The sequence below is a fragment of the Sceloporus occidentalis genome, unplaced genomic scaffold, assembly GCF_023333645.1.
Source record: "Sceloporus occidentalis isolate IW3139 unplaced genomic scaffold, rSceOcc1.0.p SCAF_77, whole genome shotgun sequence".
Classification (NCBI taxonomy): Eukaryota; Metazoa; Chordata; class Lepidosauria; order Squamata; family Phrynosomatidae; genus Sceloporus; species Sceloporus occidentalis.
Window position 1 is genome coordinate 2,343,263 of NW_028317057.1, and position 72,089 is coordinate 2,415,351.

The window sequence follows — 72,089 nt, forward strand, 5'->3', positions numbered from 1 at the left end:
GCTTTCACCCCTCACGCTCCTCCCATCACATCATTAATGGAAATTTTATCGAAACGGCCGATGCGTGCTGACACCGCCGGCCGGAGCTACTTTAATTCTTTTTTTTTTTTATTGAATATGCCGGATCGGCTTGCCATATAAAGTAAAATAAAAAAAGTATTAAAGTAGCTCCGGCCGGCGGTGTCAGCACCCATCGATTAAATTTCCATTAATCTGATGGCCGCATAGTGATGGGAGCAACATGAGGGGTGAAAGGTCCGTGCGAGGGGGCGGGGCTTTCACCCCTCACGCTGCTCCCATCAGTAGGCGGCCATCGCACACGGCCGCTGAGTGCTGATGCCGCCGGCCGGCGCTGCTTTAATACTTTAATAAAAAAAGAATTGAAGTAGCGCCGGCCGTTTAGATTAGATTTCGGGCAGCCGAAATTTCCCGGTATCCCGGTGGGCCAGTCCGGCCCTGGTTACCTCCCGTGGAATCCAGCTACATTGTTTCTGCTGGAGTCAAAAGAGGGGAGTGAAGGGGTGGAGGAGGATAGTGGAGTGTGTGAACCACATGATTCTGTTGCAATTATGCCGCAGGAAACAGCAGGTTTTGAACGTGTTACTGAAATACCATTGTTTAATCCAGATTTTTGTAGTGCCCCACCGATAGGACTGTATTTCCCTCAGTTGTTAACTATGCAACATAGTAGTATGACAATCTATGTTCAAGCATTGCAGAAAAGGCTTAACGTGGTATATAAACATGTGTTTGATTCCCTTCCAGACCCAGATGTAAGCAATTCTACGCATGATTTGCAACCTGGTGATTGGGTCGTGATAAAGAAACAAGGAAAGGCCTTGAGCCCAGATTTGATGTTCCTTATCAACCTCTACCTCAGTTCTATTAGAAGGGAAAGTGAACTGAATGCAGGCTAGCCATTGCAAAAGAGTCCGCGAACCTGGTGATACAGAAAAGACGGTACCATGATTCCAATTCTTTTTCAAGCTATATGGATTTGCTGTGCTTTTATTATCAGCTTATCATACCCAGGAGCTACATCACTGAGTTCTACAGGAACGACCCTTGCTAGGGTCGAACGGGATTTGTCTATTTCACGTGAAAGGGACAAGTTACTACAGTTGACAAATATGTGGATATATCTCGCAAAAGAAGTACTTAATGTATCTCATCTTTGTTTATCCAATATGGTGGATGCAAGACATTTGTTACGGACTTGTCTCATAGCTATACCAGCATCCCAACAGACTTTGTTCTACTATTTCAAAAATGTATCACATAGTAACGACACGATCAATATGGATTTGCACGATACTATGTTTTTAACCCCATATCATTACTGCAGCAATTGTCCTACTACATTTGATCTCAAATGGAAAAATTTGACAAAGATTTTGACAGGGCAAGTTGTCAAAGGGGCTATTTGTTACAATATGACGTGTGATCCAGCGAAAATAGATAGATGTGCCCAGAGAATATTGGAAAGATCTGAGGAACCCCGAAATGATACTATATGTCAGCAAAGAGTGTGTACACCGGTCACTAATTATATGAAATGTTTTTATACGTCGACACAAGCCAGTTTCGACCGACATGTTAAGTTGCCCAAAGGATGTTTTTTTTCTTGTGGCAATGTATCGTATTCATATATACCTGGAAATATTACAGGGGGACCATGCACTCTAAGCAGGTTAGGGTTCTTTGCACCGTCTGTGCCTTCTCTTTCTGATAGGTTTAAACGTGATACTATTTCAAGTATAGGTGAGGAGTGTACATCTGATTTGAGATTGTTATCTAGGTCAGAATATATGAGTCTTGGGGTATCAATAGTTGGATGGGGTGGTTTGGCAGTCTACAATATTCGCATTATCAATGCTTTAGCCTGCGCTATGGTGAAGGGGTTAAATCACACATCAATGGCTTTAGAAGAAATGTTGCTAGATTTGAAAGGTACTCAAGAAGCTGTGTTACAAAATAGAGCAGCTATAGATTATCTTCTATTGAAACATAACCATGGTTGTTTCAATTTGACTGACTATTCTAAATCCATACAATACCATATACAATCTCTCAGAAATTTGATCCAAGGGATGAAACAAGATGCAGATCAAGGATGGTGGGATTGGCTATTTGCATGGCTGCCCAATTGGGGATGGGTAAAGACTTTGCTAAGTAGTTTAATTGCTATACTAGGTATAGGTATATGTTTATGCTGCTGTATTCAATGTATATCTAATTTTATAACAATTTGCTCGAATATCTGTAGGGACAAGTATTAATATACTAGATAAGGTATGAAACTGTTTTTTGCAAGCAGATGAACACAAATATTTTTGAAGTGCTTGAAGCAAGCAGTAAGGTAGTTGTATTGCAGATTAGAAGTAGTTGTGAGGTGGCTATATCCGGACGGGAAAATAGTGGTGAAGATGTAATACAAAGTCCCGCAGGAGTAACTAGTATTCCGGAATATATTCTGTCCGGAGGTCAGCTTGCTCACAAAAGGGGGGGCTGTGGAAGAATACTGTGGAAGAATACAGGACGATCTATGTCCCATATTCTGTTCTCCTGAACAGTACATTTCCACTAACTACTGATAACACCAGTTTGTTTGGATACTCAGTATAAGGTTTGTCTGGAGACATCAGCCAGACCTTCTTCGCTATTAGTTGTATAGATATGTTTACTAATAAGGGCATAGTACTGTTTTATGTATTATGATTGGTTTAGGATAGGGCGTTATTTCCGGTTTTACTGATAAATGATTATATAAATATATCCATAATGCGTCATAATAAACAGGAATCTTATTATACAAACACTCTTGTCTGCGTGTGTGATTTCTCTCTGGTCGATCAGGATACTTTTTGGAACCCCAAGGTATAGAAGTACTCGGAAGTTCTCCGACAATACGATTTATAAGATATCTATGATACTTTGGAATCCTGCTACCAGCCAATGTGAGTGACATTTGTTGGCCAGTAACAATTTAGTAAAAAAAATACAAGATGGGTGAAAAGTTTCTTAGTCAAACTAAAGGCATTCGGGTTCTTAGAATCAGGACCCAAGAAATCAAAAGGGTTTTTTTTCCTTTAAGATGTGCTAAAAATTTAATGTACATGGAGCCTAAAACGCTGGGGCTAGTGTACATAAAAATAAAAAGTCAATTGATGGGTCCGAGTGCTCAGTGTACTTTTGGACAACGCTCAACATTAAAGGTGCTCTGTGAACCTCACAATCCCAAACAGTGAACATGGTTGGACTAAAGCATAGGGTCTCTTAGCGGAACATGGGGCTCCAGCCTTTGGCCAGAGGACCAAGTTTTCCCTTTCTCACAGGTACTCACTTGATCTTGGGCAAAAGGTCCAGAAAAAAGGCTTCTTATCCCCATTATACACTGGCTGATGGTTACCCTTTTATGTGAAATGATGATGAAGGATTAGTATATGCTCTAACGTAAACTTAATAGTGGTTACAATTTTTACACATTCAGCATGAAATAGTAACAAAATATATTTTTCATTCATGTAATAATATTTGCAGCAACCTATTTAACACAGTGTAAAAATATTGAATTAATTTCCCACGGTGTTCAAGCGAAAACAGTGTGCTTCATCATTTCATTCTTTCAAACCTATAATGAAATTACTGTAAATGGAACTCAATGCTAATAACATATTATAAAAGAAATAAAGAAAGGAGTGTTTTTCTAGGAAGGCATATCACCTCCACAATAAACAACAAATTAGTTTACTGGGAAATATTAGACAAGGCAAACAAAACTGTAATCAAAACACATAATGGAATGAAAATCGAACTGGAAAGTAAACATGAATAAAGCTGGAGTCTTGTGCTGCCACCGGAAATTTCTGCAACCTAAATTCACAGCAACATTTCCCAACATTAGTGTCTCTACAAAATGTAGTTATTGTGTATGCTAACACTTATATATTCTTCACAGTTTAGCAGGGTATGTTATAGAAACCATAAGTACTTTCTGTCTTAATAATATAGACATCCAACAGCTTACCTTTAAATGTGCTTTAATCTGAGTGTTGGTCTCCACATTTATTTTCTGGTACGGCTTATTCCAGTGACAGTCTTCCAGCTAGACACATTAATGTGAATATTAAGCATGTATTTAATGCAATTTACCCAACTGATTCTAAAAGACCCTTTTATACTTATTTATTTTGCCTGTAAAATTATACATGTTACCATCGTTGAGTAGTAATACATTTGATGCAGTGGCGGAACTACCGGGGTCGCGACTGCGCCCGGGCCCTGGAGTTCTGCCACTCAGGGGGGCCCAAGCAGGCCGGACTGGCCCACCGGGATACTGGGAAATTTCCCGGTGGGCTGGCAGATTAGTGGGCCCGGCGGCCGGCAAACTAAAGGGGCGGGCTGGGCAGGGGGACAATTGCCCCCCAGGCCGGCCGAAATCTAATCTAAACGGCCGCTGGGTGCTGATGCGGCCGGCCGGCGCTACTTTAATTCTTTTTTTTTTTTTTATTTAATATGGCAAGCCAGATCGGCTTGCCATATTAAATAAAAAAAAAAAAAGTATTAAAGTAGCGCCGGCCGGCCGGCCGGCCGCATCAGCACCCAGCAGCCGTGTGCGATGGCCGCCTAGTGATGGAAGCAGCGTGAGGGGTGAAAGCTCTGCCCCCTCGCACGGACCCTTCACCCCTCACGCTGCTCCCATCACGATGCGGCCATCAGATTGCTGGAAATCTAATCTAAATGGCCGATGCGTGCTGATCCCGCCGGCCGGCGCTACTTTAATACTTTATTATTATTTATTTTTAATATGGCAAGCCGATCCGGCATATTAAATAAATTTAAAAAAGGATTAAAGTAGCTCCGGCCAGCGGCATCAGCACGCATCGGCCGTTTAGATTTACATTTCCAGCAATCTGATGGCCGCCTAGTGATGATGAGACTGAGAGCAGGGTGAGGGGTGAAAGCTCCGCACTCAGACTGCTGGAGCACCGGATGTCGGGTCAGTGACTTCCTGTTACCATAGAAAACGGCTGCAGCTACCAGAGGACGGAGGTCAGGATGAAAAAGCCCCAAAGTGGAAGAAGTAGAAGGTCAGTAAACTAAGTTATCTTTTGTACAAACTGCATAATATTTTTTTTTTTTTTAAAAACAAAAACAATCAGTATGTGTGTGTATGTAAGTGTGTCCGTAGGGGACAAACAACATAATGCTTTTTTAAATTATTAATTATTTTTAAATGATTAAACAAAAAAAAGAAATCTCTGTGTCTGTATGTGTTCACAAATTCAGCTCCCCAGTGCCACCTCTTTCAGCCCCCCCATGTAATTGCTGTCCCAATTCAGCCCCCCATGTAATCTCTGTCCCCAATCAGCCCCTGTCCCCATTCAGCTCCCCAGTGTCACCTCTGTCCCCATTCAGGAGGCAGAGTGCCCCATGATATGCCTTTTAACCCCCTTTATGCCACTCTGCCTCTATAAATGCCTTTTAACCCCCTATATACCACTCTGTCTCTATAAATCCCTTTTAACCCCCTATATGCCACTCTGCCTGCAGAAATGCCTTATACCCCCCCCTATATGCCACTCTGTCCCATGATATGCCTTTTAACCACCTATATGGCAGAGTGCCGTATAGGGGTATAAGGCATTTCTGGAGGCAGAGGGGCATATAGGGGGTTAAAAGGCATATCAGGGGGCAGAGTGGCAAGCCTGGGGCAGATGTGCATAACTGGGGGGGGGCAGGTTGGTAAATAAAAGGAAATAAAACCAGAAACCAAAAATGTAGATAGTGAGAAGGGGGGTAGAGGGGGTAGATGGTGTGAGAGGGGGGTAGATGGTGTTAGAGGGGGGTAGATTGGGTTGGGGGGGGCCCTTAACAGATTCTCACACCGGGGCCCTGAGGCTTCTAGTTACGCCCCTGATTTGACGGGAATGTGGGTATACTTTTTACCAATATAAAGAGCCTAGCTCTTTGTATGTCAGCACTAACAAATTGAAGAAATGTCTGTCTATTGTCATAGGGTATGAATGATTGTATCCTTCTACTGATAAGGTAACACAGGACCCTGCTCAACAGAAAATTAACTAGCTGTGAATTTACAGGGCCAGCTGAGACATGACTTTGATAAACCAATGGACGTCCGTAAGCTCCTACAGTAAAGATGGTCACAGCCGTTAAACTACATACAACATGCTATGTTGTCATATAACAGTGAGAATTCCACATCTTTATCCAGGTACTTACACTGACATCTTTTACGCTTTTATGTCTATGTAGCAACCTCTGGGGGTCTGAAATCTGCAATGAAAAAAACATATCCTGGAGGGATTTAGGACTCGTCTGCCCACCCCAGCTTGTCCTCTGCAAGGAAAACAATTAAATTTAAAGAAAAATTAGAGTGATGCTTTATATCAAATCTCTACTTCCACACGATACATGATGTGACCAAAAGAACGTGGACACCTGGACCATCACACCATTAATATTCAGCTATAAAGAAAGAAGCCTTTCCACAAGATATTTGTCTGCGACAATTTGTTCAACCAAAAAAGCATTTGTGATGTCAGGCACACCCAAAGGTGTTCGATGGGGTTCAGGTCAGGGCTCTGTGCAGATATTAGAGTTCCTTCACCCCAAACTCATCCAACCATGTCTCTATGGATCTTGCATTGTGCACAGGGACACAGTCATGTTGGAACAGGAAAGGGCTTTCCCCAAACTGCTGAAGCATTAACACTACCCATCACTGGAACTAAGGGGCCTAAATCCTATAACACAGCGCGCCAGACCATTATCCCTCCTCCACCAAAATTAACAGTAGACAGGCACTATGCATTCTTCTTGGTAGCGCTCTCCTGGTATTCGCCAAGCCCAAGTTCATCCAAGTTATTCCTCACAATAATATCACTATCATAATAAAACAGTGCACCAGGGAAGATCTAGCTGGGCAGAATTTCACGAACCGATTTTGGGCAAAGGATATATCCTCTGACCATACCACTTTACATCATATTCATTAAAGTGTAAAGGATGGCTCAAGTGTCCCTTTACATTATCAGATTAGAGGTAAAATATAACACTGACACCACATTTGTCGTTAAGCATTAGTGATGATGAATGGTTTCCAAAGTTCAGTACTTACTCCGTCTGAAGGTGATATGTTTGCAGGGGACATTTTGCTAATAGGAGGGAAAGCAACAACTTCTTTTCTTTCCTGTAAAATACAAGTTATATATTAAAGTAGCCCTAAAACAAGTAAAGTGTTATTTTAACCTTAAAGGGGAATCAGCTATCGGGAAAGTTACCCAGTATATAAAATGACTGATAACAATAATTAAATGGTGTTTGAACGCATTTAGAATGTTATTGGAGGCACAGATTTTTGTGCACGTCCCCCACACATCATGAAGGGGTCTGTTCTGCGGTTGCTGAGAACTTCACGAGCAACCGCTCGGCGCCCCTGCCCGGGACTTAGATTAAACCATCGTTTTTTGTTTTTGTTTTTTTTTTACTTTACTTAACATGAATGATGTTAAATAAAGTTTAAAAGAAAACAAAAAAACCCCCGATGTTTTAAGTTAAGTCCCGGGCAGGCGCCCCTGCTACCATGGCGCCCTGTGCGGTCGCACAGGTCGCACACCCCTAAGGCCGCCCCTGATCAGCGCAACAAACCTATAAAATTAAATCTAATTTTTGTTTATGTATAAAAAGATGAAAATAGACATCCAATACTTGTTGTTAGAATATCATTAGTTAAATTTGCGTTACCTAGCAGGTTTTGCTCAGTTGCAGAATTAAACAGTTCGCACAATGTAAACTTTTGCTGTTTAGAATAAGTAACCACATTCCCGTCACTAATTATCTCATTTTGTGTAATCTCTATTCCAGGTCCACAGTTCATTCAAGCAAATACAAACGTCAATGGATTCCATTTAAGGATCTGCACCATTCTATTACTGGGAAAGGCTCCTTAACGTAAATCAGCTGGTTGGGAAGATTGGAGATCTATCTTGTAACCACCCCATTGAGCAGCTGAACACCCTCAATTTTTAGTGTAGTATTGAAAACATTCTGTAACGAGGCAGTTGTATGGTAGTGATATAATATATGAAATAATATACCAGAACAGAAGAAGAAGATATTTGTTCTGCTTACTTTGGGCACATGCTTCCTGGGAGCGATGTCTTTCATGTACAGGGTCCACATTGTTGAACAGGTATCTTAGTACCGTAATATTAATCACACACTATCCACCTTCGGGAAAACAACTCAGTCTTTGCCACCATTCAGCTGTTTCTAATGTATTTAAATGTTTTTTTTAATGATTCAGGTTCTCTCCTGTAAGATTTCCTCTCGACAGAGATTATTGCAGATCACAGTATGTTCCTCCTCGAATCCTATGTTTAGATAGATGCTTGTACAGGTTGCCTTGGCATTGTCTCTTGGACTGGCTGGTCTTCATACTTCTAGCGACTGTTTGCATTTGGTAACCCAGACATTCGAAAAGAAAATCTCGTACCTGTGTCCATGAAATCTAGATCCCAGCAAGTATCCTTCTTCTTCGTGTGTATGCCATGCTTTTTATTAGTAATATTAAAAAAAAGTATTAATTCCTGCCCACCTTAAACTTTACAACGGAGTATCCTTATCCTTGAATAGTAGAAAAAATCCACAAATGAAGTCCGGTGAGCTTGTCATGGTTTTCCTTGGTTGTAGAACCTGAGATGTCTTTCTGTCCTGCTATAATTGGCATCAGTTGCATTTATAATTGGCTTGGCTTTTCCAAAGTCTCCTCCCAACGAGGAAAAGACACAGCGCCAGTTTTACCTGCTCGGCTCCTTAATGGACAGGTTCCAAGGGTAAAACTGTGGCCAGAGCCAAACTTAGGTGTTCATAGCAACGCACACACTACCTGTTTGCATTCTCCCCTGGAGGGGATCACTGCTAATTACACAGTCCCTCCCTTCAGGTGTTAAAGAATGGATCGGTGAAGTGACTACGGGTTCATTTCAGAGAACACTGTTTTGTAACAACAAATGTCCATTCATAATAGATTTGGAAAAGCTTGTGCAGAAGTTGGTACACAAATAATTACAACTGCAAGTGAGCTATTCGGATAATGCTGAGGAACTCAATGAGAAACAGATCTCTTATTTAGGAAGAAAGGTGTTTAATCTTTTAATCGACCTTCTGAAGTAGATACAATAATGAACAACTCCTCATCTAATAATATACTTCTGCTTAAGAGGGGGTATCGTTATTATAAAAATATGAAAGTGATTTTTTTTTAAATAAAAAAGGTTATCTTACAATATAGCAGCTGGATACATTGTATTGGTGAATTCTGTTAAATTTCTAATGACTTAGGGTTCTTGTATGTCTTTGTAGACCCCTGTAATGGGAATCGTACAGGCTATTAGCAAAGGCTGTGTACCTGCCTGTGGAATTATTCCTCTGCATTAACTTCTTTATACCCCATTGCTAAAGTGGAACTCCTATCATACTTTTAAATACATATGTATGTACAAGCCATGTGAATAGTAACTTTACAATTTGCATCTACATTTCTTGGCAGTATTTGCGTAATCTTCTTGCTAGTTCTTGCAACCTGGAAGCCTCTTGGAGATTAGGACATGGTACAGAATATCACGTGATTCAGCGTGCAACATAATCGCATAAATACCGATGTCGCAAGTGGTGCCAAACATCCTTACGCAAGCCACACATCGCTAAATGTGCTTGCATTTTGCTTTAATAATCCAACTTTTAAGTCCGATGCTTATGATGCCGGCTGTAGCAAATAATGAACGCACTGCCTGTAAATCAAGAACTAAAGAACAACTTTTCCTACTCTTCAAGTTTTTGTTTGCTGTATTTTGGTGTTATATCAAGTGACCTCTGACCCCTTAAAAAGGCATCCTATCACCATAACAACCAAACAATTTCTTCTGCTGCAAATTGTGTCATTCTATTGTTTGTAGAGGTAAGACAACTTAGCAAACCTTAACATCAAAATATATTTTTGAATACATAACACCCTATGTCATGAATATTACCTTTCGCTTCATGTACTTACACAGGTTGAGTAACCCTTATCCTTTCAGATACGGGAAGTTTACATAAAGGGATATTCACCAATGGGGGGGGGCTGGGGTTAGGAGAGAGGTGTCCGACCTCCCCTTTTCGGATAAGGGATAATTTCAGATAACAGATCTGTCTTCTCACCTGTGTCCGCTTTCTAGCTCAGACTTCTCCCCGCGGTCTTAGAGCGCTTCCAGCCCCTTATTCATGCTTCCCCAGAGCCCTTCCACACCCTTTCCTGGACCCGAAGTACTCTGGGTCCGCGGGGAAAAGCCTGAGCAATGGAGCAGACACAGGTGGGAAGACAGATCCGTTATCTGAACGTATCCCTTATCCAAAATACTTCCAAGCATTTTGGATAAGGGATACTCAACCTGCACTTGTGGGGTACAGACAGATCACTTACATTAAACACCTTTGCTGTACCCAAGGTTTTTTATTACTATATCTTTTATTTATATAGCACAAACCATTTAGTGCTTCTTACACAACATATATTCAAGGGGTCTGACAAAACTAGAATTGCCAGACTGAGACAAACTGATATATTAGGGTTTTGTTGTGAGATTTCAGGCCCTTTGATTTTTGTTTTGTTTTTTGTTAAGGATGGAAACCTTTGTCACTAACTCATTGTTCCTCAGCACAAGATTTGGTCTCTGTGTGAAAACCAATTAAGGTCAAGCTATGAAAGCTTATATAATATGAAACAAGCAACAGGCAAGTGCTGGTTCTTAGAACTTTATATATTGTTATGGGCATCTGCAGGAAGGGTCAAGAGGGGCAGTTGCCCCGTGTAAATTCCCAAGCAAGAAGAGAACTGCAGGATTGGAGTGCACTCGGTGTCGATTCTATTCTCTTGCAGCTTCTGCTGGGTGGTCTTCAGAGTGGGAGTGCGAGAGGGTTCTGTGTCATTGACTTCAAGGAGGAGCGGGTAGCAGATCTGTGCAGACACAAATGGCAGATACCATGAGGTATCGCCAGCTAAAGGATGAAGAAAGGGTGATGGGGTAGGGATCGTACGAAAATGGTTCACATAAAAATTAGACACCATGTTACCGTTAGAAAGTGCCTATTAAACTATGCTAAACATCTCACAGCTATATTTCATAAGCCAACTTCTGCGTTGCCATGCAAATATGGTATAACATATTTCTTAATGTACTACAGACATGTGCCAACATAATATGTGCTACAGATCTTAAAATGCTCATAAGGAGCAGCCCGCGATAGATCAAGTGGATATCATCTTCCTAACTTGAGGAACAATTCTTAAGATGATGTTTACGCAACTGATAAGGGCAGATTTATTGACCGATGTTCTTTCAGAACGCTTAGATACAGTATATGTGAAGGGGCTCTGATCAATGGTCTTTAAATCTTGGGCCTTGAAATTCATTAAACACTCATACACTTTCAAAGCCTACTGTCTGCAGGTGGAGAGTAACCTAGAGCTGGAATTTCAAGTAGTCAAGTAGGGAGACACCAAGGTATTTCCACTATTAGCACAGACTCCTCAAAAGTATGGATAGACTCAGGGCACTGCAATGTGATGTCATAACCGATTTAACTGATTTTCTCCTTACATGCAGACTACTTTGGACCCCAGATGTTCTTTAGATGACATCTGAAAAAAGGGAGTCTGAGGTCTAAAGCATTTTATGTATGTTGGTCCAATAAAAAATATCACCTTTGACTAATAACTCATACATGGGGATTACTATGCTATACTACCATTAAACCTCTGTGTATTAGGGTGGAGGGGGGGCAGAACCATGGTCAACAAGCAACTATAGACTACTTAGTGGCACTTGCCTTAAGCCAAATCTCAGAATTTTACTATGTGAACTAGACTAAGGTAAAAACGGGCAAGGGGGACATTTGCCCCTAGGGCTTGTATGATGTAATGGTTAGGGACCACTACCAGAAGTTTTTTGAAAGCTCAACCTATAATGATCACACGATCTGTCACAAGCTCCAGAAAATATGAAATTCCACAGTTTATCATTAAAAGCACCTGGACTACTGTAGCATTTTATTTTAGTGGAAGACATGGTCAGTGTCACATTAGCTATTCTGTTTTCCCAGGTGGCAGTAAGACTGAAAAAGTCACAAATAATTATTATGTAATAGTGTTCTGCTACAAACGCACTTATATTTCATCCAGCAGACAGGACTTGAATATTGACACGGATTCAGACCTGTGTATCAAAAACCATAACCAATAAACCAAAACACACAATCACTTTAAATATAATTGTTTTGTGTTTGAGAGACTACGTCTAATGGGTGGTAACTCAAGTACAGGTTAAGTATGGGGAGTAGAACAGAGGGCAAATGCCTTGGGTCTTGTGGTTTCTACTTTTAGTTATCACATGAGCTAAAGGCTTGGAGAGAATTTATTGCCCCGACCAAGTTTTGTTACCAGTGAAATAATGCTATACTGCCACCCTTTGCTTAGTGACTAGAAACGGAAGCTTACAGATTATAGCTATTGATTGAGTCACTATATCAGATGCTGTAAACCCCATATACACAGCATTACACACAGCATTGATTATAAGCCTGGCCATTACTACTACGAGGAAATAACAGTATGTCTGTTCTTTCTGTGTCTAAGCGGGGTAGCATGGTGACCTTTATATGATATTGCTTAAATAATACAATTGTTCTACTTGCAATGTTGTGTTATGTATTATAAATACGAACGTTATTAACTTTAAAAGTTGTAGTTATACAGTGGCTACAAGAATATTAAGACATGCACATCTTCTGAACTATAGTATGATAACAGAAATACGAAAATAAGTGTTATTTTTCACTCCCAAAACACACCAAGGAACTGTTTGAAATGGTTACCTGTTGTAATCGGGCTGATGACGTGTAACATCTGCGTGTTCCAATGACAGTATGTTCCCGAAACAGTATTAATGTCGCCTCATTCTTCTTCCTGTGGGACGGGTCAGCAGTGCAACTCCTTCGATGAAGACTCATCTTCAGTTTGGTTCAGGGATGTTTACCCTTTCTCAGTCTCAATCAGTTTAATACAAAAATCAAACTGGAGAACATGATCTGTCAAGGAAAGAGGCATTCAGATTCATACCTGAAGATTTATTCCCATTAATAATTGTAAAAAGCCAAAAATAATGGTTACATAGAAACTGCAGTTAAACATGGGAAAAATATGTATGTGAAACGGGGAAATCAAAAACATTTACTGGACACTCTCACAAATCAACTATATGTATTTTGTAATATCAGCGAATCTGTGGCCCCTGTAACGGGGCCAGGGTGACTGTGGATATACTTCAATAATTACGGAAACTATCATGAGATCAACCAATAGCTAAATCAGACATTTAAGGACAAATGATATCGCCATTACATTCACCCAATGACCGGGTACATTTCCGGCGTTTTCATTACTGGCCCCTGATTTGGTGCTTAATTGGGCAGGTAGCCCACCTGGCCGTATGAAACAGATACACGCTTATCCTGGACTATAGTGTATTATTTTATCTCTCCACGTTCAAGCATTAAGTATACACAAAATGCACGAGGCTCATAAGAATATTTAATATTTAAATTAGTTTTACTTGTTTAATGCTTGAAACTGAATGTCTGGCATTTACAGAAATATATATTTTTTCTTCATCTGAATATTGTCCGTCTTTATATTATTAATGCTCCTAATTTTGAGGACGTTTGCTACTGAAGCCTAAAATAATTAGCATAATATATATTCTTCTTGCAAAAGCCCCATAATTCATATTATGTGTTTATTGTGCAATACATTTTTGTAAATCTTTGGGTTTATTGATAAGTGACACTTTTGACTATGGAAATACGCTAACATCAGGAAATTTTGTATTTTGGAGGTGGAATTGTGTTTTAAGCGTGACGGAATGACTCCGAATAAATCATTGTAAAATGTGTAATTACTGGCTTTTCTGTTTATCGTAACCAAAATAACATGGTAAAAAAAACAAAAACCTGTAACACCTGCTCCTGAAATCTAAATTCACAAAGCAATAATCTGAGGTTAAAACTTGTTAAGACTGGCAGCCTTGTTTGCTGCTATTTCACGAAACAATCTAATATGAAAATTTTAAATTTTTTTGCAAAAGCAGTGAAAAAGATTGTATTTTTCATGGATTGTTAACCCCTTACGTGCCTGGACAGAAGGGCTAAATCAGATAACGATCATTACGGCTGAGCTAGTACCGAGTATAATTATCACTTTAATTTTGCCTTATGCATTTTGGAACCACAATTTCATCACTTTTGTGACGTTTCTTGATTTAAATTACGCGATGATCTTATGAAATCTCTAGCAAGCTACGGCACGTGATACGATGCCAAAGTTGGGTTTGTACTGTACCTTGTGCAGAAAGTTTATTCGGTGCTGGGGTCTGCAAAGATGCTTCTGCTTAAGTAGCGGATACTTTGAGCGTGATGTTGAAAACAGCACTTGGTTCTAGCGAGCAAAGTGTATTCATTGCTATGGAAACAGACATAATACCAGGATGGAGAGCGGCCGGGGGGAGAAGGCCGTACTGGCCAAAGCTCCGTTTCAGACACTGCAAGTGCTTATTGTTCCATGTGGGTGAAAGGGCTTATAAAAGCAGCCAGCTTTGCCACGTAACCTGAATGTGCTGAGCAAGGGTTTGCAAGCCCTTAAATAATGGCAGCTTTCATAGAGAACATTCATTTCCCATGCTCCATTTTAACTAGATTACAGCGATATCGCAAATAACACTTTTAAGCAGTGACTGTATATCATTTTCCATGCCCCCTAATGAGGGGAGGGCTGGCAGGGGAACAGCAGGTGGTTTCATCAGAAACACACATACTAGAAGTTGATTTAAGAAATCTAATTACAGAACCAGCTACACCCCAGTTCATTACAGTACTTTAGTTTATGTGCAGGACAGCCTAGTCCTCAGTTGACACCGGTGCATTTTACTTGATCATCAGTGCAACTGGCTACTACCATTGATTACAATGATGTTCAGGCCCTATTGAATGGGAGTGCTACTGAGCATGTGTAGGAAGAATACTTCAATAGAGGCAGCCGGGAGATTCTTGTTTTCTTAATCAATAATGCATAAGGTATAAAGCATTTGGGTCCGTGCCAAGTAGATTCCAATATACAGACTTGCAATGCATTGTCAAGCAGTGTTAGGGAGTACAAGTTCAGCTTATCGAGATCAAATGTGAAACAGAATGAACCCTCGCATGTTTATGGGCCATGATAAGTGTTATAAAGAAAAACCCGAGTATGGAGACATGTGGCTCACTAACGGAACTCTTACTATAAAGCTGGATTCACCCGATAGGCCGCCAACTAACAAGCATCTTGTATTTACTTAAGAGTTCATGTGTATTATAACGGTCTGTGGCAAACATAGCTCCTGCCAGCTATCAATACATGATTGAGGGCTAGTTAATAATAATCTGTGCTCCCTTATTAGACACGTCAACCAAGTTTGTAGCAGTTTCTTTCACAAAACAGAAGTACAAAATGAGTAGAACTCCAGATAGTGGGATTTAATTAACAGCCTGTCCATGACGGTATCAGATGAGTATGAGAGGAATGCGGTGCTGGATTGTGTGCTTCATAACAATGTTATTTCTACTGGTTACCGCCAGTATAGATATTTAAATCATATTTTGTATTTTCATCAGTCAGAAACATATTGTAGAATAATAATTGGAGAATACTAGTGGATGCGGCCTGGCTAACATTTGGAGTATTTGGCAACTATGCACAAATATTTTTATGAATTTCCCCTAAATCAGCCTTTGGCAGCACCCACCTGTATGTATTTACCAACAGCAATATCAGCACTAGTTTAATTGTAGATACCATTGTATAAGAATGGCATCATATAGAAGACTGATTGATGCCAATCATATGAAATCACCAGAATTGGTAGAAATAATAGCAGTCATATTTTTCTTGATTTTCTAGCACATTCATCAAATCCAAGCTAAACTCCATTAAAGTATTGTCCAAACAATACCACCCCCTCCAGGCACACCGGTTCCCGAGTAATCGATAATACCAGGACAATGCAATTACGCGACTAAAGAAAAAAGTACTATTTATAATGACAGGTATTCAACTGCAAGCAAATAATAACACATACACTAAAAACTCAAAGCAAAAGCATTTCTCTGAACACAACTTAGTAATACACTAAGGCGTGATCTGATATTTGACATCTTTGATAGTCATGTTATTTCCAGGGTTTCTTCTTCAAGCCTGGGAAAGCACAGTCCTTTTAGCCCTTTCAGGCAGGGTTTCTGGACACATTTTGCCCACTGGGTACATATAGCAAAACTACATAATTTGGCCAAGTTTTACAAATGCGACAACCATATAAAACAGCTGATGTGTTACATAGGGGGAACCTATATATTTTTAGAACTAAGCTACTCATAAATGCCTGGTGCGTTACATGATATAATGGTAAAAATTGAAAAAAAAAAAATATTTTAAGGAAATCCCCAAGTCCCAGCCACTCTCTAAATGCGTCTATTATGTGGGTGTACATTCATATAACACAGTGAAGGGTAGGCACAGCATTTTGTACTTTGGTGTATTGCTTTTGTCCAATTATTGTTTTATATAAGTTTACGTTCAGATGACTATTTAAAATTAAACTTATATGAGTTTCTTTTTCCTGCTTAAATGTATTTTTCTTACAGACAGAAGCGCTAGTCACCAGCAATCTTTCTTTGTCAGACAAAAGGTTACGGTGTACAACTGAAGTCTTGTGGATATTTAACTAAGCCAAGACATTAACAGCCGGTCATCAGACCCACTACATTATTGCAAAAGTTTGCTCGGATCATGATGGGAAAACGGTGATAGGTGCGTCGATGAAGCACCGTGTTAAACAGAGTTTACGTACCTAATCAACTTGTATAAGATAATAATACTTTGAGTGATTTCAACTGACAAGTGAATATCCCCTGCAAACTCTTTGTTATGACAAGAATAGGGCTCACGATTCTTCCAACGCAATAATGCATTTTGCTTGCAATGGATTTTTCTTTTAATCCTGTGTTTATTTAACCAGATATTAGTGTCAAACAGCACAAATTCAAGGCAATTAAAATGCAATCTTTATTACTCCACCACACAGTTTTCAGTGATGAAATCTAAAGATCAACGGAGCTTGAATAACCAGCCAATTAAAAAAATAATAATAATAAAAGCATATTATGTCCCCTACTACTTCCAGACATTAACACCAAAAACAAATTCAAAAAGCATTCGGAAACTGAATTAGAAATGCAGACATTTAGGTAGGGATGGATGTGAAATATCAGAAACACGCAGCACCATTTTTAATGTCAAGGAGGGAGTGGGTATATATTAATTCGTTTTTGTATTTCTTTTCTTGAAAAGGCATAAGGTATAGGTAACCAAAAGGTAGCACAACATCTTCCATGATGGTCTACAAGCCACAGCGACATCCATTCTCTTGAAGAATGTTTGTTAAGGATCATGGGAGTCATTCTTCCGCAACTTCTGGACAGTGAACATTCAGTGACCCCTTCGACAAGGCAGCTGGAACGCAAGTGTGGTGTGGCACATAGCATAAGATGAAAACAAGAAACCCTGTGCGAACAGGCTGGTGGATGAAAGCTACCGTTACCTCTGAACTATATAAGACTGTATTTAAAGTACATGCCCGGCATCATTTAATACACTGATACTTACCATAAAAATTAAGGCACTACATTCACTCTAAAACAGAGCAATAGCAAGGTATAAAATATGAAAACAAAATAACATACCATTTATTTATTAAACAGGAAGCCTCTGATAAAACAGGTTGACCCCTTTAATAAATTACTGCAGTAAAAGAAGAAAGTCTATAAGATGAACTGGTGGGTATGCATTCATACGCTCAGATGATGTTTTTTCTATTCATCTTCATTAGAGCCTGTTTTAGCCAGCTGTAACAAAGAAAAGTAGTTTCAACAGTTGCAAAATAGAGCATTTATATTAAGAAATTGCAATAATAATTTTATATACTGTACCCGTCAATATTATAGTCAAAGGGTTAATTAAATTAGAGTTTGCAGATTATATAAGGAATTTTAATGAAAAAGTTGCTTCTACGGGATCTGTACAAAGCTTGATAACCCATTTTTCTGATTAGTCTGTTAGTGCCGGGCGGACGTTGGCAGGGTTTAATACCGCAGTCTGTCATCGGTATTGTGAGCATGTGCAGTATACATGGTAGGCCCTGACAGTAACATAGTGCCAAAGGAGAAACAGACAAAAGTACACAGTGCTGTATCCGCGCACCCATTACGGAAAAGGAAAGCAGTTAATTTATTGGAATTTATTCAAGTTATGGCTCTTAACAATACAGAATAAAGTTAGTGAGTAAAAACAGCAAATCTACTATAAACTTAAACTGTAGTGAATAAGCCAATAAGCAGCATGGCAAAATAGAACGGTCACAAATTTAAAAGCCTTTCCATTTGCTTTTGGAACATGCTGTCTCCCTCTAGTGTCACTACCGATACCTGCAATAATGGTTGTGCAGAAGTCCACGACACAATCATCAGGATTAAACCATTTCTGCCCAACACACATGGAAAGGACTGCATGACTGGCCCATGAGAGCACATACATCTAATCAGGGAGTGAATGATAGTTATCTTTTGGGGCAAATGCCACTGGAGCCTGCTAGGTCTGTCACACAACACAAACCTACCCTTACATAGAAGCACATGCTGGATATGAAATATTAAACTAGGTCAAATGCACTAAACCAGGCATGTCCAAACTTTTTTCCAAGAGCGCCAGATTTGATGAAGTGAACATGTGCGAGGGCCGACCATTTTACCTGAACCATTAAAATTAAATGCAAATTAACTATTTTATGCAAAGTTTATTGAAAACGGCATACTTTTCATTTTGTGACTTGGATGACAAATCTAAACAGGTGTTAAATCACTCTGCCTTTAATATAAAAAAAAGATCTATATTTGGGCATTTTATCTGGGGGGCCTTATCAGTCCGGAACACGGGCCGCAATTGGCCCTCGGGACGGACTTTGGACATGCCTGCTCTAAACCATTTATTTATATAGACAGGGAAATCAGTAGCTGAAACCTAGCTAGGAAATATAATTTACAATCAGCATGTTTTGTCCATAAAGGCAGAAAATGTTAGTCACCTGAGAACATCAGACATCAGGATGTATGGACTACAAGTTAGGGTTTAAGCTGTAGAATACCTTTAGATGGCAGCTTTTGAAGAAGTCAGAATGGATTTAAAAGAAACTGCAAGATTGAGTTACTAGATTATACTAGAAACAAGTACTAACAGACCCCAATGTTAAAACAAACTATGAAAGATAAGCAAGCAGAACATCACTTCTGTTACAGTGCTTTACAGGAAATTATGTAAATTCAAGGGTAATGGTGTTCAGGGGACAATTTCTCTGTATACTTACATGCTGTAGGTGTTCATAATGGCAGAAATCGCATCCATAAGGGGAAGAAGAAATAAAAATAATTAAAATTGAAAACAATGTTTAGGCTCTATCTTAAATATTGTAGCACAGCATTAGCGTATCAATGAATGAGGCAGAGCGATTATGGTATGTCTGGTACCTAGGGAATATGCAGTTGCCCAATAAGTTGTCAATAAGTCTTTGGGGTGTTTGCACTGGAGTCAAAATATTCCATTGTCACTGACTTTAGAATGCATTTTATGGAGGACATTGCATACGGTATAGTAAAATGAGAGTGTGTGAGATCGTAATACATATTAAAGTCTGTGCCACAAAATCTTTCTTGTTATCAACGTGTAGTGAATAAAGTCCTCCGTCGCCAAGTAGGAATTACTGAATAGCTTTACCTTAATAACATCCACCCAGTTCCACCCACGAGGGAGCTCGCCTTTATAGTCTAGGGATGGAAAGAACAAATTCTGTGTTTAGTTTTATACAACACACACACACACACACACACTAGATATATAACGCTTTTATTTCCCCACCTGTCTTGTCTGCTAATTTTTTCTTTTGCGCTTTTGTCAGTTGCTCCTTTTTCTCTTTCTTCTTACTTGGTGCATTAACATGTTCTGCTGTGCTTTCATTTCCCGCTAGTGTCTGAACAGAGTAACATCAAAAACAGGACTGTAAGCAAATCACAAATCTGACAATAAAATAGTCCAAAATCTAATATTTTGTTGCTGCTAGCTAACCTGGTAATTAAATATGTATACTTATATATGCATGATGCAAAGCAATGTGTTTTCATGGAGCCATTGTACAATTAAAGAAAAAGTTAAAAGAAATATTTGGATCTGAAGGTTAGTAATGACAGTTCTCAGTCTGTGCTTGGGATATAGCGGAAGGAGTGTGCATGCCGATTCCTGTCAGTCTTCCCACTTGGTGTGTATCTGTCACATGTCACTACCTACTTGCAAGCAAAACAAGAAAAAAGGCAATTTACAAACTACCTCAAAATTTCTATAAACATAAAAACATGGTTACTTTATTTAACACAAGCTCTGGAAAACACAAAAAAGGGTTAAGATAATTACTATAGCATTGTTGAACGGCTGGTGGTTTTCCATTAAATCTTCTTTATTGTCTTTGGCATATTCAAACAAGGTGTATGTCATTGCTGTGCCAAGATTTTGTTCCACTTGCTCTTGCAACCTATTTAATATGCTCTGCTTCACAGAAGGGGAGCTGTGTGATGCAAGAATAATACATAAAAAACAAAAATTATTTTATTTATATAGCGCCAACAATTTATGCAGCGCTTCATACAATACATCTATTCAAGGGGTATGACAAGACGAGAACTGACAGACTAAGATAACACCGATACATTAGGTGGAGAGAGCCCTGCTCACCAGCTTACAATCTTGAGCATAGTCACTGAAACTAAAAGTAACAAATAAAAAATAAAACAATTAACCACTAACCCTCTTAGGATGTCAACAAACCCCATGAATAATCCCTACTAACTACACACACATATATAACATTTTCATACATAGTAAGGTACCAGCCTACTTTCTTTACTGAATTTCGACAGCAAAGTACTTACATTTGATTGTTAAAAAATGCATTCATAGATATGACTGGGGCAGATTCTGGGTAGGTTTCTGGCCAGGATACATCTATAAGGAAGGCTTTGCTGTCACCAATATCACCAACCTAGAAAAAAACCCAAAAGATATTAGTTTGATGAGCCATTAATCCATTTGCTATTAGGAAATATTTTTGCCAAACATACCGGCAGTTATGTATTTGGCTTTCAGGTTTGGATTAAGCTCAGCGGTCAAGTTTACATGAATGAAGTAAAGCTCAAACAGCGGGTGTCGAGGACATTAAACGGTCCCTTTAAGAGCTTTCTTTAAGGAAATTATAACTACATTCCCACGCATGCTTTACAAATTATTCTAAAATAATCTCTGACAGGCCATCAGTAGCCGCTTACTTTTGAACTAAACTGAGCCAATATCATAGACTTTATGTTAAAGAATTGAACACAAGTAGTACAAATACATTTAATAAACACATTACCCTATACTGGAAAGCCGAAGGCCCTATTTCTTTAAAACAATCATCGCCTTCATATATAGAGCGCAGAGCTTCCAGCTCCATCTGAAAAAGAAAAACGGACAGAAATACCATAATACAGTATTGGAGCTAGCGTCCCGTTTTCATATGGGTTATCATTGGGCTTATAACTAAGTGCCCTTATCATACAAAACACATAAGATAATTTGCTATTTGTGTTTCCGTGATGCACCGATAAAGTATTTTACTTGGGTCGGCAGCTTTGGTGTTTTGAATCAGGCGGTTGTGAGTTGTGATTTATGTGTTGTTGTTATAACACTACACACATTACGAGGGATTCTTCTCCTGCCGTTTGTGTTCGTTTCATGTATTTCATAGTTCGCTGTCTCTGGATGATTCCAAAAGGAGAGCCGTTCCTTGAGAGTGCCGGCATTGTGTACTCATCGAACTACTTTTATTAAACAATAAATCTATCCAGGGTATCAAAGGATATCTATTTTTTTCTTTTGTAGACGGCTCATGTCAGGACTGTGGCTTAGCAGCCATGGCACTTAAAGGCCCGTGGGCGCTCGATGGCATAAGTGCTCACGTTTCGTGCGGCCAGGCTTATCCAGCCAGCGGGCGTACACGGCAACACCCGATCCCCCGCTTCAGTGTGAGCGTGTGGTGCTGTAAGCCAGGGGCCCCCAGGGCTCTTCCCCGGTGTGCCAGATGGCTGACCCAGGCCTGCAAGATGGGCTGAACTTGCCATGTATAAAGCTTAGCTAAATCTCAGGACAGGCTTAAGATAGACTAATCTCACTTGGTTCAGTATAACGCACACTGATCGGGGGGTTGGAAGGTCCAGGCCTCTGGGATGTTGTGCTTTGGAATAAATGTACTTGTTGGTATGGAGCTAACATAGCAGCGCAGGACAGTACCTGCAAAATACCCGTTTGCTTCTTTGAGTCGGAGTGTTATGTTATATACTACATGTTATGTCCTATTTACCCTTTGTACGGCGCTGCTGAATACGACAGCACTATATAAAATAACAATAAACAGCATTGTAAGGATTTGTGAGGAGTGCAACATCTCTGTAACCAGCCCTTCTATTTTAGGCAGCTACACAAGAGATTCACTCACCTCCTGGTCCTCGTTAGCAGCCATAATGCTAATAAAGCGGGCACCAAGTGCGAGCGGAGTACCGCGGCCACTAATACATGTGGAGTCTGTCTGACGCGAGCTCACCTCACGAACTCACTACTCAAGTTCTCCCCGCACAGCCAAGCAACTCCGAGCCCAGCCACTGGCTGCTCGCGCTTCCGCCAGGCAACGTCATCACGCACCGCAGGCCCCATTACAGCCGCCGAACGCAGCCATCTTTAGTAGTGGCAGCATTTTGCATCTATTTTTTATTTTTTTTTGCTTATTAATGATATAGTTATTTTTAGATTACTAATATTAGATATGCTTTAATAAAGGGATCCATGTAATATCCACATATTCAACACCCCTGGTGCAAGTGGCTGCTGCAGAAAACACAAAAAAATGCTACGTTCCCTGTCTAATCTCCAATTAATAATTTTTTTCTCTCCATCGTCTCCCTGAAAAACTCGTCATTAATAAACAACTTGCCCTCGTCCAGCATGGCGGCAGCTGCATCACCGGTGTCTGACTGGCAGTCAGCTGACATTCCCTAGCCGGTCCCACTGGGGGAAGCGGAGGAGTTGGGGCTGTGTTCCGGTGAGGTGACGCCAGCCGCTGCACAGGTCCCTGTGAAATGGTGTTGTGTATCCGGGGTGACACTGGAGTCATGCAGTAGAGATCTCGTATTTGGATGAGCTTGCTTAATTGTTGGAGCCACTTTGTGATCAGGTAGTGTTTGGGGTCCTAGACTCACCTGATGTGGGGAGTTTATGAGCATCGTGTGGCCCCAATGCGCATGCTGACAGTATGACAGGCATAGTTAGTAGGGGGACACTGCTGGAGCTGGCTGGTGCTGTGCAGATCATATCATGTTTGTGGAGACGTGCTCCAGTGATCATGCTAATGAATGTAATATCAGGGGAAGGGATGCCATTGTGCTGAATGAACCAGTCTTGTTTCCAATTGGGGTATGTGCGGAGCGGGGCTCGTATGTGCAGGTTGGGGGCACGTATGTGCAGACCGGGTAACGTTGCATGTATTGATCTGAATACAGCGTGTAATGGGATAACCTTGGAATGATAAAAACTACAAACCATTACAGGATCATCACCCAGCCCCTGACCAGATCGACTGTCCAACCCATAAAAGTTACAAATACATTTATAAATAATTCTTCCCTGCGCAGAGCCCAGATTTCCAGGAGGTTAGAATGAGTGTATTAGTGAGTGTGTGTGTGTGTGTGTGTGTGTGTATATATATATATATATATATATATATATATATATATATATATATATGTCAAAAAATAGAGTATTGCAGAGTAATCGGTGATACCTTTTTTATTGGACTAACATAATATTTAAAAAACAAGCTTTCGAGAGTTATCCTCCCTTCATCAGGTCCGAAGCAATACTGATCAACATGATAGAGGTTACAACTTAAAACAAGTGATGGTATAAGAGGGGGGGGGTTGAGTGGGGTGTCGTAAATAATAGGTCTGGAGGTGAGAAATGCAGAGAGGTAGAGAGATAACCCAGGGACAGAACAAATAAACTTAGGGAAACCAATAACCACAGTAAAACATCAAAGATAATAACAGCAATTAGACATAGGATGACTAGATGAAGTTCATTGACTTAATGAACTTCATCTAGTCATCCTATGTCTAATTCCTGTTATTATGTTTGAAGTTTTACTGTGGTTATTGGATAGTTTCTCCTTTATAAACAGAGAAAATAGGACTTTTCACGTTAAAGAATAATTAGAATTATTATTATTATTATTAGAATTGGCGTTCATAAGAGAAGCTACGGTTAAATGTGTGTCCTCCTCCAAAGCCATGACCGATTACATTCTAGTAGGATACATTGGCCAGATATGTAGAGTTGTGTGAATGCTGCTTCCATCGTGAAACGTTGCCGTGCCACTGATGAGGATAGTGGAAGTATGTGTTTCAGCCATAGCTTTGTTCAGTTATTTGATTTTTTTTCTTTCAGGGTTGTGTTTTGGTACTGAAGATGAGTCCCACGCAGTGGGATTTCCCTGTGGAATTATGCTGTCGGCCGATGGCATTTGTGACACTCACAGGTTTAGATGTGACCTTCAATGCTGTTCACCGTGCTATTTGGGATGCGTTCTGTGCTAACAGAAGAGCAGACCGAGTACCTATCTCGTTTAAGGTTCTTCCTGGTGATCATGAGTATCCAAAATGCAGAACAAAGGTATATACGACGTGTGTTTTTAAGAATGAATGCATTGAAACCATTGTGTCGAAAGGATATTTATCGTCAGAGAGCCACATAGGAAATTGAGACAAGAGCAGATTGTATTGGGAAGATTTCTGATGTAGGAAGACTCATGCTATCCTGATCAATATGTGTTGGCATTATCCAACGTTTACCCACCCTCTACAAACAAGCAGCCCCCCCACTGGGACAAGGTGTGTGGAGTCCATCCCACATGTGGAAAACCAACACAATGCGAAGGACCAGGTTTGACTTTAGGATGGATCTAGGATTTCCAAACACCCAGAGATTTGTATACTAAGGTGCTCACAATGCTTCAGTTCAGTCACACAAAGGATGAGTTGTCAGGAGACGTTTCAAGAAAGTTGTCTTTCAACTGTGTGACTTCACTATTCTTTATGAAGGTCCAAACCCCAGTGAGCTTCAGCTGCAGGAAGCGTTGGCTGGCCCTGTGTAATGTTTAGTTAAACAGTAAGATTTGAATTATTCATTATACAGGGCCAGCTCAGCCATTCTTGTTGGGGAAACCTGCCAGTGTTGGCCCTTCCTAATCAATAGTGGAGTAAGGGAGGTGAAACCTCAATCCCCTTTCAATGAATGAACCCCCACATGAGCTCAAACCATACTTCAGTGTTACTGCCATTACAGTGTGTAAGCCCATAGCTTGATGCTAAGATCACTCTCTGATCTCAAATGGATGGGATTTAAATGTAACACTTCAGGATACTCTCTTCAAATGATGTAGCCGTATATCGTTTTGTTTATATGTTACTTGCAGTTTCATGGTGATTTCTCCTTGCCCTTACTTATTGCGATATGATGTCCTTCCAGAGAACTTCGTATGAGTGGTATATACCCAAAGGGATTCTGAAGACTGGTTGGATGAACAAACACCTGAATCTGGTGCCGGCCTTGGTAGTGGTGTTTTATGAGCTGGACTGGGATGAGGCCCAATGGAAGGAAAAGCAGTCTGAATGTGCAACCAGAGTGGAAATTGTGAGGTAAAAAGGAAGTTACTGAAATAAATCTGTCATTTACATTAAAGGGGGTTTAACCCCAAAAATCACAGAAAGGCCACATAAGAGCAGCCCTTTGAAGCTACCCCCAGGAAGTTGCATTCCTACCATGAGGTGCTGTATGGTCGAGCCATGGGCACTGCGTAAAATATGTTTAAATGTCGGAACAGTTAGGAAATAACACCACCCCGCATTCTGTGAGCGATATTAAGGGTTATTTTAGACCTCTTTAAGAAATTCATATGTTGGTACATTGAAGAAGCTGGTAGGTTTGATCAATGCTTAGGAACAATAACACAATATATCATGCGAAATATGTACACAAACTACTTCATTAAAACGGATCCCTTAAGCACCAGGGTGCCTGGACTTATGGGACATATAGGCGACAGATAGTAAACCTGTCATCTTTATCCCTTTTCATATCTGTCACATTAATTCTTTCATTTTTAGGCAGAGCCTACAGGGAAGAAACACAAAGGTCGCTGTGGTTTTAATTCAGAAGAAGACCCCTCTACCCCCAGGTACTGTTCTTAACAAAATATTCATATCACAGAAACATTACAATATATCGTGCGGCCTTGGATCACAGAACAGTATATAACTTGGTTAATTGCATAATAACAGGGGTAACTTGGAACTATGTTCGCTTTGATTAATTCGTACCTATATACGGTAAATACTTGAGACGGTTGGTAAGGTATGTTACTAATATTACTTTGTAGGAAGTAGATTAAGAAACATTATATTGCAAAAGCCCCCATGCGTCCAATGTACCCAGGGGATATACATTGTGATTTTGATATAAAATGATATTGTTATATTTCTCCTCTTCTTCTGCTTTTCCAGGTGAAGATATGATTGCTTCAGAACGTGCTGCTGCTTTGTGCAATGCCTGCGATCTCTCAGGCAAATCACTATTTGTTCTGCCGCACACTGACCACCTTGTGGGCTACATAATCAGGTACATCATGTGAATTCCTATTCCTTTACAGCGGGATGGAAATAACTGTCCATCACTATAACATTGTCTACTTATGCTTTATGACACGTGGTGCTGCAGGTAATCCAAATAATTGCCCTCCCTTGCCAGTCTTATCCAAGAATAAAGTCAGCCAAAGTGCTCTCGTCTGCTCATGGGTCAGCTGTCTTACTTTATAGCAAAGATTCCGAGCTTAGAGTACAAGATGGTCTGCGGGTAACCATGCCTTACGGTTGCTAACTTTTTTCTTATAGATTAGAGAACGCGTTTTATGAACACGCGCAAACATATTACTACACGGAAATCCGAAGGGTAAAGTCACACAAGGAGTTCCTGAATAAAACCACCCACCAGGTAATTCTCTGTTAAAGCTATAAATTGATAGAGAACGGGGGAATTGTAGTAGTATTTGGGTTATATTACGGCAGCCTCTGTATTGTTTTCCAGTTACTGTTTGTAAGACACCAGTTCAAGATTGCGTTTTTCAGTGAGCTGAAGCAGGACACACAGAATGCCTTGAAGTAAGTACGGCACGGCGCCGGCACGCTTTGTATCGTTTTATCGTTCTGTAACGTTTCTTCCAGTCAGTGTTATTATTTAAGTGTACGCTGACGCAATGCTGACTGTTATGACATCACATCTTTTTGCTGACTATCAAATTATGAACTCCCGTAAGGCATATTGTGATTGGTAGAAATATTCAAATATTATAAAATAATATCAAAACTGTATTAGTGACAATGGGCTAGTTATAAAACTATCGTGAATATAAGACAAGACCAAGCACTGATTAAGGGCTAAGTCCATAAATCAGCAAAAATGGGCAGACTGGTTCTTATCTGCCGTCAGGTTCTATGTTTCTATAATTCAATGAAAATAGAAAGGTATGTCAGCCTCTTGAGAAGCATGGCCTATTTAATATCACCGAGATTGCAGAAGTGTCGTAGTATCATATGCACATTATTGGGTGAAAACGTTTTGTCTGTTCCCTATGTAAAATGTTTAGTGTCAGTCTAGTTGGCTTATATCTACCCCAAATATTCCCCTGCTATTTTAGCCACTACTACTTCAATGGAAGGATATTTTGTATCCACTGTGCATTACAATGAAAAACATGTTTTTAATATTATGAGTGCTGATTTTGAGCCTTTTGTTCTGTTTGTAGAAATTACCGTACTGCGTATAATCTAGTACACGAGCTGAGGTCTCATGAAACCAACATGCTGGAGATCAAGACCATTGCTGGATTTATAAACTATAAGGTGAGTGGAACTACTGTCTTGCGTTTGCGTGATCGCTCACAGCACTGTCTCTGTGTTTATTGCGCACATGCTCTATGTTCTTTGTCATTCTAAGTTCTTTCTTTATTTTGTTTTTATGTTTTTATTTGACTGGGTTACATTTTATTTGACTTCTCCTTCTGTCTCTCCATATCTACGCAGTTTAAAGTTCACAGAATTTACATTACAAAAATGTTAGGCTCCCGGGAGGAATTCAAACCATTTAGTTTTAGCCTCCAACTGGGGTGCACACTATTACCCCTGGATTATCTAAATTAACTGGTTAAAGACTGCATCCTGATGTCGCTAATACCTTGTTTGGAAATTCAAGTCTATAAAAAAGTGTCAGCATAATGTAGACAACAGATGCAGTGTCTGTAAGATGCTAGATTTTTTTTTTTTACTTCTACAAACCGCACATAGCGCTCTCATCGGAGCACGACTAGCATTACTTCGTACTAATTAGCAGACCCAACACTGTAATGTGGAAATAGGGTTTATTCACTAAATGGAGAGTTGTCAAGAGAGTTTTTAGTTTTGACTCCCTTACTCCGCTATTCATCCCTAGCATATTTCTCCAGCAAAAAGGGCTGTACATGTCAATTTATACATTATATGGGGCCGGTCAAGCTCTTCTTGTGGCAGAAGCTCACTGGGCTTTATAATAATGTATCTGAAGTCAAGGAGTTGTTATCACAAGTTTCCCTTTAATGAACAGTTCCCAATAAGTCAATAACAAAGCTGACATTATCAGTTCATGAAGGTCTAAACTAGAATTTAATCAGCTATGTTGCATTTAGGGGTAGATTTACTAAATAGGCATTGTGAAAAGTGCTGAATAGATAAACACAAGATAGTAGTTTTACGATTGTACTGCGGTAATAGGGACAACATTATCAAAACTTAATGTAAGACTTAGAAATAAATTACAGGGTTTGGGTTGGGTGTAAAAATAGTTGAATGGATAAGGCTATAGTTGAGTGATAGGAGGCAGAAGGTTGTAGTTAATGGTGTATATTCAGAAAAAAGATCTAGCTATTAGCGGGGTACCTCAGGGTCACTATTGGGACCTGTACTTTTTAATATTATATTTAGCAATATTAAAAAAAGATATGAATGGTAAGTTATGTGCTTTTTGCCAAAGGTACTCGAGAACTCGATTTAAAATCTTTCTACTAACGGATAAAGCCCTCCCATGATACTGTTCCCCGTACATTTCTGCCCTTGCAAGAAAATACTCCTCTACTTGATCTAATTGATAATGGTTATAAATACTACATCTAAATCCTACATCTAAGACAAGACAAAGACTGATTAACGTCCAAGTCTTTACACCAGGAAAATTAAGCAGACTAGACGAGCCAAACGCTTCTTATCTGCCGTCAAAGAAAAGATATCATTACTGTAAAAAGCCTGTGTGAGGGTGTTGTGATCGGTCTGATTTTGCTCTGTAGATCTGCCGCCTGTGTTTCCAGCATAATACGCCGCTAGATGCCATTGCGCAATTCAGAAAACACATTGATCTGTGCAAGAAAAAAATTGGAAGTGCCGAGCTGGCCTTTGAGCATGCGGCTTGGATGTCCAAACAGTATGTAATACTACATGACGTATATAAACGTGTTGTGTATATATATATATATATATATATATATATATATATATAATTAGTAGACTCATGTCTTCTGTTTGTTTGTTCCTGAAGGTTCCAGGCGTTTGGGGATTTATTTGATGAAGCAATTAAGCTGGGCCTAACGGCTATTCAAACTCAGAACCCCGGCTTCTACTATCAGCAGGCAGCATACTATTCACAGGAGCGCAAGCAGGTAGCGGCACATCTGTGTAACCACGACGTAAGTCAGCCACACGCATGACACGCACACGTATTTATTGCCCGGGTCTTGTTTGTTTCTCTTATTTCTAATTAGGTTTTATTCGGGATTTTTCATTAAGATTATCAACCCAAATAAAACTGTGGATAACGCAGCCTAATTCATCTAGCTTTGAGATGATTTACTGCTAGATCTCGATTACTCTGTTATTACATACAAGCTCTTAGAAATAACTAAATAACTCTATTGTTACATAATTTGACTAAACTCTGGATTTTAAAACTGGAATACTTTGAGTCCATTTGATATTCTAATTTAAGTACCCATCATGTTATGCAGATTAGATTGTAAACTCACGATGGCAAGCTTTCAAGCAGGGTTCTCAATATATGGCCACATGTGCTCTGCCTTACAAATGTTTTTTTTTGTATTTACACAGGTTTATCGCGTTATTGTCATTTGTTGTTGAAGTTAATATATTTACTTGTGTTTGTTTTCAACATGTCTAGCCGTCAGTGCTATATCCAAATCCTGATCCTCTCGATGTCCCCAATGGAGTGCTTGACTTCTATGGACAGAGGCCATGGCGCCAAGGAATACTGAGTAAGCTATTGGCGTGTCAGCACTAACATTAGCTTTGTGAAGAAGACCATGTGTTAGGTTAGGTATTGATAAAACTGCTGTGGACTCCGTGGCTACGGGGACCATTGCTATACATTTTGTGTTTGTTTTTTATTTTAAGAAATGTAGTTTTTTCGTTTTCTATACAGAAATGAATCTGTGTTCTGTGCTACAATGTGTAGAAAAGTAATGGAGACATTGGTAACTAGAGCTGACTCTAGAAGAGTTTATCATTTCATAACGCATGTTAAAAAGGATGATTTCCCGTACTGTGCAGGTTTTGATCTTTCGGACCCAGAGAAGGAGAAGGCAGGGATTCTGGCTTCACAACAGAAAGAGCGGACTGTTGTTCACTCAGTAAGTCCCCGACTAACCTCATTTGGCAATGCTCAATATTTTGTTTTTACTGTCTTCCAAGATCCAAGGTATTAGGAACATTAGGAGAGCATTTTCTTTAGTTAACCCTGTTGCTCCAGGATTTTCCTCATGTTCTCTTGGTCTATCGCAGGAACAAATCATTAGCCTTCTGAGCAGTGCTGTTGCCCAGTTCAAGAAATATAAGTGTCCACGAATGAAATGCCACTTAAGTAAGTAATTCATGGATCACAAAAAACTTAATTATGATGCTGACCTAGGCATAAAGTAATATTGATGTATAAATTTGGGGGTTTTTTTTGTGTCAGTTGCACTTTTAGTGTTTATACTAGCGGCTAGCTGAAGTCTACCCACAGCCATGTTATAATAACGTCTTTGTTTCAGTCCATAAGTTTATATCAATGCTAGCAATGCAAGTAGTGCAGATTTACTAATGCATTTATATCTTGATTTGATTTCAGTGGTTCAAATGGGAGAGGAATATTACTACGCAAAAGACTACAGTAAAGCACTCAAGTGAGTAAGATAATCTCTAGTTTGTGTCAAGACTAAAGCAATAAATATATATATATATATATATATATATATAATATAGCGTAAAATCAATAGAAAGTAAGTTGAAATTTATTTTTTATTGATAAATCGTATTACTTTGCAATGATTATTGATTATATTCGTGGTAGTGTTGGGTTACATGTGTGCAACATATAGTTAAGCTTTAACTATAACTAGCTGCCCAATTCCCCTCCCAAGCACTTCAATGATATCTGGGGCTAGCCCTGCTCATCATATTACTAACCTCACCCCACGTGTGGCTCGTCCTGCCCCATTTGTGAAGCCACTCCATCATTTATTTCAACTAAAACCTTCATGCACTGGCCCATTTCTATCACTTTGTATTAATTTTCATGCTTTGTTCCCTTTGTACAGCTTTACTGCACACATTGGGTAATATTTCTATCGTCATTAGATGATGTGGCCGTTCTGCTGTCTTTCTCACACAGGTTGCTGGACTATGTAATGTGTGACTATCGTAGTGAGCGGTGGTGGACGCTTCTCACTTCCATACTGACCACAGCTCTCAAATGTGCCTACCTCATGGCCCAACTGAACGACTATATCACCTATTCCCTGGAGCTGCTGGGGAGAGGTACGTGAATGGGCTCTGGGAAATCGTTCTACGGTCCTCTAGGGCTGCAAGCAAGCCAGGAATGTTTAAGGGCCACTCCAGCCATCATGTGTGTGGTCTCCCCCCAAGCTAAATGCTAACCTCCATTCAGATTCAGCTCTGGTTTGGGAAAAGCTGCGGGTAGGGGTCAGTGGGGAGAACGAGGAGGAGGGCAGCTGCTGGGGCAGAGCTGCCTCTTTTGTGTCCATTAAATACTTTCTTTTTTTTCTTGTATTGTCCTATGGTAGAGGGGGAATGGACATTAAACTGTCCCTTAGTATTTTTTTTTTTTTTATTGAAATGCCAATGCTCAAGCTGGAATATCCTAAAATTGTGGCCTACTGTGGAGAATAATCAGGCAGATCTTGAGAAAAAAAAAGTTTAGATACCTTTTGCATACACATCAAGTGTGCTTTTTTTTTTTGTTTGTTTTTTTACTATGCTTATTGCTTAAAAATTCAGTATTGATCGTTAACGTAGTGTTCTGAAGGAACTTTTCATTTTCACAGCGTCAACCTTAAAAGAGGATCAGAAGTCCAGAATTGAGAAAAATCTGATCAAAGTGCTAATGGTGAGTTAAAGAAATCTGTGAAATCCTGCCAGGATGCATTCCGCACTACGGAATGTGATGGCGCTATATAAAACAATAAATAATAATACTAATGATGTGATGTCTTTGCCGGGTTGACTTTGTGTTTTTTTCTTGTGATTCAGAATGAGAGCCCAGATCCAGAGCCAGAGTGCGATGATTCTATGGTGAAAACAGCACAAAGACTCTGGACAGACAGAATATCCTTGGCAGGCAGCAATATCTTTACCATTGAGGTGCAAGACATTGTATCATTTGGTAAGTGTGTAAAGACTTGTGTTGCATGAGGCTATTTTGATGGCGTTTATTGTGTGGATGTTAAATACTCCTCTGTTTCCCATCACAGTGCAGTGTAAGGCCAAGTTCCTGTATCCAAGCTTTCACGTGGATACACCTGTTGAGCTGTTTGTGTATCTGAAAACCGACTGCCCCCATCCGATCCGCTTCACCAAACTCTGTGTTGGTTTCAGCAACCAGGTAATATTGAGAAATACCCTAGAATAGGTGTTAGTTTTTGGTAGTTGTAGATTAACTGCACGTAGGTTGTGTTTTTAAGACGTTTACAATCCGTTAAACAATAATAGTATACGTATGTCAATAGAAACAATGATGCCCTTTCCGTAACATTGGAGTTTGAACCAACACTGAAGAGTTTCTTATGGTATTTTGTTTGATTTGCAGGAATACAATCAGTTCTGTGTGGTTGAAGAACAGTGCCAGGCCAGTGATGTATTGGAGCAATCGGTGCAAGGGACAATGTGCCTGGTACCCGGGAAGACCCGAAAATTCTCCTTTAAGTTTGTTGCAAAAACAGAAGATGTTGGGAAGAAGATTGAGGTTGGTTTTCTGATAGCTAAAACATGTGTTAAAAAAAAATAAAAAAATGTTGATGTTCTATTAATGTACACCCGTGCCATAGATTTCATTCATAGAATTAATTTTGTGTATTTTGACTGATGACTTGTAGATCACGTCGGTGAATCTAATCCTGGGTAGTGAGACAGGCCGATGTGTTGTCCTGAACTGGCGGGGAGGTGGAGGAGATGCAGCATCTGCTCAAGAGGCTGTGCAGGCAGCTCGCTCCTTCAAACGTAAGCCCAAGTTGCCCGAGAATGATGTGCACTGGGATAGTATCACAATCCAAGCCAGCACGATGTGAGTGAAAAAGCGTACAAGCCTGTGCCGGTTACTCCTCATCTCTGCTTGCCGCCAATGCTGTTACAAACGTCGCCTCTGATTTTCTTTGTTAGGATCATTTCCAGAGTTCCAAAGATTTCTGTCCAGTTGCACCATGAGCCTCCAGCCCTTACTAACGAAATGTATTGCTTAATGATAACAATACAGTCTCAGGAAAGCACACTCATCAAGGATGTGAAACTCACGGCGGGCCTGAAGCCAGGTATGTACATTTACGTTTACCATTTGATAGCTACAGAAGATTTTGGCAAGCAGGCTTCCGCTGGGGCCATAATTTGGCAGGACGGCTTCCTTAAGGATCTGGCAGACATAGGGTTAATTAGAATGATGTGCTTGGCTAGTTTGGGTCAGTCACTTCTGGTTACCCTGTATGACCTTTCTCTAAGGCATGCATTGTACTGTAACACAATAAAACAATGTCTTACACAGGGCAAGATGCCAACCTGACACAGAAGACCGTGGTCACGCTCCACGGAGGAGAAACGTGCGATGACTCGAGCCCGGCTCTGCTTACTGATATATCTGTAGGAAATCTGCAGCCTGGAGAAAAGGTGAATTGGTTATTAATTCATTTTGAAGAAGTAAATTAAAACTTCCAGCTTTACTGGTCTATAGTGTATCCAAATATGACATTTTACCTAAACCAAATGTAGTGCTGTTTAAAGATTAAAAAATAAATGTGCATTTGTGTGGATGTAGTAATATACGTGATAAACCCACCTTGTATGTACTCCATGGGGAAAAGGTACCGTAACATGTTTTCTGGACTTAGCGATTATTCCTCCCTATTAAATTATGGGTCCCCTTTTGTTGCTGTACTATCACTTTGGTGGGCCAAATAAAAGTATTTTTGCATTACAAACTCACCATAGGTGTATACAAAGGGAGCAGCGATCGGAAAAGTATTCTTTAGCTTTGGTGGAAGCCATTTGGTTCTTTATCGCTTTGTAAGGATTGGTTGGGGAGAAGGGTACGGACAGGAAATCAACATGTTATCCATATCCATGTCACTCAACCCAACTACAGCGCGTTAAATATTATAAATATCTCCTAAACAATTACACAGAAAAAAAGTTTTGATTCATAAAGCTATGTAGGTGAACATTTATCAATGAATACACCAAACAATGAAGTATTTCCTTTTTTTTTTTTTTGCAGCTGGATATGCCTCTGTACATCCGTTGTGGATCTGTTGGCACACGTGTATTCTTGGTCTACGTTTCATATCTGATGAACACGTCCGTCGAGGACAAAGAGATCATTTGCAAATGTCATAGGGTGAGATGATATTTCCTTGTGGTTGCTGAATACTTGGCATACAGATGATTTCACCCTTGGGAATGGCAGAACTAGACCAACTCGCCACCACTTAATTGTCGTATGTCAATACATACTGTATGAATTTTACCTTTAAAATGAATACCATCCTTCTGTCTCAGCTTAAAGACAGTAGACGAGATCTAGTTAGGATCCCTTCGATTGTTGAGAAAATCATATGACTTATTGCAAGTTGCCCTTAGAACGCACATTGTAAGCACAACGCTGCTTTCGAAACATTTTGGGGCATCTTCAAAATAAGCCTAGAGTAGATTTGAAGACTTCAGAGGTTTCATGTCATCTAACGTAACAAAAGTCCGAGCACACCTGAAGGCCTAATACGCAACATGAGAGACATTCTTGCATTAATGTGAAATTAATGTTATCTATGTTTATGTTGTTTATCCCGTGTAGTTGCCAACCCTAGAGAAAGTGGCCAGCGTTGTCATTATGTGATAATTAAAATTAGAAACCAAAGCGTTGCAAAGTCTAACTTCTGACTTGCTTCTATGCAGGATGAAACTGTAACAATTGAAACAGTGTACCCGTTTGATGTTGCTGTGAGATTTGTATCTACTAAGGTGAGGGTTTGCCTCTACGTATGGGGATAGCGGGCCGACAAAATCGTGGAGAAAGCCAGAGCTGGGTGAGACTCTCCTCTGCTGCCCGCACCTGCCATGTGAGATGCCTCGGACCGTGCCAGGATCTTGGGGGAAAAAAGACATATTTCTTTCCTGTTGCAGACATGCAATCTAATGAATTTTCTTCCTTCACTATCCAGCCATGCATATTCTCATACCCGTTATTTTGGTTATGGGGCTTCACAACAAGTGCTAAAGATTCATGTGCCATTGACATAATTTAGAAGAGAACAATTGATGAAACTTTCTTGGTTGAATTTATCATCACGTCGTTATCTGCCGTTTCTCCAATGCAGGTTTTTGTGGGTATTTGGCTTAAAGTGCTGCCCCCCCTACCCTTCTGAATTTAACATATTTATGAGTAAATAAAGTATTAGAAACACAATTTATAGTGCTGTTCAATGACAAACATTTCTTGGAGCAGTTTGAGCAGGGCCCTTCTCACCTGTTGTTTCCGTAAGTCAAATTGTTATGTTAAATACTACTTGTAATGTCCTGTCTACCTATTGTACAGCACTATGGAATATGATGGTGCTATATAAAACAATACATAATAGAAATAATTGTTTAATCATGTAGAATTTGCCTTATTCATATTTTGTTGATGGGAACAGTTATTTGTCATTGATGCCGAAGCAGACACGGATAGGTTGTTGTCACGCAAAATGAAAAGGCTTCTTAAAGTTTCTGTATTATTTTATGTGATTAATCCTTCAGAAGGATGAATAATGACGGATATGGGAAGGTTTGAATGATAAGTGTACTAGATAGTGTGATGTTTTATCAAAGTGCAACATTGCCCAACAATTATCCTTTAGTTCATCCCATGTACTGACTTTTCCATGTGTTTCTTTGCATGCCGTGTAATGCCAGTTTGAGCATTTAGAACGGGTGTACACAGGCATCCCGTTTTTGCTAATGACCGATATCCTGAGCGCCTCTCCGTGGGCTCTTACCATCAAATCCAGCCAGCTGCAACTTGTGTCATCGGTCATTGCTGTGGATCAACCAGAATGCCACGTGGAAAATAGTGAGCAATTAAGGGACATATTTCTTTATATGGGGGGGGGGGTGATGCCCCTTGAAATACGTTTGATATGCTTCTTTACGTTAATGTGTTTTGCTTGATGCATTTATTATAATATGGCAGTCGTGTTGTCTGTCCCATTTTCTCACCCTGTGCACACCTGAGCATTTGGTCGTTACATAGTTCGTAAGGTTGAAAAAAGACCTAAGTCCATCAAGTTCAACCCTTCTACCTAACCTTCCTTTTCTTGATGCAAAAGAAGGCAAAAAAACCCCTAATTAAGCTACTTGGGCTTGTCTTTGGTTCAGAGATATCCATACGCCTATACTATGCTTGTTCCATCCCGCAGGCATTCTGCACTATTATATTCTTGAGGATGCAAAGGTTTTCAGCATATATTGTTTTTTTAGGACAACTGGGGCTTTCTTCTGAAATTATTCTTGTATAGATAGGTTCATATATGTAAACCAGATTTAAAAAAACAGCTTTCTTTATAACCAGTATTAACCCCCTCAGTCCCAAGGGGTTTTTGGTACCTTAAGTCCCAGAGCTATTTTGCCATTTTTACCATATGTGGGTTTCATTAAGATCCCATTTACCCTTATTTTATTATTTTCTAGAGGGCCGCATCCATCCCTTATATAGTACCAAATAGGGTACTATTTTTTATAGTTATGGCTTAACGAGTTTGGGGGTAGTAAACAGAGGGGTTATGCGTTTTACATATAGAGCTAGGGCAATGGTATGTAACAGTGGTTTTTTGTGCAACATGGATAGAGATCCCTCAATGGACCTTTCGAACATGTTTTTATGCCAGTGATGTCACACTGACATCACTTAGCTCGCTTTATTTTTATTTATTTATTTTATTATTTTTGGCGAATAAATGAAAATAAAACTTTTTTTCTTTTCACTTGTGGGAAGAGTAGAAACATTATTTCTCACTCTCTTCCCTACGACCCCCCTGCACTGAACAGACTGTGATCACGGAGTAAATCTTCGTAGACTAGGAATTTCAACGTGTGTGAGCGGCCAGTAGGGAGAGCAACTGGATATCATAGCAGGTTCTAGACAGACCCTGCAGGTGATATCATGTCTTCCAATGACGTGATCGCTGTTCCTTATGTAACGGCTTACTGGATCTGGCGCCGGCAGCCATTACAAAGGATTGATCAGCGATGCTGGCTTCTGCTAACTTTGGGGAGGCCAGGCTGCCAAAAGACAGCCTGATCTACCATGTAGCAGTAAGAAAGTCAGGACGTAATGGTACGTCCTAAGAGGCTTTATTGGATGCTTTTTTAGGACATAGGGGACTTGAAGGGGTTAAATAAGGAAATATAATAAGCCCAAGCAAATGAGAGTTTCTTTACAAAAATGATGATGTTTTGTCTTTCCCTCCTCTTTTAACAGTCGTTCTGCAGACTGGTGAGAGTGCTAGCGAATGTTTTTGTCTCAAGTGTCCTCCAGTTGCTAACAGTGAAAATGGTGTTGCCACCGGTAGCTATAACATCTCTTGGAAGAGGTAAGCTTAATGATCACTAATGTTTGGTCAAGATTTTCAGCCACATAATAAGGATTATGAGCGGTTTGTTCAATGACCCCAGAGTTGGTTGAATTCAGTATTTGCAGAGCATCTTAGAGCTTTAACTAGTATTCTTGAGATAAATCTCTGTCCTGTCGATTCAAGTCTTGTGTTGATTCTAATGGGAACTTAACTTAGCACAGGGAATCTTCTCTCAGTCATGTTTAGGTTTTGTTAGGTCTTCATCTACCCCAATATTGCATCTCGTAATTCTTATCATTGCAGTCCTTCCTTATGTAATATATGTTCCTAGTAATGCCCACTGGGTACTTGAATGCATTCATTTTAATTCATGTTTTAGAATTACTAATTCATTAACATTGGCTTCAGGTACGACTTAGTTGTTGTAGGCATATATCAGAATACAGGTTTTCCAAAAATGCTAAATCTGTATATGTGTTGTGTTTTGTTCTAAAAGGAATTCTGCTGGAGAAGATGTACCAGTTGTAAGCTCGGTGATAACTTTACCCCATGTGATAGTTGAGAGCATTCCACTCCACTTACATGCAGGTAACTTAGTGAGCCACAAGTCTGATGTACATGGCAGGCCACCCATGTCCAAATATTAAACTGGCCCAAACACCATTCAGAAAACGATAATGACAAGTGATGAGGTGGGCATGCAAAGAGGTAATATTTAGCCCAGTCATTTACTGTATGATAGGTGGCCATGAGACCCTCTTGCACATAGATGACTTCCACTGTATGAAAAGGTAGACAATGTACGATTCTCTGCATTGTTGCATATTTTTCGCATAGATTTTGATCGTCGTAACAATATATAGAAGAAATCTAACAGAACAGATAACAGAACACAGAACAGTGTGGCGCTTCTTTCATTTGTTTGATGTGGTAGGTAATCAAACAAGCAAACTTGTGTGACAACTCAATTAAAGGCATAATTTGGACCAGCCCTGACCAATAAAAGATGGATAATGTTGGCCCTTGCCTTCAGATTGAAGTTGTTGGCCACATCATGCCACTCAACAACAACAAAAATAATCTGTGGACTCGGAAAACAGAAAACAGTTGTTTTTGAAGAGCAAAACAAATACTCCCAAAAAAGAATGTGAATGTTAGGGGTTTGCGAAAAAGCACCTGGATACACCTCAAGAGTTGATGAACAACATTCTATGAAGAGAAGGTGACACGGGCCCTGTTATGTATTCATAAAAACGGTCATGGCGGTGACGGTGTCATTTTTTTGGAGACGCTTTGCTCCGTCAGGACCTGGGATACTTATGTGCATTGCAGGCACCATAGATCCTGCTTTGGATCTAAAACCCATTCAGATGTTGTGGCAGGACCCCAAACAAACAATTCATGCACAAAAATCCACAAATGTAGTGATATAAAGCAGCTCTGCATGCATGGGGACATAACCCGATTTTGAGTCTAAGGGGGATTCATTTTTGATACAGGGATATTGAATATCATTAGTATCAAAGTGATATATGTTATCCTTTTTATCCAACAATAGATTTCAGCTCCAGATCACCAATGCATTAAATCGCATGGGCAAACACTTTTTCACGCAACTTAATTTTACATTTTCTCAGATATAATCATTTGTGGAGTAATGAGTAGTAATGCTTCCTGTTCCTGTTCCTTATTTGTATTTTATTGTACAGTGTGTTAAATGCTAGTGCATTTTAAATTTCTTTTGTTTCCTTTTAAGATCTTCCATCGTTTGGACGAGTTAGAGAATCTCTTCCCGTCACTTACCATTTACAAAACAAAACCAACTTGGTGCAGGACATAGAAATCTCAGTGGAGCCAAGTGAAGCTTTCATGTTTTCTGGACTCAAGCAAGTAAGACTCATACTCATACTTTGTGCCAATGCTAGATAGCAGAGACACATAATATGGAGCATTATATATATGTATACAAAGTGGCATGACTGCAGATAGATTATGTAGGGGGGTTTGTGCAGGGACAGGTGCTTGTTCATAACCTTGCATGGGTCTGGTAGATTCCTCAGTCTCCTGTAGGAGATGACTATCTTTGACACCATTTGCCATCAAGGCTAGGAAACAAAACTGTCGGATGGGTGCCTGCTGGATTCTCAGGTAAACTGATGTCTGTGGCAGGAGCACTCGGCACATGCAGATGCTATGTAAGGTTGGCTGAAGTCATACAGAAAAAGGACTAGAGGTCAAATCCTAGATGGTCAACCAAATGTAGCTACCGATGAGCAAAACAGGATTAGAGTCCAAGCTGGGTCTTAAACATAATACCATGTTAGGTCGAAGAAAAGTATCAGAAGTCCAAAGCTGAATGTCTGGTAGCAGACAATAATCACTGCAGGAAAATCTCCAGGAACTCACAGATCAAGGCCAGGAAATAATGCTCAAGGAAGGAAAGCTTCGAGCAGTAATCCTCCGATTACATGCTTGTTAGGCTGAAGGTAAAATAATGCATTTCTTTTAAATGTTATACATTTTTTCTTACTGGTAGATTCGACTGCAGATACTTCCGGACACTGCACAGAAAATGCTGTACAATTTCTACCCTCTCATGGCTGGATATCAGCAGCTGCCTTCCCTAAACATCAGCTTACTGAGATTCCCCAACTATACCAGTCACCTGCTGAAGCGCTTTCTCCCCACACACGTCTTTGTGAAGGTAAGTGACTGTATCGTATTGCTAAAGAACAATGGAGTTATTGCTTCTACATGGAATTATATAGTGATATGTCCTGTGCTGTTGTAAATATTAGTAAGTTTAGTTCTTAAGGTTATATATGGGAGCACTCCGGACCTATGTACTGCATGGAAACCAGTGCAAACATATTTACGTTATTGGACTTTGTCATTGGGCTCTTCCTGGAGTTGCTTCTACTGAATCAAAGTATAAAATAGTGTGCTTTACTTCACATGCTCAGTAGTACCAGTATAGTCAATGGGACTTCCGCTGGGAGAAGTGGCAGTCAGTGGCAGCCCATCGCATTTATGCTAGCTGAACACTGCGAGCGGTGCTTCTACTCTCGCTGGCTTCAGTGGGAGTGCTACAGACCGTGTGCAGGACGCTACACAATCACTTTTTATACATATACAACATGCGACCATCAGGTCAGGCGCAAAAAAAAGATCAGATGGGGTGGAGAGGGAGAAACAAACAATAAAGAAAAACTACGGCCCTATTTGTAGTGAACAAAACAGTGTCCAATTTGTTTGGGTACATTTAATATGGGAAAGGGGAATGTGTTGGGGAAAAAACAGGCTGATAAGAAATGTACTGATACCAAGTAATGTGTAAGAATTCTTGTTTACACAAGCTTCCGACGTAGAACGCTGTATCGTACCACACCCCTGTCTTGTCAGTAGGTCTTACAATAAAAATCAACATGTAGAGGCACACGGCAATTACAGCACTGCGTGTTCTCATTGTTTAGCATTAGGAATGTTATTACATAAAGAGCAGGTTGCAACAACGCACATCACAGTAAAATGGGTTGATTGACAGGAAGTCTTTTCTTTTATTGTTCTGTGATCCTTAAACGCTTTATGGAAGGTAATGGCTTGTGGTGTTTCCTCATTAAGGTTTACAGCCTCGCCATGGATTTACTACTTGCCACTAAAGTTTGGGATTGTCTTTACCCGTGTTATAAATTATGCAGGGTGACATTACCTGTTGCTATACTTCTGTACGCTGTGTACATGAGGTACCAAGTAAAATTGGGGATAAGACTGTAGAATCTGTTACTTATATTAAAGAGGTGAATTTTCTGTTGCTTGTTTTTGGCCTGGAGGCAAGGGCTGATATCCTGTGTGGACCGGGGGTGCGCTCACTGACATACCCTGTACCACTGCCTTACTGCATTGAGTAACCCTTATCCAAAAATCCCTTATCCCAAATGATCCGAAATCCCCAAATTATTTCTGGTAAGGGGGTACTCATGCTTGGGGGGGGGGGGGCGTTGGGCGGACAGCTCCTGTTGGTGGTATCTGACCTCTCGTGGAGTAAATAGAGCATTTCCCTGCCTGTTCTTCATGTTAGTATAGTACAATGTGCAGCCCAGAGACTCAATAACATTTACTTGAGTACTGGGCCTTCTCTCTGTTAGCTCTTTTGCTTTTTTTGACCCATTATAGTTCATACTAGGGACCACTGGCACGGGATTGGTCAGATGCCATTAGTTTAGGATTGGTCAGTGGCCACTAGCAAAGCATTGGCCGTATCCCGAATCTATACCATACACTGATAGCTTAAGTCTCTGTATTACCTATTTATGAAAAAAAGTTATGAATGGCCATAATCCAGTAACTATTGTTTTTGTCTCTGTTTAGCCACAGGGACGTCGTGTTGAAGAAGACGCCATTAGCCCAGCATAAAATGGATGAGCTCCAAGTTATATCCAAAACTTCACATCAAAATTATAGGACTGTTTTCGGTCTGAATGTGTTTGTTGTTGAACTGAAAGAAATTTTTGATTGATAGACCCTGCTAAGAAAGATTTAATAAACCCCTCATGCTAAAATGTAACCATAGTGTTGTACAGAGTTCAGTTCTTAACAGACCTTTATCGCTTGTATTACGTTGCATTCCATTACAGGTATTGCATCCATTGTCTTGTTGTCCAAAGACAGGTTTGCACATGACACAGCGTGCGTGACTGAACGGTGATCTGGAACTTTGCTGTGCATTACCAGGGCCAACCCTGGTGAGCCTCTCCTTCTAAAAGGCCTAGGTTTGCTTTATAACACAGAAAAAAACTCTCTGACTAAATACCACGGGTCAAGCTATGCATTGTACAGTACCAACTTGGCCCTTCTTGCCTACGTTCTCTGGGATTACCCATCATAAAGCCCAGAGATAAAACCTTTAACATGGTTCACTATTTTTATAATTTCTTCCCGTGTAGAAAAGTGGCAAGCGTTCCATTACCTGGCTGAGACCGGAAATAGCTTCTCAAGTTTATAAGCACCTTCAGTTATGCCATCTGTGTTATTTGGGGTAATGAAAAGGCCAGGTTATGATTAATGTCTTTATAGCTGCATTTGGATGGGCAAACACCATATATTCATTGGAAGAAGATAAAAGTAGTGTGGAAAGGCCATCTAGTATTAAAAATATGCATGTGCAAAATATATATGTTAATGTTTCTCTAACTGGAACAGCACCTTTAAAGACACAATGCACATTGAAGTGCAAATTTTTAGCAGTTCCAACTTAACACATTTCTGCACATTATTGACTTTGTCCACTCTGTTCTGTTTGGATAGGCAGCTTTGATATTGTCATTACAAGGTAGCATTGGGGTTAAAGGACGCTGGAAAAGGGACTCTGATGGATACATATACCGGTAGTTTACTTTACATTAAATGCCACTGTCCTATATATGATTCCCATATGTTTGAGAAATAACACTATAACTATGTTTAGGTCCATTTGGATACAGTTTTTGAGATCAGTAGTTTTGTGTGTTTTTAATATCACTCCATAAATGTTTGGGGGGGGGGGATTATTTTCTTCCCATATGCAAATAAATGTAACAAATGTAAAATAAATCAAATGGTTATTATACACGACTCTATGGGCTTTACTTTTAATGACGTGCATGAATCACTTCCCCTATTCACTGCGGACCATTCCTCTTTTAACTGGTTTAGTTACTCCTAGGATGTCTGGTGTGAATCTCGCTCTTGAGGTCATGTCACGGCGTCCCAATTGGGCTGAGGCCTGGGCCATTCCAGAAGGCATATTTTCTTCTGTTGAAACCGTTCTGTTGTTGATTTACTCCTGTACTTTAAGTAGCTGTCTTGTTGCTTCTCGGCCTTTTGGCTAAGATCAAGTGTAGTTCCCCTTTGACCGGGGGGGGGTGTATGCTGATCCTCTGGCCTTAGGGTTGGGAATGCAATGGAGCCCGAGGTGTTGATTTGCCCCGGCAGTAATGCTGGAGTCACCATTTGCGGTATTGCACTGGCGGTTGCTTTGCACTTACTTTTCCCCCTGAACCATCAGGTCTTGGGGAGAAGAATTTATTTTTGAATCTGGCTAGGCCAGAAATGGCCGCCCCTAAATTATTTTTTTCTAATTTATTCATCACTTTGTGATTTCACGAGTGCCTATTAATTATTTTCCCTTATTGATTTCACGGTTTTCGAAATTCACGGCGAGGCCCCCACTTTGAGTTGGCACACGTTTTGGCACCTTTGTTTCGGACACTGTTTCTTTTAGACGCAGTGAAGCTGGATTTTGCTGGAGGAGGATTGGGTGCCTATCGCCCCTTTCCTCTCTTCAAATAAGCCCAGCTGAGTCTTACCTTCGGGTTAGACTCAAGATCCGACCCTCCCATGGGGGGGGGGGAATTTGTCTGGGTTCTCCGTGTGGGAACCCAGAATCGTATCTGGCTTCTGCTGCCTTATGGCACAGAGTGCAGCACCCAGGAGCACGCACCTCGGGCTCTTATTTAAAAAAAAAAAGCTGTCTTGTTGCATCACCCAACGTCTGTTCCGCTTCAGTTGGTAGGGAGATGGTATTACATTCTTACGCAAAATGCCTTGGGTATTCATTTTTCTGTCCATAGTATACGTTCAGTCCCTGAGACAACAAAGCAGCCACAAACCACCATGCCTCCTCCATCATACAGTTGTGATGAGGTTTTGGTGTTTCAGTGCTTTGCCTTCTTTCTCCACATTTAGCATTGTGTGTTTCCACCAAAAAAAGAGTCCAGGTTATCTGACACCGGACTCATTAACCTAGGGGTTCACGTACTTTCTACCTGCACAGTGAATGTTTACATGGTAGGTTCGATATTGTGTGTTACTAGTTGGTGCAGACCGTGTTTGTGTTGTGACTTGGCTTAAGATAAGATCAAATTTAAAGCAGATATAAAGATAATTCCAAAGGATATACATATTTTTTTTCCTGCAGCTATATCCATGTTTAATAGAATATGAATAAAATAACGAATGTTTATATCAGAAACCTACTTTGTGTTTATTCTGCCTTGTTATTGTGTAAGTAACAAGGTTAAAGTGGCAGTAATGCTCAGATCAGTTACACAAATATTCTTTGCTTAACTTGTTTCTGTCCTAACACTGAGTTTTGTTTTATTTCCGTTAGAAATGTTACATGTTCACTTTCCCAGCAGATGATCCCTTAGTCATCTAACAATAATGGGGGTCTGAGCAAGCCTCGGCTAGTGGGGCTCCCACAAAACAATCATACCTGGTGGAGGTCACCACACTTGCAATGAAGGTCACCATCCACACACACACCATTCCATTAGCGGTTTCTCATATATGAACTGCGCTGCCGGACGCTGGGCTAAAGGATATGATGTCATGTCCCTGTGCTCTGCAGCATCATAGCCTGCGAAGAGGAAGACCTTCATCACCACCTTAACACATCTCTGGCAGCCGTTGAGGGCGTGCAAGAGGCTGCTGCCGTGGGTCCCTAGCCCCTACCGGCCTGGGGTAGGTGCCCCTTTGAAACAGCTCTGCTCGGTACCGTGCCCCGAAAATGCCCACGTTCATACATTTCTTGTGTGTTTCTCCTTTGTAGTTGGGTTTAGGATCATGCCCTGCCACAACCTGTTGCATATATAGGTGACAGAGAAGAGCTAATTCCTTTTGTTAGTATATGTGACCTGTTAACACTTTATATATGGAAGTACACAGAGTAATACAATGCAAGAATATAATACATAAATTACCTTTCTTTCAAGTCATTTTTTACAGCATTATAATTTAATTGTGATCCTCATCTCAGGATTTCCTCTTTCAAATTAAATACACTTTAGCTTTCCCGTGAGAAAATATGGAAGCACACCCGTGTATCGTATTTAATATGAATTACATTTACTTAAGGGAATGATACAGGGTGTAGATAGAGTAGCTGGTAATACTTAAGTTCCTACAATATTAAAATGTGCTCCCACGCCACCTTTCTTCACTTTCGCAGTGATTATCTGCTTGTACAGCACAGAAAAACACAGAAAAGTTTGAGTGTTCAAGAGCACTATTGTTTTGTTTTTTTTCTCAATTCTCCGTTTATTGAAAGTAAAACATAACAGTGCACAATGTCACAGCAATGGAAGGCACAGTGGAAATAGGTACAAGGCACAACTATAAGAACAGCAGCCGTCTTTACCAATGTAATCCCAGGAGATAGGTACAGCGGAGCTCCAGAGGACACGGGATCACAATGGTCGGACTGAAACACCTAAAAGATGTGTCAAATACATAGTGCAGCGCATCATAAGTATGGAGCAACCAATAACGGAGACCACAGTAAAAATAGTACCCAAAAAGAGCGGAGAACCACAGAAAAGGCATAGACCAGGCCGTAACAGAGCACAGCCGTGAGACCTGGGTACAGGGGGTACTTGGTCCGAACGAATTAAACCCAACCAAACCTTGTGTGGCTTGCATTCAAAATGAGTAAGAAAAGAAAACAACAAAATAGTACGTGAGCATAGACCTGAGGAGAAAGGAAAAGCCCCAAAAGGGCTTAATAGCAGGGCATTCCCACCAGATGTGGAAAAGGGAGCCAGGATGGGAGTTACACCGCCAGCAAGTCGGAGAAACTTGGGGCAAGAATGTACAATCATTAGCATCCGCTCCCACTCCTCTAGAGAGAAGGATAATCCCAGATCACTCTCCCAGAGGCTGAAATAATAGGGCTTAGTAATGACCGCCGGCGCAAGTAGGAGGGCGTATATGGCAGAAAGCAAATGCGGAGGCTCCAGTGGCTCAAGACACAATTGCTCAAAAGCAGTAGGAGGGCGGGCACCGCCCGCTAGGGCCCCGGCGGAGGAGAGAAAGTGCTGTAGTTGGTGGTAGAGGAAAAGAGTTAGTCGTGGTCCCCGTCAGTTCCGCCAAGGGTTTAAGAGCAGGGCCACGCATCACGTGGCACACTCGTAGAACGGAGACGTCAGCGGGCGTAAATGGCACCAAGAGGGCGGCAACACGTCCCGGGGCGAAGTCGGGATTACCCGAAACGGGGAGCATGGGAGAAGGGACCGACGTAAGACCCCCCGCCCGCACCACATGGCCAAGGGCCTTCAAGGTGGGGCCAATCAGGGGATGAGGAGCATGCGTGACCCAACGCTGTGGGTTGGGGATCCAAGGGAGAACAGCAATCGGGCAGGATAAAGCGGCTGCCTCCACAGACACCCAGAGGCGACTCGCACCAACAGACCACTCGACCACGAGACGGAGATGAGCCGCCAGTAAAGTTCCAAATTGGGGAGACCCATCCCACCCAGCGTCTTAGGTCTCGTCAAGTAAGAGAAAGAAAGTCGAGGCGGTTTGCCCTTCCATATGTAGCGGAGAAAGGCACCATGACATTTACAGAAATAGGAACGGGGAAGAAAGATAGGTAGCGTTTGGAAAAGATACAAGAAGCGTGGGAGAATGTTCATCTTCAAAACACTAACCCTCCCAAACCAGGACACATGAGGGAAAGCCTACCTGTGGAGGTCAGCAAGGAGGGTGTCTAGGAGGGGATCAAAGTTGAGAGCCTTAATCTGAGACAAATCCGCGGGGATAAGGACCCCCAAGTATTTAATAAAGTCTTCCTTCCAACGAAAGGGCATAGTGGTGCGGATATGGTGGGAAAGTTCCGGGGTCAAGCGGAACCCCATCACCTCGGACTTGGATAAATTAATCTTGTAGTTAGATATGGAGAGGAAGCGATCGAGGACCGATAGCAGCGCAGGGAGGGAACGGCCTGGATCAGTCAGCGTCACCAGGACATCATCAGCGAACAAGGAGATCACATGGGAGCGACCAGCGACTTCCACACCTCAGATGTCCGGGTGAGCACGGACCGCCTCCGCAAGGGGCTCAACCACCAGGAGGAAGAGAAGGGGGGAGAGAGGGCACCCCTGCCGCGTGCCGTTAGCGAGAGCGATCCGATCAGACTGGATGCCATTAACTGTAACCCGGGCAACCGGTGAGGAGTACAAAGCCCGCACACACGTCAGGAATCTAGAGCCCAGGCCAAACTCCAGGACCCGGAATAAAAAGGGCCAGGAGACCCGATCAAACGCCTTTTCAGTGTCCATCGAGGCCAGTACCAATGGGGTTCCAGAGTGGTAGGCGTGCGCCAACAAGTCAATAACCTTAATCGTATTGTCCCGCGCCTCTCTCCCCGGCACAAACCCCACCTGATCCGGGTGAATCAGGCCAGGCAGAAGAGGCCGGAGACGATTGGTGAACACCTTCGCAAACAGCTTAACATCGACGTTGATCAACGAAATCGGCCGGTAGCTGCTACAGAGGTCCAAATTCTTATCAGGCTTAGGGATCACTACGATGCTGGCATCGAGCGCTCTGGGGTCAAAGGGCTCACCCCTGGCAATAGCGTTAAAATGGGTCACCAAATGAGGGCCTAGGAGTGGGAGAAACTTTTTATAATAGATGGCAGTGAAGCCGTCTGGTCCCGGGCTTTTACCGGCGGGGGAATTTTTAACCTCAAATTCAATTTCTAACAGAGTAATCGGATCCTGTTAAGGTGCGCGGATAAAAAATCGGAGGTGGCTGCGTGAACGTCTAAACCAGGGTGTGGGTCAGAAGGAAGGTTATAAAGAGACGAATAGTATTGTTGGAAACATTCAGCAATGTCGTGGGAATGAAAGTGAAGCTTATCATGGCGATCCCGGATCCTAGTCAGGTAAGTCTGAGCCGTTTTCGCCAGCAGGGCTCGCGCCAATAGTTTGCCCGGCTTATCCCCAAACTCATAGAATAAGTGTTGCGTTAGCAGAAAATTACGCTTGATGCGCGTATCGAGCATAGACGCCAGGCGAGCGCGAAGGGTGGTAAGTTGAAGCTGTAAGGTCGGGAGGAGAGTAGCTTTATGACGCAATTCAAGGAGCGCTATTTGTCTAATCAAAGAGAGTATGGCATCCGAGTGCGCGCGCTTAGCAGCAGCGCCCATACCGATCAGGCAACCCCTCACAACAGCTTTGTGGGCCTCCCAAACAACCGTCGCAGGAACATCAGGAGTGGAATTTTGGGAGAAGTAATCAGTTATGTGGGAAGATAAAGCAGACACATTATGGGGGTCATCCAACAACGACTCATTAAGCCTCCAACTCCACCGGGGTCTAGGGAGAGCAATCAGAGAGAGCCTCATAAACACCGGAGCATGATCGCTGATAGTAGAAGGGCCAATCACAGCAGAGCGCAGAAAGGAGAGGTGGAAATGGGAAATGAAGAAGGTATCGATCCTGGAGTACGTAGCGTGGGGGGTGGAAAAATGGGTATAATCCCTCTCTCCAGGGTTCAAGGTCCTCCAAGTGTCTATAAGTTGGTTGAATTTAAGGTGCTTGAGGACCCTACGAATGAGAGAGTATGGAAGATGCGACCGACTAGAGGAAGTATCCACCAGGGGGTCAAGCACCATATTGAAGTCCCCACCCAGGACAGTAACCCCCTCCTGGAAGTCCGCCAATTTATTGAGTATCGAAATGATATAACGGCCCTGTGACTTGTTAGGGGCATAAAGATTAGCCAGAGTAACTTTCTGGGAGCCAATATAACCTTTCACAAATATACAACGCCCCTCATCATCCTTCCAGTCCTCCAAGAGGTGAAAACGGACCCTCTTATGTATAAGGAGAGCCACACCCTTAGTTCTCGAGGAAGCGGAGCTGGAGAAAAAGGAGTGGGAAAAGTTCCTATCCAAAAGTCTATGCTCATTGCCCCTGGGGGGGAAGGCCCACGAGAGCGGTAGAAAAGAAAGGCTAACCAGAAAGGAGGGAAAGAGAAAAGAAAAGCAAGAAAGGAGAGGAGGGCATCTGCTACACCGTCCGAGAGAGCAGAAACAGAAAAGACCCCAGCCAGACACAAGGGTAGAAGAAAGGGAGCCAGGAGGAAAAATGAGCGAAAAGAAGGGGGAATGGGCGATATGTCCGGGCACGAATAATTAGAGAAAGCCCAAAAGTAAGGGCCAGGGCAAACAGGAGAGCTCGACCAATACAGCCGAACAAGGCATACAAGGCCGCCGAACAGCCAACCCCATATGTGCGTGTGTCGTGCGTGTGAGGAACAGGAAAGTATCGGGCATAAACGGCCGACAAGGAGGAGGCCACCTCTAAAGATGGCGGTGCCCCAAATAGTGAAGACATAAAATATAGGCGACTAGCGGAAAAAAGGGAAAACACTGAAAAAAACACATAAAGGCCGACACGCAACAAAAAACGGCGAAAAACGATAAAAAAAACTAAAAAAAGTACGAAATACCCGAGCAGGGCAACAGCAAAAGGCGGGTATAAACGACGACCGGAGTTGGGCAAAGTTCAGTAGGGTGAAGGTCCAAAACAGGCCCGAGCGGAGAACGTCTCATGATGAAGGGCAAAGCGTCCAAAGACAGCTGATGAAGAAGACGTTCAGCCGGTGTCAACTGGAGCCGCTGGGGTACGACGGGTCCTCTTCCTCCGGTTGGAGTGCTGGATCCATGGGGCAGCCGGGTCCGACAGAGGTGGAAGGATAGCAGGAGCAGCTTCCCAGTCGGGGACATCCAAAACAGGTAGGTGGAGATCCTCCAAGAAGAGCTTCAACTCGCCCGGGTGCCGCAAGGTGAAGGTGTCGCCGTCCCGGCGGGCAATCAACATAAATGGAAACCCCCACTGATAGGGGATGGCAGCTTCCTGGAGCGCTGCTGTGAGGGGCCTCAACGCCCTGCGCTTCTGGAGAGTGAGCAGGGAGAGGTCCTGATAGATGGAGAGCTTTTCCCCTTCATATTCCACAGCGCCGGCGGTGCGACAGGCCTTCAGCACCGCCTCCTTGACCGTGTATTCATGAAAGCAGCACACCACATCTCTGGGAGGGGAAGATGGAGAGCCCTTCGGTCGCAGAGCACGGTGGGCCCTGTCGAAATGAATAGGTGCATCATCCGGCAGCTTAAGGAGCGCATTGAACACCGACTGCAGCGTCTGGCGAAGCATCTCAGGAGGAGCCGACTCAGGTAGGCCGCGTATGCGAAGATTATTTCTCCTACCCCGATTATCAAGGTCCTCCAGCTGACATCGGAGTTGAAGAATGGATTCTGTGTGTGTGTGCAGAGTGGATGAGTGGGAATCAATACGGTCACAGGTGGCCGAGTGGTTTTCCTCGAGCGTGAGCTCGCGGTCTCCCAGCTGCTTCAGATCCTGCTTGATGACCACGAGGTCGGCCCGGACGCCCTGGAGGGCCTGGTCCAACGATGCATCGATCACGGCCACCAAATCAGCCTTCGTCGGGAGTGCTTTTAAAGCCTCCTGCCACGATGGGCCAGCAGCCAACGAAGGTGGGCAGCTCGAGTCCTGGTCGCGAAGGCCATCATCCGAGCACTCGCTAACTTGACTAGCGGGAGACGGCGCCATCTTGGGCTCTGAGTCGCGGGAGTCTTGGTCGTGTGGACCGTGAAAAAACGACCGGACAGAAAGGTTAGACGGTCGGTCCCGCGTCCCGGAGGATCTGGGGGTAGTCCCCGCACGATTAGTTTTCCCCATCGGCTGGGTCAGGCAGAGGAAACAAGCATATAAATCGGACGGTGAGCAGAGCTATTGGCTTATGCGGCCATCTTCTTTGAGTGCTAGCTCCGCCCCCAAGAGCACTATTGTTACCTAGCAAAGTTCTTACACATGTGTAACTGTCTAGTGTTATTTTAATGTGCATCCTAAACTTTTCTCGGATCTGCATGATTATCCCTCATCGTTATGTTATATTTCAATTTTAGTTAAGCTGCTGATAGATTGGTTCCGCTAGCCTTCTTGTTTGCCCACACTTTTCCAAATTGGGGGAGCAGGTCTGCTTGTTCCCTATACTTTTTGATCAGAATTGTCTTCTATTGCTGTATACATTCATGTTTTTGAATCCTTTTCCCCTTGAGTTAAAGGACATTTGATGCCTTCAGATGCCCTGAAAAGCTATGACCTGACCTTGCTCCAGGAATCTCGCTACATCCAAGTTCAACAGAATTGAAATAAGTAGGATTCCTATTGTCCACGGACCATCTGGTCAGTTCCCCAGAGTCAGGCCAAGCTTGGATGACTATTCTCTGTATTTACCCATCAAAAGATCACCTGGAGAGTGAGCGTATACAATTTTGAGGTCTATTCATCCGCAAGGATATTGTGAGCTATATGGAAATGAGCAACAATGATTGCTTTAATCCACAGATTTTAACTTGTTTTCTAATTACCTTCAGATTCTATTGTGCTACTTGTATATTTTCAAGGGAACTTGGCAGAAACCTAGAAATGCAAAATCTAAGTGTATTCCCACAAGTACAAGCAGCATTGGATTTCAGCTTCACAGTAAATTGCTGACACGCACCTTTCTATAGCTAAAAGATCAGGTCTTATATAAATAAAACCTAATGTACTATAGAATCACCTTATCTTCCTTACACAACACTCTCCTTCTGCTTCCCTACTCTCTGAAGCCCTCCACTGGCTGTCTTATACCCGAAGGATTACATTTAAAATGCCTGTACTAACATACAAAGCCCTCCATGATATAGCCCCTTATTACGTTGGCACAGGTGAGGAAACCAGGATGCAGGAGAGCGAGGTCACTAGGCAAGCAAAGGTCGGCACCGGGTATCAGGCAGAGAAGGGTCAGGCAATCCGGGTCAGGAGCAGAGAGGTCAACAAGGTCACAAGGCAAGCAGAGGTCAGCACCGGGTACCAGGCAGAGAAGGGTCAGGCAATCCGGGTCAGGAGCAGAGAGGTCAACAAGGTCACAAGGCAAGCAGAGGTTGGCACCGGGTATCAGGCAGAGAAGGTTTTGGCAACAGGTTAGCATACAGCTTAGTTGTAAGAACAACTGAGCACTGAACAGGTATCAGTGCTCAGTTTTTAAACTAGCCGCCCTTCTAAGTCCCGCCCCATCAGTGACGACGTCCAATGGACGTTTCGTCTCCTCCATTGGAGACTAGAATCTGATGGAGGGCGTGGTGTATGATGCCGTGGGTGTCTATCACTGTGCGGCGGTTCTTTCATGTGAACCACCGCGTATGAAGACACACCATTGCGGCATCGGTCTTGGAGGGGTAAGTACTGAGTACCCGCTACTCGTGGGTACTCGGGAGAAGCAATCCTCACTGGAGCGTGATGCCACGAGCACCCGGACGATGTGTCCCGGACGGGACCGTGACGCCGCGGGTACTCGGGCGACACGCTCCGTATGAGATCCCGTCGCAACAGGTACTCGGGCGAAGCGCTCTGAAGGGGAGCGCGACGCTGCGAGCACCCCTGCGATGTACGCTGGCCGGGATCGTGACACCCCTATACGTTTCTGCTCTCATAGCATCCCCTACTCGATCTTTACATTCTTCCCATGGGCTTATTCTCTACTCTACGCTTATCAGCTCTTCCTTTTTCCTTACAAGACTTCACTTGTGCTGCCCCATACCTTTGGAACTCACTTCCACCAAACCTCCAGCTTTCCCACACCCCCTCCCGATATTCAAGAAATACCTCAAAACTCATTTCTTTGGAGAAACTTACTAGCTAAAACTTACCTGCCACCAATACAACACCCCCACCACCTCTCCCAATTCTCCAAGCTTTCTCCTCACCCCATTCCCTCTAGATTGTAAGCTTGTGAGCAGTGCCCTCTCTACCCAATGTATTGGTTTGTCTTGGGCTGGCTGTTCTAGTTTTGTCATATCTCATGAATATATGTATTGTAAGAACCGCTGCATAAATTGTTGGTGTTATAAAATTAAAAGATAATAAAAACTATATTTGTATATGACTTGGTGACTAGTCAAACGAATCAATGTAGAACAAAATCCCCCTCCCCCCCCGAGGTGAAGATGGCTCTAGATACTCCTTTATTTAAGGCTGCTTTAAAAAAATAAAATGTTTCAATGCAGCCTCTACGAACAGCCAGGCTACATGGTGAATGCCATATTATTAAAACAAAGAACACAGACAACAACAGCAACTTCTAAAACTAACAAAATACAATTTACTGAATGAGCAGATCAACATTCATTCACAGTAATATCAATCCACTTATTCATTAAACAACTTGTTTCTAATGGTAGTTGCATTAGGAGCAGTGTTGCCACATCAGCCATTTGTTGTTTTTCCAGGATACATCTAATAAACACCATATCCTGATGCTATGAGAACGCTAGCCATGGAGGAGAGTAGCTGCCGTGGGTGTCTTGGGTCAGGTGTGGGGTAGCAGTATCCTGTGGCCCCAACCTATAGTGCTACCCCGCAGTATCTGGGATGTATAATCTCATGGAAAGAAAAAAAAATTATGCATTCCCCATAATTCATGAAAACTCTATAGGTGGTGGTTAGCAAGATATGACCTGGAATAAATGGCTCATATGGCAAACCTAACAGAAATTTTTTGGTCTAGTTGCCTTATATCACAGGTAGGGTCTTGGAGCACCACTTGCAAGGGTTCCTGTCACTTCTAATGGATGTTGGTCTCCACTCATTTATACAATCAGTGTACACAACATAACATTTTGCTTTGGATGGGGAGTGCAGTCCCTTTGTCCTAATTTTTGTGTTCCCTCTTAAACTCATGATGTGAAGAACGAGAATCCGCCTGTATGACTTTACTGACCAGAACCTATTATAGTCCCTTATCTGTCAGGTGTGGTCAGAAAAAATATGTCAAAGTGTGCAATAACATTCGTTTTTACCGTTTATGGTCCCTGGACCAACGGTTAAAAGGCATTTATGGTTGAGGCCTGTGTGTGTAATTACAATAAACTAATGGAAACCAGCCCCACGATGAATGACAACACCTTGCCTGTACTGAGCTGGAGGGAAAGAAACCTAATCACAGGCTAATGTTTGTAGAAAAACTAGGTAGAACTTGTTCAACAAATGACACTTCAAAGAGTTCCACTAATGAACGTTTACAGAGGCAATATCCCAGCGGCACATTTTTTTGTAAAGGCTCTTAAAGACTATTATTAAACAGCACTGCAATACTATTTAAATGGACTTTAAATGTTAAATTATTGCAAAATTAGATGTTTCCTTGTCCAAAGGGAAACAAAAACTACTAGGAAAGATTCATGTATTTAATTACATGTGTTATTCTTTAATTCATTGGGTGGAAGCAAAAGCTTCCTGAGGAAGGTACTGCTTAATACACAGGAGGAACGAGGAAGCCCCTTCCTCAACACTTTCTTCAAAACAGCTCATATATTACTAATATAATGACATATAAGATATATATATATATACCGTATATATATATTTTTATTATTATTATTTATTTATATAAGGAAACTATTTCCATATGAAGCTGAAATAAAATAAAATGATACAAATCTGTTGTGTCTGTGAGCATTTTTTCCAATCATTTTTAACAATTCTTTTCAGCCTATATCCATGCTGGGCCGTTATATACCATGGAAGAGTTTTAGGCAGGTGTGAAAAATACTTTTAAATGCTTTAACAAATAGACGTGCTAATAGTTTATTTGTATCATTTAACAAAATGGCACGTTGTGTTAGACAGGTTTAAAAATTGATCATTGGAAAAACACTTTTCAATTATGTTACAGCTAGAAATGTCTCTGTATTCCATGCTCATATAATGTAGTGGAGCTAAGGGCAGGAATGGCAATCACGAGGCGCTCTGACACTTTAAGCCTAGCGGCCGTCTGATGACGTAGATGCGACCGACGGATGGATATACACCACTGCATGCTATGTTTTTATGCTAGTTAGTGGTCTGGAACCTAAATGTAACACAGAATACCATATAAAGCTCCTTGAGGACTCGCTATATTCACTTGCATTGATCACATCTTCATGTGTTACTGCAGAGCTGAACAAGATAAAGCTAGTGTGCAATGCAAATACTGATGATCTTGACAAAGGACCATGGTGCGGTCCAACACGCTGATTCTACTTATCTGTTGATAAAGTCTTATTTATGAAAAAGACCTGTGAGTGCTATATATATATATATATATATATATATATATATCTATAGATATATATATCTATATATATTATTATTATTATTATTATCCTTTATTTATATAGCGCCAACAGTTTACGCAGCGCTTAATACAATACATAAATTCAAGGGATATGACAAGACAAAAATTGACAGACTAAGACAAACCGATACATTTGGTGGAGAGAGCCCTGCTCGCAAGCTTACAATCTAGAGGGAAATGGGGTGACAAACATAAGGCATAGAGAAAGGGTGAGAGGTATTGTGGGGGTTGTATCGATGACAAGGAACTTCTAGCAGCTAAGATGGTATGCTTCTCTGAAGAAGTGGGTTTTTAGATGTTTCTTGAATGTTGGGAGGGAGGGAGAATGCTGAAGGTTCCTTGGGAGAAGATTCCAGAGATATGGGGCAGCTCGAGTGAAATCTTGTAGACGGGAAAAGGAAGAGGTGATGAGTGAGGAGGAGAGCCTTAGCCCATGGGAGGAACGTAGGGATCGAGTAGGAGAGTATTTGCTAATGAGGTCAGAAATGTACGGAGGAGCAGTATTATGGATGGCCTTATATGTCAGTACCAGGATCTTAAATTTAATTCTAAAGGTAATTGGGAGCCAGTGGAGGGTTTCACAGAGGGGGGAAGCAGAAGAGGAGCGACGTGCAAGGAAGATGAGCCTAGCAGCCGCATTAAGGATAGACTTAATATATATATATATGTAGTGAAGTGTTTCATGTTCTCTCTGCTTACCCGAACCTCATTATTTCATTATTTAGAAATGCTTTGTCCTTTCATCAGATGGCTGTGATGTCAAATTGAACTAATAAAAGCTAAATTACGGTACTTCAAACATTTGAATGTTTGTATTAAGACCATTGCAGCAATAGAAAAGTGTATAGACTGAATATGTGAGCTCTAGTTATTGTGGAGAACATTCACAATTTGCTCATCAAGACATTCATCACTCCTTTAGGCAATAAACACTTAAGCAGTGACAGTATGTAAACTAGGGATCACCGTGACTGTGCTCCAACGTGGCTGGGGGAATATTTGACAGGTGTGTGCTGGTGGGAATGCTGTAGGAAGACGAGACTCAACACTTAGCCCTGAAAGAGCCCACTTGAGAGCCTCCGCACCTGGCATGTCACATTTCTGTATTTTAAAGTATAATGTCTGCTTTGGAGACTTTATTGTTATTTTTGCTTGTTTCATCTCTGTAAACAAAAATGGATGTGGTGTGTTTAATTATATGTTTTGCAGACACATTAAAATCTTTAACAAGTAATTCAAACAGAACTAATAAATGTCCAATTCTGAGAAGAAGAAGCTAAATGAATACTTCTGTGGTCTCCACGTAAGATGCTTTCTTATACAGGTGTTTATTGCATATCTTTGCTATTGAGCGATTAGCACACGTGTCCACGTAGAGACATACCGGTGCACCGAAGCATGTCCCCCACTTCCTCTGGAAATAATAGTAGCTCTGTGGATGCCCACAATATTTTAACTCGTTGAATGTCACATTCTATGGAAATAATTCTTGGCATGGGGTGGTTGGTGGTGTCACATGGATACTTATCCTACAAGCGCCACCAAGTTGTGTTTTGGACTTCATTCCACCTGCACATCTAATATATATATATAAAATATATATTTTATAGCCACACTATGAGCTCAGGTGTCAGATTAAGGCTGCCACGGCAGAGCTGGGAGATTTGTGTATGAGGGATTTTAAAATACCGTATTTGCTCGATTATAAGACGACCCTGATTATAAGACGACCCCCCCCAAAATCTGAATCCCATTCTGGCATTTAGGGGGTTAAAATGCATATTATGGGGCAGAGTGGCATATAGGGAGGTATAAGGCATTCCAGGAGGCAGAGTGGCATTAAGGGAGTTAAAAGGCATTGTATAGAGCACTCTGCCTCCAGAAATGCCTTATACCCCTATATGCCACTCTGGCATTTAGGGGGTTAAAAGGCATATTATGGGGCAGAGTGGCATATAGGGAAGTATAAGGCATTTCAGGAGGCAGAGTGCTCTATTAAATGCCCCCTTAACGCCACTCTGCCTCCTGAAATGCCTTATACTTCCCTATATGCCACTCTGTCCCATAATATGCCTTTTAACCCCCTAAGTGCCAGAGTGGCATATAGGGGTATACACACACACACACACACACACACACTTACTTACCGGTGCTTCCAATTTCCTGCTGTATTGCCGAGGCAGCGGGTTGACGTCTCCTTCCGCTGCAGCCGGAAGGAGGTGGAGTTGGCAGCGGGGGTTTGTCTGCGTCCGTCGCGGATACCTTCCCCGGCTGTCAGAGACCAGAGTTCCCTGCACCGGTGCCGCACTCTGATCTCTGACAGTCGGGAAAGGTATGTGCGACGGACGCAGACAACCCCCGCTGCTAGCCACACCTCCTTCCGGCTGCAGCGGACATTGTCAACGCGCATCGCGTAGACGTCAACCCGCTGCCCCGGCAATACAGCAGGAAGCACCGGTAAGTGTGTGGGGGGGGAGGGTGTTAAATGGGGGGGGGGACAGGAGGATCCAGGTCCCCTGCAGCGGTGCGGGGGATCTGCATCTGAGTCTCATAATCAGACCTCTATTTGAGGTCTGATAAGAAGTAGACTTGGGCACCAGGGGGCTCTTCGTGTTCGTCTTCGTGCTCGTCTTCGGGGGGAAAAAAACCTTCGTATTCCGCGAATATTCGCCTGTTCCTGTCTTCTCTTCGGGCGAATATTCGCGGACATTCTTCGTGCTCGTTTAATCTTCGTTTCCTTCCCGGTTGCCTAGCAGGGGTTAATACGGGGTTAACAACACATCGGAGCAGCAGCAGCTGCCGTGAAGGAATGTGTGTGCAACTCTATTGGTCGTTTCGGCAGGGGGCTGGTCTGGCATCAACGAGTGAATTGCAGAACGCACTTTATTCGTTGATGGCAGGCCAGCCCCCTGCCGAAACGACCAATAGAGTTGCACACACGTACTGAGGTGTACTGTACACAAAATGACCTAGAGACAAATGCTCCAAGGAACTTGGCCTCCGTTTATCATACACAATCACACATCCATAGATGTTTAATAAAAGAATAGGGATTATTTTACATTTTTAAATTGATTTTGGACCACTTGTAATACATGCCTAACATTTGCTACCTATTCACAATGGCATACTTTGCAACAACCCAACTTTTACTGGACAGGACTGGAAAAAAGCAGGACTGTCCACCAAAATCTTAGGTGTGTTGGCAGGTATGCGGATGGAAAAATGTTGGACAAGAACTAAAAAATAGCTTAGGGTTAATGTACGGTTATGTTTAAGATTAGTAGCAGTGCACTGGTTTGGTTAAAGATGTATTATGTCTAAATAATAATTTAATTTTAATTTTAATGGGTTTTAAAAAATTAAGGGGTTTATTTAAATGTATTTTAAAGTTAGATTTATTATTTAGTACTTTATTATATTAATTAAATGTTTATACTAGTGCTACCTACCGAGCTATAACTACCAACGTGTATTTGCATACCTAGATAGCTAAATTAGATGGGACAGGACTGGAAAAAAGCAGGACTGTCCCTGAAAAAGTTGGGTCTGTTGGCAGGTATGTGGATGGAAAAATGTTATAGTATGAAGTGTGAGTTATAGCGTTAATGCTAGTGAGTGTAGAAGTGAAGGCCAGGACAAATAACAAGAGGAAAGGTCCTTGTGATTTGTGCATTGTACGTGTATGTGTTATGTGTGTTATGTGTGTTGTCACTGTGTGTTATATGTGTTATGTATTATGTCACTGTGTTATTTGTGTTATTGTGTTATGTTTGGTTGGTTGGTTGTGTATCAGAAGGAAAATAATGAAATGGAAATGGAAAAGGAAATGGAAAAGGCGAATGAGTGGGCAATTGGCGACCCACTCACCTGTTTCACCCCAGGGCAAAGCATCCAAAGACTGTCAGTCCTTGGCGTTTGGGAGCGGACTTCCAGAACTCAGACACAAGGCCCTAGCGTAAGCTGGCTACACCGGCGGAGGTAGCAGGCGTTGCCACACCGCAAACAGACGCAGCCAGGGGGGAGAAACTACCCTCTCCATTAGGGACATTTAAGGCATGACACTAGCCAGGAAGCAAACTGGCAGAGAAGAGACGCTGGCACCACCACCACCAGCAGCAGCAGCATTGGGAAAGGCGAATGAGTTGGCAATTGGCGACCCGCTCACCTGTTTCACCCCAGGGAAAAGCATCCAAAGACTGTCAGTCCTTGGCGTTTAGGAGCGGACTTCCAGAACTCAGACACGTAAATTGGCTACACTGGCGGAGGTAGCAGGCATTGCCACACCGCAGCAAGTGCAACCAGGGGGAGAAACTACCCTCTCCATTAGGGACATTTGAGGCATGATTTCAGCCAGGAAGCGAACTGGCAAAAGATACTGGCACCAACACCAGCAGCAGCGTTGGAAACGGAAAAAGGTGAATGAGTGGGCAATTGACGACCCGCTCACCTGTTTCACCCCAGGGCAAAGCATGAAAGTCTGTCAGTCCATGGCGTTTGGGAGCGGACTTCCAGAACTCAGACACTAGGCCCTAGCGTAAATTGGCTACACCGGCGGAGGTAGCAGACGTTGCCACACCACAAACACGTGCAACCAGGGGGAGAAACTACCTTAAACATTACAGAGAAAAAAAATTAACTTTCCAAGCTAAGAGCTGGGTAACCCAACTTGGGCAGATTGAATTTAAGAAAGGCAATCTGCTCCATCAGGTGAGGTGCCATGCGTGAGCGCTGTGGACTCAGTATGTTTCCAGTCATAGAAAACACGCGCTCACTTTGAACAGTGGTTGGCGGACATGATAGTAGCTGCTGCGCAACCCATGAGAGTGCAGGCCACACACTCTTCTTTTCATCCCAGTAGCTAAGAGGATCAACATTAGGCGCAGAAGGAACTTCACAGAGGTAAAGTTTGACCATTTCAGCAGCACTACTCTCCTTTCTGCTGCTAGCTCTGTCAGATGGTCCAACTATACTCCCAAGTGCCTCTTCCCAAAACGCAGCTGCTCCACTCAGCTGTGTTGTGCTGCTTGTGGCACTGCTGCTGATGCTGCTGCTAGGAGTAGCAGACCACATCATCTCTTCCTCCTCCTGCACCTCTCCCTCCTCGGACAGCATTCCCATTTTACGTTGCCAGTCACGCACCTTGTTGACCAATTGCTCCCGGTAGCTACTGAGAACATTAAATTTCAAAGCTAGCTTTCCCTTAATTCTTGGATCGCAAAGGCACGCTAGCATCATTTCGGGACTCTCTTCCATTCGTTTGCGAAGGTGTACTTTTAGCAGATCCTTCAGCTTCCTGGCTATGGCTGCTACGTCAGGATGTAGAGTGCCACCTTGAACAGCCTCACGGTTTCCAAGGAACACATCCATCTTGCTGCCTAGATGGGAGAACACTGGGATTACCTGGGCCAGACTGGCAGTGTTTGAGCTTACATTTTCTGTGGCATCCCTGAATGGTTTAAGGACTGCCATTAGCTGGGCGATCACTGTCCAATCCTCCCTATTCAATGGAGAGGTAATCCCAATATTGTGCTCTGAGGCAAGATTATGGATTGCCCTCTGCTGCTCCAAAATCCTTTCCAGCATGTCTAACGTGGAGTTCCACCGTGTACTGACATCCTGGCGTAGGCAGTGTACGGGAAGACCTGACCTCTCTTGCTCTTCCCTCAAAAGTTGGCTAGCCTTAACACTATGGTGAAAGTGCCCAGCGATCTTTCTGCAGCGGGACAGAACTACTGCTGCCACATTAGTTCCTTCTGACATTGCTGCCTTCACTACAAGATGGATGATGTGGGCTGCACAGCGCACACCAACAATATGACCATCTCGCAGCGCTTTCACCATATTGGCACCTCCGTCAGTTACCACAAAACCAACTTCAACATTGGTGCCCGCCTCTGCTCCCACCCAAAGGCTAAACATTTTCCTCATTGCATGCAGAATATTTTGGGAAGTGTGCTTTTCATCCATCACTTCTGCATGGAGAAGGAAAGATCGGTAGCCTGCTGCAGCAGCTTCCTTAGACACACCGGGCTGCCACCAGTGTGCTGTCAAAGAAAGAAAGGCATGCTGGCCGCTAGGTGCACTCCACAAATCTGTAGTGAAATGAACACACTGACCAGCAGCCTTGGAAAGCTCCTCTTTCACTGCTGCAACACAGGACCGATACAATGAGGGGACAATGTTCCTGCTGAAAGTGGAACGTGACGGAACTGTATATTGTGGAGCCACAGCCGCCATCAATTGTTTGAAAGGCTCCCCTTCGATCATAGAGAAGGATGCCCCTCCAACAGCAATGAACTGACCAATCAGTCGCGTTATTTTATTGGCCTGCTGTTTGGGCATTGACCTTTTGGATTGGAATGCCACAAATTGTTCCAGGGTGGGCTGGACATGCAGTGCTCCAACCTGCCTTGGTCTCTGGCTGCCAGCACTAGCTGCTGCTGCTGCTGCTGCTATTGGCTCAGAAGAAGAAGCTGTTGGGGTTTTTCCACGGCCACCAGCTATGCTGCCTGCACTAAGTTTTACTTCTGCATCTTTCCCCAATAGCACAGCTTCATGCTAGCACTGGTAAAATGGCCAGACACTTTCCCTCTGCTTATTAGCTTCCCACAATGTTTGCACTTTCCATAGCGCCCTTCTTCAACATTTTCAAAGTGCTCCCAAATTGGGGCGCGCATAGCATTGGAGTGTGCCTTGGGTGCTGCTCCTACTGCTCGGGGTGGATGAACAGAGGCAGAACTAGTGGTGGTGGGACTGGTGGTAACAGTACTGGCCATAGTGGGACTGCTAAATGCTTTAGATTTGCTAGGTTTTGCTGCTGCTGCTGCTGGTGGTGGTGGTGATGGTGATGATCGTAGCGGAGAAGGTGGAGGCTCAGGGGAAAATTGTGCACTAGTCATTTGGACACTGCTCCCTGAGGAATCTGATTCCTGACCACTCATCTCCTCTACTTCCTCTGGCTCATAGTCTAGCTCTTCATTAGCCAGATCGAATGGAATTCCTGCTAGGCTGGAGCTAAGACTGATATCGTTGTGAGACTCGTGACTAGTAGTAGTGCGAGCAGGAAGAATAGACTCTGCACTTGGCCTCTCAGTCTCAGGCTCCTCTGCTACCTCGCTAGGTGGAGTCCCACTATGTGTAGCCCTCTCTCTAACTGTCTTTACAAAAATTTTGTAAGGACTTGGTGGCTTGCTAGAGGTACTAGGAGGACATGGCGTGGCGGTACCAGTGGGAACAGTAGGCGCAGCACTAGTGGTGGTAGAGGCGGTGGGGGTGGTGGTGGTGGTGGTTTTCCCTACAAAGGAATGAGATCGCTTTTGTTTGGGACCCCTCTGAGTCTTGCTGCTAATTTGGCTCTGCTTGGTACCTTGCATGCTGCTTGTGGATGGGGAAGATGCTGCTTGGGGCAAAAGGCACTTCTTTTTAGTCACTGGGCTGGTACTACTTGTGCTACCCTTTAACTTTGAACGTGCTTCTGGTGCTTTAGGCTTTCCGTAAAAAACCATAGAGCTTGTGGGCCTAGCCGCACTACTACTGCCTGCTTTTGGTGCCTTTCCTTTACTTGATGATCCTTCAAGCAATGCTTCCCCAAATGATAAGCGAGAGCTTGGCCTACTTGGCCGACTAGACTGACGCAAAGGCTGCATCTTAGAACTGGTGGTGGTGCTGATGGTGGTGGTAGATGGAGCTTGTCCCTCCTTAGTCCCAAAAGGAGGATCCATTTCAAATTTTGTGTAGTGTAGTGTTTAAAAAACTATAAAAAAAAAAAAAATAGGAAAAACGAATTAAAGACAAAAAAATTAGAGGAAGTTCTCTTCAGTGCTACTGCTTAAAAAGTAAAACTATGCACTACTGCGCTGTGCTGTTGTGTGCAATCTGGCAAAGTGCTAAAGTTATTTAAATTATTAACTCAAGATTAACTATTTAATAACTAGCAGTATTTTATTTTTAATTTGAATTGACACGGGCCTAAGAGCTTAGCCTACTACTATGCTAGCCTAAAGCTATATTTCCTTACTATAAGTCTACCTCTAGGCAGACGCTCTCAAACCCACTAAGCTAAAGTGAGGTTAAATCAGATTCAGTATGATTTATTAATTAATATTAAGTTATATAATATTAATAGATTAGAAATAATTTACTTATATATTATGTATTATAGATAGAAGAATATAGATTATGAATTAGAATTTAGAATTAGAATTACTTATATTATAGATTATGAATTAGAATTTATATATATTTATTATATTTATAATATATTATAGATTAAGATTAAAGAAGATTAGAATTATTTTAGTACTACAGCTAGTAGCTTGAAGCTTTGCTTAGTACAGCTCGTCACAGTCAATTTTTCTTGAAAAGAATTAGAAATAAAATAAAATGTCACAGCAAAACAGTTAGCTTCACTGCTTGCTGAACAAAAACACACAGCACTAATGCGGCTGCACTCACTAGCCCAACAAGTTCACTTCACTGATGGACTGAGGTGAGCAAAACACTAAGGGTACTTTTAATAAAATTGAAATAAAATGTAAAATAGATGAGAAAATCTTTGCAAAACAGTTAACGTCACTGCTTGCTGATCAAAAAAAAACACAGCACTTATGCGGCTGCACTCACTAGCCCAACAAGTTCACTTCACTGATGGACTGAGGTGAGCAAAACAAATGAAATAAAATGAAAGATTATTAATTAAGAAAAATTGACTTGGTCTCTTGCTGTTGCTAAAACAAAACACAAACTATAGAGCTGCAGCACCAGTACTAATAAGATTAGCTGAACTATACGCTAGTAGTAATTAATTAATATTATTACTTTTATTTATAGCTAATTTAATTAACTATTAAGATAAGAAAGAATTATAGAATTATTGATATTACTGATTTTAGATTAGACACTAGTAGATGTCTTGAATGTCTACAGTACACTCTACACTAGTATACTATTACTAACTATAACTGACAAATATATATATAATTTTATAATGAATTCAATTATTAATTATATTAATTAATATTACTGATTTTAAATTAGACACTAGTAGATGAATGTCTACAGTACACTCTACACTAGTATACTATAGTATATATATATATGACTGACAAATATATATATATATATATATAATATTATAATGAACTATTAAATTATAGACTCTATTAAATTATTATTTATAAATTCTATTTAATTTATTTAAGCAGGACAGGCAGTAGGCATTAGTGCCAGCCCAGGGCAAGGGCACCCCAGTGCCACTGAGACACTGGGTGCACTGTCAACTCAACAGCACTTACACTACAGTTGATGACAAATTAAATAAAAATTAAATTAATCAAATTATTATTATTAATTATATTAAGTAGCACTGAAGTGAGGATGAAGTACACTGTGAGAAATGGCAGGCTAAGGCTTACCAGTCTCACACAGAACAGAACAATCTCTCTCTGTAACACTCGGATGCAGCACAGCAGTGTTGCCAAAGCAGTCACAGCGAAAAATGAATGGATCTCTCAGGCAAGCTCTGGTCTTATAAAGGCGCCTTCAGAATTCAAAAAACAGCAGCACAGGCATTGGACGAGACCCTTAGCGTGACGTCACAAGAGTGAGCTGATTGGACAGACGAGATCAGCTCACTCCTGTTTGAAATTTTGGCGGCTGCGCGGCAAAAACGAAGACGATCACGAAGAATCTTCGATTCTTCGTGGTTGTGAGTCTTCGTCTTCTCCTACGTTTTGCCGGCACTCTATTCTCTTCGGCGTGTCTTCGGAACGAACAAAAAAACGGCCTCTTCGTGCTCGTTTTCATGTTCGCCCGAAGACGAATGCGCAAGTCTAATAAGAAGAGGACCCCGATTAGAAGACGAGGGGTATTTTTCAGAGCATTTGCTGAAAAAAACCTCGTCTTATAATCGAGCAAATACGGTACTATTGAAGTGATATATTCTATACACAATTTGGCCTGTAGCAATACTGATAGGAATTGCAACTTTTGATGTTTAAACATGAAAGAAAATAAACCATCTCTTGATTCAGGAATAATAGGCATGTACATATTTCAATACTAACATTTCTTCTCAAATCTGACATGGCAATGGTTTGTATGGAGTCATGAAATGTCAAATACATTGAGAGATCTCCCTTTGAATATCTTTTGATGGACTGTGCTCGGTGTGTCATATACATTTTCTTCTCAGCAAGTAACAGACGGGAAACCCTCAAATACTTATTGTTAACATGTTTTCCACGCCACCCCATTAACCATAAAAAGAAGGTCAGAGAGGATGCTTTAGATAAGGTCATTGAAATCCAATCTTCTCACACCAATGATTGTTTAACAGAGGGATTACAGTCAAAGAAACTATATCCTTTATTTCCTAGGAAAGCACACACTGCGTGTTTACTAATGATCACACACTTAGGTTTACCAATCATAGGAAAAAGACGTATGCCAGAATAAGAGAAAGATTTTTCCCAATGTTCTTCTGTAGAGATATAAATTGAGTTTCTCTCATAGGAGCGTGTCCTTCATGAATACAATATTCATCCATATCGCTCCACGGCCTACCTAATTAGCAATCTAGGCAAAGAATGGTGCCGAGCTAAAATGGCATTTCTACTACCTAATCCTAAACCTACCCCTAATCTAGAAAATTCCCCAGTAACTAACCACCAACACATAATGTACATTTACAATTAAATATATTATATAATAGGGTCAAGTTAAACAAAATGATAAAATGTAAAAAAAAAAAAGCAAATGCTGGGGCTTGGGACCCAGTTTTCTTGCTGTTTTCTGTCTCTCTCTCTAGATTACAAGTCATCTGACTGTATCTGCGCATGTGTAGGAACGTGGAGATTCACCTGTAGACTGACCGTTTGGGTCATGGAGCGGTCAGCACACAGCATCATGGGAGGAAAGGGGCTAAACTTGAATGAAGTATGAATGAAGTAATGAAGTAAACTTTTACATGATTAATACTTATTTCTTGGAGGGTCAACATGACTTGGAATGATGTTCCTAATGCTGCATTCAGAAGCACTGTTAAGACGGAGAGTTTAGAAGCACCCTAAGAAAAAAATGTGTCCGGCTGAAAGTGATGGAATGAGATGGAAAGACAGCTAGAAATTACCTGTCTGCATGGCACATTAATGGTTGCAATCTGGAAACATCAGCATCGTTGTCCATCACTGTTCACTTTACAAACGTTGTTACATGTGTTTTCTGTATGGTTGAAGCACTATGACAATAAGTGGAATTATGTCTTATTTGCCACTGATGACTTTTAAATAGATGTAATGATTTTGGCGGTATCCCATTAGACCGTACAAACGTGAGCATTATATTGTCTGCAAATCTGGCTTGTCACTTGCCAAGAAAAAGGAATAATTCCATAAGCAAATAACGCTGTTTTCAAACAGGAAATCCAGTGGGTTTAAGATGAAGACAGATGCTACACAATGTATATAATGAGATCAGATCAAGATCACAATAAAGACACTGCCATGCAAACAAGTCTAGCTTTACACATTACTTATATTTATATTTTTATGGTTTTTCTTACACCGTTAAATCGTTGGAAGGGAAGTTTTTCTTCTAGCTTAACCATGACACAGAGAAATAGGTTGACGTACACAGTTTTTTTTATATATATATATTATTATTTTCTTTTATTTATATAGCGCCAACAATTTATGCAGCGCTTCTTACAATACATAAATTCAAGAGGTATGACAAGATGAGAATTGACAGACTAAAACAAACCGATACATTAGGTGGAGAGAGCCCTTCTCGCAAGCTTACAATCTTGAGGATATATATATATCACCAGTAGGACATCATTCAGGGCCAGTGGGGCCAATCTTAGCACCAGGCACCTTAAGCAAGTTTCTGCGGCCTAAATCATGGCTGGGGTGTGGAGTGGCAAGCACTTCTTCCTAGGGAGATAGGTACAAAGTAGTAAAAGCCCCTGCAAGGCATGAGTGTATCACAGTGTTGTAAAACCCTGAGGTTCAGTGTCACATGTATAGGGGTAACTAGGCAGCTAAGTAGGTCATTGAGGTGATCAAAGATGCCATCATCATTCTCCTTTATCTAGCAAGGAAGTGCATGCAGGAAGGAGTGTCAGAGATATTGTTTCCCTCGGTGGGCTAGAGAGCCTAGGGCCACTCCGTCACAATTCCCATGAGGACAGATCAATAACTAGCTGTCATGTGTGACTCGGTGTTAGGGCCCCTATGGCCTCTGCCTACTATGTGGCAGCGCCATGCTTCTGTTTGTCCCAGAAGGCACCAGTATGGTACGTGTTTATACAGTAACTTCTGCGTGCTGTCAGTACCTGTCCTTAAACTATTTCTATTTGTTTGGACGCAATAATTAGTTTTGGATGGGAAAAAAGGAGACACATCAATCTCAGATTTCAGATCAGACAACTAAAAGCCTAGGGCTAATGCCCAAAACTGCAAAAAGAGATAACAAAATCTCAGCCTCTCCAGCTTCTGTGCCTATTTACAGATGGAGCTTTACCTTATGGAATAACCACATACTCCTGAGAAGACGGATGATCTTACAAAATAATTTTCTCTGAAAGGAATTAAATAATAAATGTTTTACACAGGGCAAAAGAGGCAGCAACCAGGCTTACTGTAGGGGCCCAAAGCAGTAGTCTCATGAGTCCCCTAACAGCCGCCATAGCTTGGCAGTCTGTGTGACTGCCGTCATGGCCCTATACACATATGCTTCCTCCTTTACAATAATGTAGTATGCCAGGATATGAACTCAGGAAACATTGTGGCGATGTCTGTATTGACATTTGCACAGGTATGGGATGGCGGCATGGGGGGGAGCTTGCCCTGGGACCCATTACATAGAAAGACGGCACTGCTTGGACCCACAATCGGCCATGTTCTGCTCCTACATAAAGAACCTTTGTGTCATATTTATATTAAGCAACATTAGATTCTGTGTAAAGAAATAAAATAATTAAAAAAAGAATAATGTATTGGAGAGGTGGTTCTAGGTTTTAAGGGGCCGTATAACAAATTGCTATTTTTAAAGCAAACTAGAATTTAGACATAAACTATGGATTTCAATTAATTTCTAAATGTTTAATTTTTTTTTTCAAATACATTATAACAATAAAATGGTAAGTTCATATTACATTTACTAATCATCATTGAGCTGTCGTCCTTTGGATTGATTGGGGCCACAGGCAGCTGCTTACTTATCTTGTTTATTTGACAGTACAACCTCTATTATCACTTCTGAGAATAGATTTACTATCTTTTGCACCAAATTCCAAAAATACGTTTTTATTCTTGAACTGCAGTATCTGAACCTGAGCAAAAATATGCAAAACACAGGGCCATCTTTAATAATAATGGAGCTCTGGATCGGTGTCCTCCAGTAGGGCCACAGCCGGCCACAGTACGATTGAGTTGGGTGCGCGTATACAATGCTGGGACAACTTGTATTTACTTAACTCCTAAAGGACAATGGGCGGTCCCTAAACCCATTGAAAACAATGCATTTTGAGCCCGTACATGTACGGGCTTTGTCATTAAGGGGTTAAGCTATTGATGTTTGTGTTCTGTGCCACATCGCAGCATGCCTTGTACATTATATGTATGTTCTGTCGTTGAATAAACTCAATCAAGCCAATACAGCGCTCTGTACTAGAAATTCCTCCTTCGAAGCCTAATGCAAGACACTGGGATGGGAAGCCATATCCCGGTGCTCTGCATCCAGTGCAGCCTTAGTGTCTTGATGGCAGGGGGACAAAATTAATGCGCCCAGGTACGTTGTAATCTACAAAGGAAACATTTTAAATATTTCTTTTTGGCATGCTCTCAGGATTACTGGAAAGCTATTTTGGGAGGTATCAGGTTTAACAAAAAAAAGTAAAAAAGATACAAAGCAGCAAGTTCCCAGCTGAAAATTCTCATAAATATTCTCCCGCTAGTGGTATGTGTAAAATAATGGCAGGTTTTCACTGGGCAGTAGTGCAATGATTTATGGCCCAGTGATCAGGTCAGGTGAGGTTATCCTGCATCTAAAGAATTTGGAATGCTGTTCTCATAGAGTTTTCAGAGGAAGCAAGATAAGATTTGTCTTTAAAAGTAAAATAAAAGACATGAAAAACAAGCCTTTATACTTCTGCTCACCACATAGATCATTCGACCTTTTTTAGTTGTCCTGCTGCCTCAGGCAATGTTAATATAAAAGAAACCCTATTGTCGTCCCGTTACATGATTTTTGACAAGATACATGGAAGACAGAACACAGAATGAATTGACCAACAGTATGCCAATGGACATGGTTCCATTGAGGTCCATTGCATTCCAAACATGGTCACATTTATACATTTATTGTATCCAATTTTACTGTTGTATTTATTGCAGTTTGTATCTGTTAGCAAAATGAAGACATACAATTTTGATTTTGACAACAAGATAAGAGAGCACCCACTTGCCATTGAGGCATCGCATGGTGCAGCAGGTTAAAGTATGTGAGTATGAAACACTCTAGTGCGATCTGGACTCTTATGTCTGCATCAGATATCTGCACTTAGGCAATCTTCCTTATAACAACCAGCAGACAACAAAATTGTGTGTAAATTTGTTAACCATTGCTAAATATTTATGTGTTTATATTTTTTGCAATGATTCAGGAAACTAATACCACTCAGTTCTTAACTCATAGTGAATATGTTTATTTAGGTTACTATTTGATGCAGAATCTAATATTACAAAGGACACATTTACTGGATCCAGGTGTCCTTTTTAGTCTAAGGTTTCAGTCTGCATTTTGAAAATCATTCCTAAAGAAGAGTTAAATGTCAAGATAATACATTTCCTCTGTTTTTGTTTCTGGAAAAGTAGGAAGTGAATGGGTGCTTTACCTGCAGGGCAACATAATTCTTGCCAGGTCATGAATTGGCAAAATGTTAAAGAATGAAAAAATGCTAAATTAGAATGTTTATATTAAAGCTCCCTTTTTCTGGATAAAAATATGTTATGCTGTGAGTAGAGGAGGATGGTAAAATCAAGCATCTGGTTCAGAACATGCTTCATGTGCACTAGCCAGTCCTGTCCATAGCACACTTACAGAAATAGACTATATAGAAAACATAAAAGATGCAAACAATTCTGTATTTATTGTGGAATATAGAATACATGAAATTATTTCCATTGCTATTCTTCTGGAAGTTGAAGATAATAGGAATCTTGACACTGGGCATATGATGGTTAGAGCTCCATTGTGTGGTAACTGCTTATCTAATGTCTTGTGGATATCTAAAATATGTCAAAATGATCTTATCCCACTCACTTCCTACTCTGTTGTTTAATGTAAATATTCAGTCAAATAGTGAAGTTGGTCTCCTTGAGGCAACTGATGGATCAGTAACTGGAGGAAAACACTCTTACACACCTGTATCAGCTGCTAGATTAATATACATCATCTATGTCATTTTCTATCCATTGTCTGGATCTGTCAGGACATGACCCAAGG

General features: G+C 41.6%; 2 protein-coding genes across 2 annotated transcripts; one reads left to right on the forward strand and one right to left on the reverse strand.

The window, feature by feature from the left end:
* Window positions 1-18,018: 18,018 nt before the first annotated feature.
* On the reverse strand, window positions 18,019-22,802 carry LOC149285561 (RWD domain-containing protein 4-like). Its single transcript, XM_089495193.1, has 8 exons — window positions 22,779-22,802; window positions 21,657-21,737; window positions 21,178-21,287; window positions 20,663-20,813; window positions 20,114-20,225; window positions 19,973-20,022; window positions 19,566-19,568; window positions 18,019-18,051 (listed from the first exon to the last, which is right to left on the reverse strand). Exons 1-8 carry the CDS (start codon window positions 22,800-22,802, stop codon window positions 18,019-18,021), a joined length of 564 nt encoding a protein of 187 aa, XP_089351319.1.
* A 1,997-nt stretch (window positions 22,803-24,799) lies between these two features.
* Window positions 24,800-42,986, forward strand: LOC149285562 (trafficking protein particle complex subunit 11-like). The gene is made up of 29 exons (XM_089495151.1): window positions 24,800-25,003; window positions 25,859-26,028; window positions 26,497-26,567; window positions 26,893-27,007; window positions 27,280-27,379; window positions 27,473-27,546; window positions 28,191-28,287; window positions 29,760-29,893; window positions 30,008-30,155; window positions 30,644-30,737; window positions 31,033-31,112; window positions 31,264-31,342; window positions 31,592-31,646; window positions 32,135-32,280; window positions 32,808-32,869; window positions 33,013-33,145; window positions 33,234-33,364; window positions 33,569-33,724; window positions 33,855-34,042; window positions 34,138-34,286; window positions 34,514-34,635; window positions 35,243-35,362; window positions 35,917-35,982; window positions 36,916-37,072; window positions 38,480-38,591; window positions 39,070-39,161; window positions 40,330-40,463; window positions 41,110-41,277; window positions 42,942-42,986. Exons 1-29 carry the CDS (start codon window positions 24,800-24,802, stop codon window positions 42,984-42,986), a joined length of 3,402 nt encoding a protein of 1,133 aa, XP_089351277.1.
* The last annotated feature ends 29,103 nt before the right edge of the window (window positions 42,987-72,089 follow it).

Coding starts and splice junctions, on each gene's coding strand:
- LOC149285561 (XM_089495193.1), bottom strand. CDS start 22,802: ATGGCTGCTAACGAGGACCAGGAG. Junction 21,738..22,778: donor CTGCTAACGAGGACCAGGAG/GTGAGTGAATCT, acceptor TTTCTTTTTCAG/ATGGAGCTGGAAGCTCTGCG. Junction 20,226..20,662: donor AGCCGTTCAACAATGCTATA/GTAATTATCTTA, acceptor TACTCTGTTCAG/ACACTAGCGGGAAATGAAAG.
- LOC149285562 (XM_089495151.1), top strand. CDS start 24,800: ATGAGTCCCACGCAGTGGGATTTCCCTGTGGAATTATGCTGTCGGCCG. Junction 30,738..31,032: donor ATGGCGCCAAGGAATACTGA/GTAAGCTATTGG, acceptor CGTACTGTGCAG/GTTTTGATCTTTCGGACCCA. Junction 33,365..33,568: donor GTGTTGGTTTCAGCAACCAG/GTAATATTGAGA, acceptor TTTGATTTGCAG/GAATACAATCAGTTCTGTGT.